The 72,089-nt window shown below is 44.1% G+C and overlaps 10 non-coding genes across 10 annotated transcripts; 3 read left to right on the plus strand and 7 right to left on the minus strand.

Moving 5' to 3' along the window:
• Positions 1–7,353: 7,353 nt before the first annotated feature.
• trnan-guu (transfer RNA asparagine (anticodon GUU)) lies at positions 7,354–7,427 on the minus strand. The gene has a single exon. It is a non-coding gene; the product is annotated as a tRNA-Asn (tRNA).
• Positions 7,428–13,443: 6,016 nt separating this feature from the next.
• On the plus strand, positions 13,444–13,525 carry trnas-uga (transfer RNA serine (anticodon UGA)). Its single transcript has one exon. It is a non-coding gene; the product is annotated as a tRNA-Ser (tRNA).
• Positions 13,526–17,687: 4,162 nt separating this feature from the next.
• Positions 17,688–17,761, minus strand: trnat-agu (transfer RNA threonine (anticodon AGU)). Its single transcript has one exon. It is a non-coding gene; the product is annotated as a tRNA-Thr (tRNA).
• Positions 17,762–27,031: 9,270 nt separating this feature from the next.
• On the minus strand, positions 27,032–27,113 carry trnas-gcu (transfer RNA serine (anticodon GCU)). The gene has a single exon. It is a non-coding gene; the product is annotated as a tRNA-Ser (tRNA).
• Positions 27,114–30,462: 3,349 nt separating this feature from the next.
• Positions 30,463–30,536, minus strand: trnat-ugu (transfer RNA threonine (anticodon UGU)). The gene has a single exon. It is a non-coding gene; the product is annotated as a tRNA-Thr (tRNA).
• Positions 30,537–36,848: 6,312 nt separating this feature from the next.
• On the minus strand, positions 36,849–36,921 carry trnav-aac (transfer RNA valine (anticodon AAC)). The gene has a single exon. It is a non-coding gene; the product is annotated as a tRNA-Val (tRNA).
• A 5,618-nt stretch (positions 36,922–42,539) lies between these two features.
• On the plus strand, positions 42,540–42,613 carry trnan-guu (transfer RNA asparagine (anticodon GUU)). The gene has a single exon. It is a non-coding gene; the product is annotated as a tRNA-Asn (tRNA).
• Positions 42,614–49,002: 6,389 nt separating this feature from the next.
• Positions 49,003–49,076, minus strand: trnai-aau (transfer RNA isoleucine (anticodon AAU)). The gene has a single exon. It is a non-coding gene; the product is annotated as a tRNA-Ile (tRNA).
• Positions 49,077–53,809: 4,733 nt separating this feature from the next.
• trnas-cga (transfer RNA serine (anticodon CGA)) lies at positions 53,810–53,891 on the plus strand. The gene has a single exon. It is a non-coding gene; the product is annotated as a tRNA-Ser (tRNA).
• Positions 53,892–58,245: 4,354 nt separating this feature from the next.
• trnat-agu (transfer RNA threonine (anticodon AGU)) lies at positions 58,246–58,319 on the minus strand. The gene has a single exon. It is a non-coding gene; the product is annotated as a tRNA-Thr (tRNA).
• Positions 58,320–72,089: the final 13,770 nt, after the last annotated feature.

Genomic DNA, 72,089 nt, shown 5'->3' on the forward strand with positions numbered 1-72,089 from the left:
GTTTGCTGGTGCTGTTGGAAGGTTAAAACTAGAATGGCAGGGGGGTGGGAACCTGAGCAGGGAGACGGAGGAGGGGGAAACAATGATAGAAACAAGACAGAATGGGATGAAGCAATAGTGGCAGGCAGAGAAAACAAGGGCGCTAAACAGAGGGCCGTAGTGCAAAATAATACTAAGATGACTAGCAATCTTGAACAGTCTAAAGGTGTTAATGTGCGGATCATTTGCAATAAGGTCGATGAATTGACAGCGCAGATAGATATTAACGGGTATGATATAGTTGCGATCATAGAGACATTGCTGCAGGATGACCAAGGCTGGGAACTGAACATCCAGGGGTATTCAATATTTAGGAAGGACAGGCAAAAATGGAAAGGAGGTGGGGTAGCGTTGTTAGTAAAGGAGGCAATCAATGCAATAGTGAGTAAGGATATTGGCTCGGAAAATCACGATGTGGAATCTGTATGGCTGGAGTTAAACACCAAGGGGCAGAAAACGTTGGTTGGGGTTGTCTATTGGCCCCAAACAGTAGGGGAGCGCATTGAACAGGAAATTAGAGCCAGAAAGTTACAACCATAATCGGACTTAAATTTATATACAGCTTGGTCAAACCGAATCAGCAATAATACAATGGGGGAGGAATTCCTGGAGTGTACATGATTTATTTCCAGACCAATACATTGAGGAACCAACTAGAGAACAGGCGATCCTAGATTGGGTATTGTGCAATGAGAAAAGATTGATTAACAATCTTGTGCGGGTCCCTTAGGGAAGAGCGACCATTACGTAATAGAATTCCTCATTAAGATGGAGAGTGAAGTAGTTGAATCCGAAACTAGGGTGCTGAATCTAAATAAAGGAAATTACGAAACTGAGTTGGCTAGGATAGATTGGAGAACTTTACTAAAAGGGATGACGGTGGATAGGGAATGGCTAATATATAAAGAACATGTGGAGACATTATAACCATTATTAATTCCTGTCTGGCACAAAAATAAAACAGGAAAGGTGGCTCAACCGTGGCTTACAAAAGAAATTAGTATTAGTTCCAAAGAGGAGACATATAAAATTGCCAGAAAAAGCTGCAGGCCTGAGGATTGGGAGCAGTTTAGAATTCAGCATAGGAGGACGAAGAGGGGGACAAGTAGAGTATGAGTAAAGTAGCTGGCAACACAAAAACTGACTGTAAAAGTTTCTATAAATGTCATGAGAAAAAGATTAGTGAAGACAAATGTAGGTCCCTTACAGTCAAATGCGGAACAAAGAAATGGGAGAACAATTAAACAAATACTTTGGTTCTGTCTTCAAAGGAGGACACAAACAACCTTCCAGAAATGTTAGGGAAGCAAGGGTCGACTGAGGAGAAACTGAAGCAAACCAGGATTAGTTTTAAAGAAAAAGTGCTCGGAAAACTAATGGGGCGAAAGGCTGACAAATCCCCAGATCCTGATAATCGACATCCCAGAGTACGAAACGAAATGCCCCTGGAAATAGTGCATGCATTGGTGATCATCTTCCAAAATTCTACAGACTCGAACAGTTCCTACAGATTGGAGGGTGGCAAATGTAACCCCACTATTGAAAAAACAGGGAATTAAAGACCAGTTAGCCTAACATCAGTCGTGGGGTAAATGCTCGAGTCTATTTTAAAAGATGCGATAACAGAACGCTTGGAAGGCATTAACGGGATTGGACAAAGTCAGCATAGGTTTATGAAAGGGAAATTATGCTCAACAAATCTACTGGAGTTTTTTGAGGCGCTAACTTGTCGAATAGATTGGGGTGAACCAGTAGATGTGGTGTACTTGGATTTTCAGAAGGCTGCTGATAAGTTCCCACACAAGAGGTTAGTGTGCAAAATCAAAGCACATGGGATTGGGGGAATATACTGGCATGGATTGAGAATTGGTTGACAGACAGGAAAGAGTAGGAATAAATGGGTCTTTTTCCGGGTGGCAGGCAGTGACTCGCGGGGTACCGCAGGGATCAGTGCTTGGGCCCCAGCTATTCACAATATATGTCAATGATTTGGATGAAGGAACGGAATGTAACATTTCCAAGTTTGCAGATGACACAAAGCTGGGGTGGGATGTGAGCTGTGAGGAGGATGCAGAGAGGGGCCAATGTGATTTCGACAAGTTGGGTGAGTGGGCAAGAACATGGCAGATGCAGTATAACGTGGATAAATGAGGTTATCCACTTTGGTTGTAAAAACAGAAATGCAGATTATTATCTGAATGGTGATAGATTGGGAAAATGGAGCGGTGCAACGAGACCTGGGTGTCATTGTACACCAGTCGCTGAAAGCGAGCATTCAGATGCAGCAAACAGTTAGGAAGGCGAATGGTATTATGGCGTTCATTGCAAGAGGATTTGAGTACAGGAGCAGCAATGTCTTACTGCAGTTGTACAGGGCCTTGGTGAGACCACATCTGGAGTATTGTGTGCAGTTTTGGTCTCCATATCTGAGGAAGGATGTGCTTGCCATGGAGGGAGTGCAACGAAGGTTTTACCAGACTGATTCCTGGGATGGCAGGATGATGTATGACTAGGCCTATATTCACTAGAGTTTAGAAGAATGAGGGGTGATCTCATCGAAACATATAAAATTCCAACAGGACGAGACAGACTAGATGCAGGGAGGATGTTCCCGTTGGCTGGGGAGTCCAGAACCAGGGCTCACAGTCACAAGATAGGGGCTATGTCATTTAGAACCGAGATGAGGAGAAATTTCTTCACTGAGGTTGGTGAACCTGTGGAATTCTCTACCACAGAAGACAGTGGAGGCCAAGTCATTAGATGTATTCAAGAAGGAGATAGATATATTTCTTAATGCTCAAGGGATATGGGGGAAAAAGCGGGAACGGGGTATTGAGTTAGACATCAGCCATGATCATTTTGAATGGCGGAGCAGGCCCGAAGGGCCGAATGATCGACTCTTGCTCTTATTTTCTATCTTTCTATGAAATTGATAAAGATAAAACAGTCTGAACCCCCAACAGAATATGACTTGTAGCATATATATTAATGAGAGGAAGTGAGAAGCGTTCCCGTGGATTGGCTCCGTGGCTCAGTTGGTTAAAGAACTCCGGTCCTAGATTCAACTCCCCGTGGTGCTTTTGTGGAATTTATGATGTGTCGTGAATTTGACCAGCAAAAACATCGTTCGGTGTTTGTATTTTGTTCACGGTCCAATACGGAACTTCTCAGAATATCTCTTCAAAATGCCCTTTTATTTTACAGACTGACCTCTCATAGAATGTGAGCGTAACATCTTAATATAAGGACACGTTCTTGTTTCTGGGCTCGTTGAGGTCGGGGTATAATTTACGATTCGAGGTTCATATTCCGGAGAATCCCCAATTTAGCCTTAGAATTTTTATCTTGAGCTGCGGTTCAGACTTTTCCAAAGAGGGAAAAGAAGTCCCCAAATCACTCCACCTCTATCTCAAACGCTTTCGGAAGAAGTTCAGTTCAAACAATCACTACCTTTCAAGGCACGTCAATAACCTACACTTTCATTGAACGAGCTTTGCTTTCAATTGCATTCGACCTTGAAACCGCTCTGGGCTTTCATCTCACTGAAGCAGAGTCTGGCCGCTTTGTATCTGTGAGCATGTCACTGACCAGGTTTGCATTGATATTGGTCTCTTTCAATTTTAAAAATTTCACCAAGCCTCAGGGAAAATAAACCGAGAATCGAATTGTCCCTGCAAGTGAAGAATTGAAGGGATTGGTGCGCCAAGCAGATCTGGAAAATGCACAGTGCGGTCGCTCAGGAATTTCAAATCCACCCTCTCGCCACTCAGCGATCATATTAACTGAGCTTTACACTGGCCCAGTGTCACCGCGCTGAAATCGAGTATTTCTCCGGCACGTTTCTCTTAACTTCACAGTTGCTGGTTTAAGTCTGAAGACCAGCTCGTTGGATTTTCACTCCTGCAAGCTTCACGCATTCATTTTGGAGAAGTAAACTAACAGTCGACAGCTGTTTTATTGGTGGCTGCAATCATAAAGTTTAGCTCAGTAAATTATTGGTTTAGCAGGTGATCTCTTCGTCTGTTTCGGTGGTGCTATCACTTAGCGAGAAAGTGTGATGGTTCGAACCCTTATTTCATTTTCCCGAAGGATCCATCGCCGCAAAGTTCCAGGGTTTCAATGTGTGTTTGGTCTGCAAGAAAATGTATCGTGATCATAGCCGGCTGCGCAGTGCTGATATTCCACCATTTACCCTGTGGTCGGAAATAAAGCACATGAAACATATAAAGGAATGGAACAGTTGCTTCACGGAAATCACAATTCAGAACCCATTTCTTTTAATCGGGTTTATTTTAAATCAGTTAACGCCTGCCTTAAATAGTAGACTCAGGACTGTCTCACAAACAGGTTAAATCTTCATAGAATAATTACCACAGTCATTTTTAGACTGGACGCCGCACGGCGACTTTGCTGTCAGTGAAGAGAGACGGGAAAGACCAAAGTGCCGTTTGCCACTCTCACTGTGGCCGTGAAGGACTGTGTCCAGGCTGAAGTTCTGTTCCCACCGGACGATCCTCCCCCCAGATTATCCTTTCTGAGCTCTCGCCAGGTGATGCTAAACACTCAGGTGGGAAAAAACAAAATCTACAACAAGGTGTTTAAAACAAAGCTGATTTATTTAACACATATCCAGAATATTAAACTCCAGCTCAGTTATAGGGGTTATTAATATCAGCAGTCCTGCATGCGATTAACAGCAGAATCCAAGCCCTGCAATCAGATGTGAACTCGCTGGTCTCCACACACGGATCACAGAATGATAGAAAGTTACAGAACAGAAGGAAGCCATTCAGCCCATCGTGTCTGTACCGACCGAAAAAGAGCTATCCAACATAATCACACTTTCCAGCACTTGGGCCACAGCCCTGTAGAATACGGCACTTCAGATCCACATCCAAGTACTTTTTAAATGAGTTGAGGTTTTCTGCCTCGACCACCCTTTCAGACAGTGAGTTCCAGACCCCTAACACTCTCTCCGCTTCTGTGTATCCTGTTACTTTTTCACTGCTGTCCGGAAGTCTATGAACAACTCCCACCAAAGTCTTGCATTCTATTCTGTTGCTAATTTCTACGCAAAGCCTTTCTACTGCGTGCTCACCTTTACTGATATGTCTTCTTTCTAATGCAGTAATAGTATCACTCCTCAATATCGCTGCTCCACCGCCATTTCCAATGTCCCTATCCTTTCTAAACGGCATATAAATTGAAATATTTATCTGCCAGTCATGCCAAGTTTGTAGTCAGGTCTCAGTGATGAGCACTACGTCATGCACTATAAGCTGAATTTACGCTTCCAATTCACTTGTTTTATTTCTTATGCTACGTACATTAATGCATAGAACATTTAATTGGGCAATAGAACTTGTAATACCCTTATGCCCTGATGTTGTGTTTAACACACTTGGTAAATAATGTTGGTGAGCTGCAGACACAAGTGGTAACATGGGATTATGTTATAGTGTCAGTAATGGAGACCTGGCTCAAACAAGCGGAGGAATGGCCACTTAAATATTCCTGGCTACAAAGTATTCAGTAAAGGCAGGGAAAAAAATGAGGGGAGGGGGTAGAGGGGAGCAGCCACTATTGATCAAAAATACTGTTACAACGGTAGAAAGGGTCGCCATGCTTAAGGGTTCAAAGGCAGAATCTTTTTGGTTAGAATCAAGGAACAATTGAGGAGCTATTACGCTGCTGGATGCATTCTACAGGCGACCAAATAGTGGGAAGGAGATAGAGGAGCAAATTGGCAGGTAAATTGCAGAAAGATGCAATAATTTTAGAGTAGTGATAAAAGGGAACTTCATTTATCCGAATATAGACTGGGATATAGCAGTGTAAAAGTCAAAGAGGGCGAGCAATTCCTGAAATGTGTACAAGAGAAATTTCTTAATCCGTATGTTTTCAGCCCAACGAGGAAGGAAGCAGTGTTGGATTTATTTAGGGGAAATAAATGGGGCAAGTGGAGCATGATTCAGTGGGGGAGCATTTGCAGCAGGTTTAGTGTAGTTATGGACAATGCAAGGAAAAATCAAGTATGAAAATACTCAACTGGGAAGAGCGAATTTCAGCGAGTTGAAAAGGGATCGGGTCCAGGTGGATTGGAATCAAAGATTGGCAGGTAAAACAGTAAATGAGCAATGGGAGGCTTTGAGTGAGGAGATAGTTCGGGTACAGACTGGACACATTCTTACTCGGGGAAAGGTTGGGCACGCAAAACTAGAGCTCCCTGGATGACAACAGAGTATTTGCGACAACATTTTGTACATTCTGAATACCAATATCCGGACAGGTGTGCCCACGGTTATCAACCACAACCTCGTCACTTCCACGCTGACAGATAAAAAGCGGCCACATTCTGCTTGAGTGAGATTAAATCCGAGAGCGGTTTCAAGGTCAATTGCAATTGCGAGCAGAATGCATTCAGAAGACGTGAGATCATTGAGATACCTCCAAACACCTTGCCAGTTTGAATAGCAGCTCAAGATCACAGGTCGGGGGGGAAAATGAGGGCTCGTCCGGGATCTCTCACATATTTTAAACAACACACCCGAAGCGAGAATCATACTCCTAGACCAACGAGCCTGCTGGAATAAAAAACGCAACAAGCAATAGTTTCTGAGTATCAGCGGCCACTTTCCCCACATATCCCTTGAAGCACCGTAAATAAAAATGTGTCCGTACATTAGTGAAGAATCATAAAGCCAATTTCTGCTCTGTTGGGTTTTGTTTCGGGCTCCTGACGCTGATAAAGATGATTGGGGACAGTTGATGAGTTAATGGTTGTAAGGGCGCAGATACTCCGGTGTGAGGGTGCAGATCCTCCGGTGTGAGGGTGCAGATCCTCCGGTGTGAGGGTGCAGATATTCTGGTGTAAGGGTGCAGATACTCGGATTTAAGGGTGCAGACACTCGGATGTAAGGATTTGTTGCCACGACTGAAATGCGGCTTAGAACTGTTGTTATTATCCAAGGCAGCGCTGCAGGATCCTTTCATGATCTCTCATAAATCAACTGAAACCCATCGGAATATGAATACAATTTTGCGTTTCCAAAATAAAAGGGAGTGACATTCATTGCAGAAACAGTCTGGTGTCGCTCACTGCAGAAATATCCATGTCAGAGTGAATCGGCTCTCCTGCAACCTTCGGACCTTGTCTGTCAAGAAGAATTCAGATTTCGGCGAAGCCAATCACAGGTTAAATGGTGGAAGGTCGGCCGTGCTCAGCTGGCCATCGAAACCGGGCATTTGTTTTGCAGCCAAAACAAACATCAGAAACCAGGAAATGCGAGACCACGAAGATAAAAATTACCACACCGTCCCCAGGTGGGCTCGAACGACCAACCTTTCGGTTAACAGCCGAACGCGCTAACCGATTGCGCAACAGAGACAGCACACGTTTGTGACTGAACCACTGATTGAACGAGCTAAAAATTCAGGTTGCAGCGATTAATATCACCTCTCTCTCCTATCAGTTTGCCATTAAACACCTGTGTGTTGGAAGACTCAGTCCCCTCGTGGTCGAGAGGATTGATTTCTCGAGCTGTGATTCGCCATTCTCTATTCCAGTAATATTCAGGTTGACTGAAAATGAGATGAGATGAAATGAGCAGGTCCGACGAGCAGGTCTGTGACACGACTCGGTGTCTACAAAGTTGTCTCTTGCACTTACAGTGAAGCGGGCGGCAGTTTTCACTCTTAAACCAGTAACTATGATGTTAAGAAAAAGTGTGGCCGATAAATACTCGATTTCAGCGCGGTGACACTGGGTCACAGTAAAGTTCAGTTCATGCGATTGCCGAGCGGCGAGAAGGTGGATTTGGAACTCCTGTGCGGCTGCACTCCTGTCCAGATCTGCTTGGAGCGATGTTCACTTCAATTCATCACTGACAGGGACAATTTGATTCCAAGTTTCTTTTTTTCTGCTGCTTGGTGAGATTTTAAAAGTTGTAAACGACCCACACCGACCCCAAACTCGTCACTTCCACTCTGACAGATGGAACGCGGTCACACTCTTCACTTCAGTGAGATGAAAGCCGGGAGCGATTTCACGGTGAACAAAACTCATTCCAAGAAAATGCGGGTCATTGAGGTGCCTTTAAATTCCAGATTGTTTGCACTGAACTTCTTCCCAAAGCGTTTGAGATTCAGGTGGAGCGATTTGGGGACTTCTGTTCCCTCTTTACAAAAGTTTCAACCGCAGGTCAAAATCAAAAGTCGAGGGCAGAATGAGACGCCTTCCTGAAATTTGAGAACCAGGGAAGCAGACTTTAGAGCAAGGATCTGTTTATTGAGAAAAAGCAGATAAAATATTCATTCCGGAACGATCCAGAATCCGATCAGCTCGAAAAGTAACCGTTACCCCGTGATTTGAACACGCAGCCTTCTGGTGACGCAAAATGTCATGAAGATGGAAGCAGGAAGTTGAAAAGTGGGAATTGATAGATTCAGTGAGTGGGTAAAACTGCGGCAAATATAGTTCAATGTGGGGGAGAGCGAGATCATCCACTTTAAATCTAAGAACAATAAATCAGAATGTTTTCTATATGGTGAGAAACTAGGATTTGTGGAGGAGCAGAGAGATTTCGGGGTCCAAGCACAGAAAGAGCGACCAACTAGCGTACAGGTACAGAAATTAATTAAAATGTCTAATGGACCGTCAGTACGGCCGGTTAACTCAGTTGCTTAGCGTGTGTTGTAAAGCCTTCATCACGGATTCGATTCTTATAATTTACATTATTTATTTCGGCTTTTTATAACTTTTGAAATCGAATCTTAACAAAAAAATATATCAAGACAGATTCGAGGGGACAGTTTTTTGAATAACATGCATTGTCACTTTGCCCCTGGACCGGAGAAACACGTCTTTCTTTTTATTCGGGATTTTTTGGCAACTGACCCTGTGACGCAATGGCGAGTGTGTTGGACTTCTACTTGTTTTGTTTGATAAGCCATTCAAAGGCTGTGGATTCGAGTTGCAACGGCGTTGGATTTTAGTTCGGGAGCTGGGAAGTGAAATTTTACAGCAAAACCGCAACAGGATCATTAATGTCCGTCAAGGAAGTGAAACTGTCCCCGACACTTCATCTTACACAAATGGCTCCAGTCACACCCGAATTCATGATTCTTAAACCACTCTGAGCTGGATTGGCGAAACACTATCAAGAAGGAGACTCAACATCTGCTCGACTTCCGGCTCTGTCAGACTGCATGTTCCTTCAGACAGGTTTCTAACTGGACACATGCATCCGGCTGCCGTGGCAGCATTGGTGCTTCAGGGGTAGAATTCTTGCTTGCAGTAATTCTGTTCCTGTAAAACGAGCTCCTGAAGTGTAGGATGGAAAGTATCCTGGCTGAGCGGCCTCTGGCTCTGGTTTAAAGCTCCAGTTAAATCCCACGATTTGTTGATGTATCAAAGTCATAGTTTGTGTCTCTAAAACCGCAGCCTCCCTCCTGTAAACAAGTAATACGAAACATCTCATCTGCGCTTACAACCGCGTCGTCCGGAGGAACCACATGGCAATTCAGATAATTAAATGAATTTTGGAACACATCAATTGTACCTTCAACTCCGGTCGAAATGTTCACAAGGAAAAGGATTGTTTGATCTTGCTGAGATTCGAATTAAAAACCCCGGTATTTCCTGAGCCTGCAACTCAAATAAGGACTAATTGCGCCGCTCGAGCCCGGTCACTCTGATCACCTGTCACACTCTGCTGGAAAGAATCTGAAGGTGAGATGTCCTTACCTGTGGAAACGTGTCCTGTCCCCGTGATGAAACTAATATCTGCACTTTCACTTTCAGCTTCTTTCACATCCTCTGCTCCATCGCACGACAATCGGGTTTTCTGTGAACAAGTCAAAATGGATATTTGCAGAAATTCTGTCAGTGGAAAATTCGAATCGAGAAACGCTCCAAACATTGAAACCAGCGATTTAAACCACCAGCTCACACTTCCACAAAACAAGGCCTGTCTTTATCGGTCCGTTTAATGATGAAATAAATTAAATTAATTGAAGCTAATTGACCGCATTTGCCTCGTGCTGGGGTTGTTCGCCTTGGAGCAGAGAAGGTTCAGAGGAGATTTGATAGAAGTGTTCAAAGTCATGAAGGGTTTAGATAAAGTAAACAAAGAGAAGCTGTTTTAATTGGCGGAATGGTCGGGAACCAGAGGACACAGATTTGAGGTGATTGCAAAAGAACAAAAGGCGATATGAGGAAAAACTTAATGACGCAGCGAGTAGTTCTGCTCTGGAATTCGCTGCTTGAAAGGATGGTGGAAGCAGATTCAATCGTGACTTAAAAAAGGAATTTGAAGGGGAAAATTACAGAGCACCGGGAAAGGGCCGGGGAATGGGACTAATTGGATTGCTCTTATAAAAAGCCGCCACGGGCTCGATGAGCCGAACAGCCTCCTTCTGTGCTGTAACCATTCGATGATTCGATGGACAGAAGCGGTCTGAATGAATGGGCGATCGGTTGTGGGTAGCAGGGATATTTTAACTGGTTGTCCGGTTGTGTTACTGACGGCTCCTTGTTCTCGGATTATGGTTTTCATTTTGGGCGTTTCACTGTTTGATATGCGAGAGGTCCCCAGTTCAAATCCCAAAACCCTCCTGTTTCACTATTTCCAGTGAAGATTCACTCATTTCTTTCTCACATCATTTCAGCGTTGCAGAAAGCAGGATTGATTTAATTCTCGAGCATGTTTGAGGTCCAGAGGCCAGAATGCAGCCGGTTTATCGACGCAACACACACGGAGAGACTAAAATGCCTCACGGCGGTGTGCAGATTGAAACTGAAGGTGAATTTATCCCAATTCAGGCGATCTCAGAGGTGCAGAATAAAAATGCGCCTTAATTGGTCGAGAATATGAACCCTGTTCCCTCGCGTGGTCAGTGCAAATTCTACCAGTGAAACAGCAACGTTTGCATGGAATCGGGCTCTCTGTGTCCAGTTGGAAACCTGTTTGAAACAACATATAATTTCACAAATCTCCTCTGAGTACCTTGCGCATTCTGATTTACAGCCGTGCATTACTCGCACTCGCTGCTTGTGATGGCCGAGTGGTTCAGTCGTTAGATCTGAAACTCGACAGGGTCTTTCGGTGAAACATTGGAATCCTGCTCACGGCGCTATTGTTTACAGTTTTGTTCAATGCTCAAATAAATATGAACTGGAAATAACGGGCCTCATTTCCTTCTCTCAGATGGATCCTCCATCGCGGCAGAGCCTTTTAATTGGGAGCCCAATGGTCATGCAAAATTTCAAGGTGCGTGAAGGAAACTTCACAATAATCCACAACTGGAATATTGTGTCTAGTTCTGGGCACCGCACTTTAAGAAGGATGTGAAGGCCTTAGAGAGGATGCAGAAAAGATTTACTGGAATGGTTCCAGGGATGAGGGACTTCAGTTACGTGGATAGACTGGAGAAGCTGGGGTTGTTCACCTTAGGGCAGGAAGGTTGAGAGGAGATTTGCTAGAAGTGCTCAAAATCATGACGGGTTTAGATAAAGTAAATAAACAGAAACTGCTCCCGTTGGTGGAAGGGTCGAAAACCAGAGGACACAGATTTACGGTGGTTGACAAAAGAACCAAAGGCGATATGAGGAAAAACGTTTTAAATCGGCGAGTAGTTATAATCTGGAATAGATCTCCTGAAAGGGTGGTGGAAGCAGATTTAATCGTGACTTTCGAAAAGGAATTAGATTAATATTTGAAGGAAAATATTTGCGGGTCTACAGGGAAAAAACGGGGGAATGGGATTAACTGGATTGCTCTTAAAGAGAGCCGGGGCAAGCTCAATGGGCCGAATGGCCTCCTTCTGTGCAGTAACGATTCTATGAGTGTATGATTCCATCTCTCTCAAGCTTCATTTCAAATTCTGCTAAATTGATATTCAGGCTTTTTTTTTCTTTACTTTTATCTCTCTATCTCTCCCTGTCTCTGTCACTCTCTGTTTTCCCCTGATGGACTTCTCAAGCTTCCTTGAACGGCCAAAGCTCTTCGAACCTGCGACACCAGCAGAGAACGGTAAAGATCGAAAGACTGAGACGGGAGGCAAAGTAAAGGACCAACCCAGATGATGAATTCGTAGCCAATGTCCACATATTGATGTCTCTTCGTCCTCATAGTGAAATCATCAGTACTTTTAGCCCAGTATAAAAACAAAATCTTGTATTTACGAATCGCTTTTCACGACATCAAGACCTCCCAAAGCGATTTACAGCCAATGAAGTATTTTTGAAGTGTAGTCACTGTTATACTTGTGGGAGAGTGGATAATCTGCGGATGCCGAGACAGACAACAATGTAGCTTTAGAGCAATTAATTCTGCAAAGTCTCACTTGATATTACAACTCGCACATTCGAAACGAATGTGTTAAAGAGATGCTAATATTGTTGATATGAAATAGTTAATGTACGTCTTCACATTGCCGTACATCGGAATAGAAAAAGTGATAGGATGTAGAGAATGGTGGCCGATCGGCTGTGGGTGGCACAGAAATCTGCATTGGTTGCACCCCTCTGTTATCAGTGGCTCGTTGGTCTTCGGGTATGATTCTCGCTTTGGGGATTTGCTGATTGTTATGTGAGAGATCCCGGACGAGCCCTGCGGTGTTACAATTTTTAGTTCAAAATCATTAATTGGCTTCTCACGTCTTGTCAGTGGTGTAGTCGGCAGGATTTTTCTTAATTCCAGTGCATGGAGGAGAGAATGCAAAGGTTCTGTCGACGACAACACACATGGAGAAAGGAAAATGTCTCAAGATGGTGTTCAGATTGAAGCTGAATGTCAACGGATCCGAATTCACGTGACCTCATGAATGGAGAATGAAAAATGCTCCTCCATTGAGCGTTGGTCGAACCCGGGCCTCCCGCGCAGACAGCAAGAATTTGATCACTGAAATAACAAAGTCCACACAGCAGCCGGTGGTATGCGCTCAGTTCGAAACCTGTCGAAAAGAACATACAGTCTCAGAGTTCTCCGGTCATAACCTTCTTCATTCTCTTCTGCAACGGTGTCGGATTTGTCGCTTGCAGCAGCGATGACCCAATGATTGAGGCGTTAGACTTGCAATGTGATTTTCCAACCCAGCTTCGACGCAACACACGTGGAGAATGGAAAATGTCTCAAATGGTGCGCAGATTGAAGCTGAGGGCGAATGTCGCACAATTCACGCGATCGTATGAATGGAGAATGAAAATAATCCGAAAGGAACCGGAAATCGAACCCCGGGTTCTCACGTGAGAGATGAGAATTCTATCACCGAGACAGCAAAGTCAGCACATGAACAAGCTGTAAGTTTCCAGTTGGAAACCTGTCTGAGAGAACAAAGTGTCACAGATCTCGTGTGATAACCCTACGCATTCTGATTTATAGCTGTGCATCATCGACGTTTGCCGTTGCGATGGCCGAGTGGTTAAGGCGTTGGACTTGAAATCCAATGGGGTTTCCCTGCACAGGTTCGAATCCTGTTCGCAGCGCTACTTTTGAAAGTTTGTTCAGTGTTCAAATTAATCTGAACTTGAACGAACGGACCTTGTTCGCTCCCTCACAGAGGTGCTCCATCGCCAACGACGCTTTTCACTCGGAGCCCAATGATCTCTTGCAAAATTGCAAGACACGTGAAGGAATCTCTCCCAAGCTCCATTCTAAATTCTGCTCGTTCGCAGAACTTGACATTTATACAATTTATTTCTGTGTTTTAATCTCTCCCTGTCTCTGTCTCTTGACTTTGCCTGTTTTCTCCTGATGGACTTCTCAGGCATCGTGAACAGCGAAGAATGATGGAACCTGCAACACCAGCAGAGAAGGGTAAAGATGGAAAGACTTAGACGGTAGGAAAAGAAAAGGTGCAACCCAGCTGATGAATTCGTAATTAATGTCCACACATTTATGTTTCTTCCCCTCACAATGAAAAAATCAGCAATTTGAGTACAGTACACTTATGGTAGAGTGTATAATATGCGGATGTTGAGACCGACAATCGAACCTTTGCCGTGGTGATGAAAGCGCCGAATCCTAAACACTAAACCCCAAGGAAACGCTGAAAATTCTTTGCTGCGAACAAGCAGAGCAACACGGCCTTTCCAAATTGGCCCTTTGCAATTCAGGTCATTTTCCTGCCAGACAAACTGCTCGCACAAAATGGCATTTTCTGTTCGAAATAATATCGCGACCGAGGTGATGTTCAGGCAATGACATCACCAAGTGCAAGTAGGCATGTACATGAAATGGAAAGTGAGGTAAAATACGACCACAAGCTGCTAATGGACATGTTTCCATTTCCAAAATTCACGCACTGAATACAGCTCCTTGGAAAACTGAAAGGCCACGCAGGTCCATCATGAATCGTTTGAAGCAACTGGCAGTTTAAAGTGGCATCTCCTGCTGCTTCTGTGGGGAGTGAGAGAGAGGCACTGTCGGTATTTGCGTGCAGTTTGATTTTGCACAGAACTGCACAGAGAAACAGCAAATATACCGGGGCTGTGAGATGTTCTATATTATTGATATTTCACCACAGGAATATCCGCAGTCAGAAGCTGAAAAGAAGGAGAGATAAGAGGCCTGAGAATAAACACAGAGCTGAATGAAACATGAAAGAGCGAAAGAAAAAATAATGTCATCAGTTCCACTTTGTCTCGTGCGCAATCTTGGGAGTTCCCCAATGGCCCGGTGGTGAGAATTCGGTACTCTCACCGCCGCGAGGTTCGATTCCCAGTTCGGGAATTAACTTTAAAAAGAGTTATGAACTTATTAAATTAATTACATGAAGCTAATTAAATCCTGTTCGTAGTTGAATCCCTGTTTTAATCACCATGAATCAATCGATAACTTTCTATTTCAGACTGAAGGCGATGTTGACGTGGTTACCGAGAGACAGTCAAAACTTTAATAAGATTTTTATGCTTTGAATGTGATGATTTTTTTTTTCATTTTATAGACTGCATCTTAAGAGTGGGATTAAAAACGCAGTGGAGTCGTTGTTAAATTTAACATTAACTGGCAATTGTCGCTGTTTATCACAGGAGCGCCCGAACTGGTTCTCCGATCAAGATGAAAGTAACGCAACGAGGAACATCTGATACAACACGAAAGGCATCGGGCTGTGACAAAAATCCCCACCGTTTTGCTTTTCCAAAATAAAGGGTGTGAACTTTATTCTCTGAACATAGGAACAGTCTGGTCTCACTCACTGCAGAAATCTCCATGTCACAGCGAACCAGCTCTCCTGCTGCGAATGCGGCCTCCCTTCGGGCCTTTCGGGGTTTGTCTGTCAAGGAGAATTGTAATTACCGTGAAGCCAATGTTCCATTCCTTTATATGATTCATGTGCCTGATTCCCGACCGCAGGGTAAATGGTAGAATATCAGCCCTGCTCAGCTGGCAATGATTCCGGTACATTTTCTTGATTCCAAAACATGCGTTGAAACCCTGGAACTTTGAGACGATGAATCCTGAGGATAAAATAAAATAAGGGCTCGAACCATCAAACTTTCACGCTAACGGATAACACCGCCGAGAACAGGTGAAGAGATCACCTGCTCAGCCAATAATTCACTGGGCTAAACTTTGAGATTGCAGCGACCAATATAACAACTGTCTACAGTCAGTGAAAAATGAATGATTAAAGCTTGTAGGAGTGAAAATCCAACCAGCTAGTCTTCACTCTTAAACCAGCAACTGTGAAGAAAAACATGCCGGAGAAATACTCGATTTCAGTGCGGCGACACTGGGCCAGAGTAAAGTTCATTCAATATAATTGCCGAATGGCTGGAGGGTGGATTTGGAACTCCTGACCGATTGCACCACGCATTTTCCAGATCTGCTTGGATCACCAATCCCTTCAGCTCATCACGAAGAGGGACAACTCGATTCTCTGTTTCTTTTTCCTGACGATTGATGAAATTTTACAAATTGGAAGCGATCAATATCAAATGTAAAGACGCCACCGACATGCTCACAGATGCAAAGCGGCCACACTCTGCTTCAGTGAGATGAAAGTCAAGAGCGATTTCACGGTCGAATGCAATGGCTAACAAAATTCATTCAACGAAAGTTCAGGTCGTTGAGGTGCCTTTAAAGTCCTGATTGTTTCTATTGAACTTCTTCCCAAAGCATTTGTGATTCACGTGGGACGATTTGGGGACGTTATTTTCTTTTGTGCAAAAGTTTCAACTGCAGTTCAAGATCAAAATTCCTGGGACGACAGTTGTTCACAATTTATCGGTGCTGGGACCACTGCTGTTCACAATTTATCGGTGCTGGGACCACGGTTGTTCACAATTTATCGGTGCTGGCACAACTGTTGTTCACAATTTATCGGTTCTGGGCCCACTTTTGTTCAAAATTTACATTCATAATTTGGACACGGGGATCGGAAGTACAATTTCAAAACTTAGGGACGACACCTAATTGCGAGCTGTAGTTAATACAAAGAAAAATGCGAATAATAAAGGAAGACATTCGTAAATTTGCAGAATGGGCGTGTAAATGGCAAATTAATTGCAATATTTATTATATACTCCCTTGCCTTTTTGCCACCCCCCCCCCCCCCACTAAATGCATTACCTCACATTTCTTCAGATTGAATTGCATTTACCACTTTTCTTTCCACCTGTCTGCTCTTTGGATATCTTCCTGCAGTCGACAGCTTTCCTCCTCACTCTCAACCACAGGAACAATTTTTGTATCATCTGCAAATTTCTTCATCATGCCCCCTACATTTAAGTCCAAATCAATGATCTGTACCATGAAAAGCAGGGACCTAGTACGAAGCCGCATGGAACCCCACTCGAAACAGCCTTCCAGTCACAAAAGCACCCGTCGACCACAACCGCTTGCTTCCTGCTACACAGCCAATTTTGGATTCAACTTGACAATGTCCTTTGGATCCAATGGGCTTTTACATTTTTGACAAATCTGCCCTGTAGGACTTTGTCAAAAGCCTCGTTAAAATCCATGTTGACTACATCAATCGCGATACCCTCATCGATCCTCCTTGACACCTCCTCAAATAATTCAATTCAAACGACCATCCCTTAACAAATCCACGCTGACTGTCCTTGATTAATCCGTGCCTTTCTAAATGACGATTCATACTTCAGCTCGAGTTCAGGCCGACTGGCCTGTATTTACTCGATCTATCCCTGTCTCCCTTTTTCAGCAATGGTACAACGTTAGCAATCATCAAATCCTCCAGCACGACACCTTTTGCCAGGGTGGATTGGAAAATGATTGTCAGAGCCTCCGCTATTTCCTTCCTTGCTTCTGTTAACATCCTGGGATATATTTCATCTGGACCTGCAGATTCAGGTCGAGCGATTTGAGGACTTCTTTTTCCTCTTTGCAAACGTTTGTCCCACATGTCAAGATCACAAGTCTTGGTCCAAATTAGGATGTCTTCCGGCTTTGAACCTCAAATCGTGAATTATACCCCGATCCCAACGAGCCTGGAAACAAGAACGTGTCCTCAAATTAACGTGTTACAGACACATTCTCTGAGAGGTCTGTCTGTGGAATGAAAGGCCGTTTTTGAACAGTCATTCTGTTATCCGTTTCCTCCTGAAACCTGAACAAATCCGAACCCCACATTGTTATTTTGTCGCTTTGTTCCATAATTTCGGTAAAATAACGAGCTGCACAAGGCACTGCTGGGAGTCGAACCCAGGATCTCCTGTTTACTAGACAGATGCTTTAACCAACTAAGCCACAGCGCCAATTGATGACATTGGGCCCCCACCTCCTCACTAATATCTATCAGCGACACTTCAATGTTGGGGGTTCAGGCCGTTTTGTCTCTGTCCATTTCGCTTGTCCGTTCACCTGTGCATCCCGACACTGACTGCATTTTTCGCTGAGTTTATCTTTGTGTATCCTTCAGTGCGTTGATACATGGATGATTATGTGTGATTGTATTTGTGACATTAAATAAATCAGGGCTTCAGACAATGCTCGCTCTGACATTGGAGAACTATTGAGCCGAACTTCACAGCGGAGTGTTGTTTATTGTGGTGCTGAAAATAAAAAAATCATAAGAGGAGCAAAAAGGGAAAAGGAGAAAAACTTATGATTTAAAATGAGGAAAACTCTCAAGGTTTTTACGAGTATATTAAGAGAAAGAAGGGAGGCTGAGAGGAATGTGGGCCGCTTAAAGACAGATGCAGGTGATATTGTAATTGAAAATCAGGAAATGGCAGAGTTGCTAAATTTTTACTTTGCATCGGTCGTCACAGAAATGGATGAGGCTAACATACCAGAGACACGAGGAAAACTGTTAATAACTCAAGGGGATTCAGTATAAGTAAAATGATGGCAATGGAGAAAATGAGGAGGCGAAAGATAGACAAATCTCCAGGACCTGATGGTTTCCACCCCAGGGGATTAAAAGGAACAGGTGAGGAAATTGTACATACTTTCGTCATGATCGATCAAAACTCTCTTGATTTAGGAATTGTTATTTAACGAATCGCATCTTGATTGGAGGCTTCTGTTTGAGAAAGATCTCGAAGTGATAATTGAGAGACCGAAAATAAAGCTGTTTGGCAAGAGCGCTGATGCTGTCGGTTGTTCGCTGCTCTCGTGTTGCACAATTGTTAAGCGTGCGTTACTTATTTATAGCAGTATGGGCTCCAGAAATGACCAGGTTGTGAGTTCGAGCGTCTTCTAAAACAATCAAACCTTTTACTCCGAACATTTTGATCGGAGTTCAAGGTAGAAATGGTATCTTCCATAACGCATCTTGTTAACAACCAGTCGTTTTTACAATACGCCCTTGTGGGACAAACGTATGGAGGTCAACAATCGACTTCTTAGTTTTCCCATGTGGGCATTTGGGTTCCTCTGGCCTACCGTCTTGCAATAGCAAGTGTCAGTTTACTTGTTCATAGGGGGAGAGGGAGCTTTTAGCGGCAGCTCATATGGCAAAGGGGCCGGTACGAGATCTTTAAATCTAAAGAACCAAAAAACAATTCTTCTTTTCTTGAAGCTGATATTCATCGGTTGCAAGTTTCGTGTTGGGAAAATTTGGAAGAGAAATATTCTGCCTGGTTTCAATGTGTCACGGGTGAAATTATTCAGCTTACAGATGTTAATACGCTGAAAGGTCGGGAGGCCTTTTCCAACTCCCGTGTGGGACAAGTTCAGCCTTTGAGCCTCTGGGTAAAGTCTTATTTTTAATTGCTGCTAACGAATGACAAGACATTTCGCACAAACAAGAAGCATTGTAAACTCACGAGTTCACTGTCCATGTTTCTTACATCATGTTCAACAGAAACAAGGATTCTCCTCAACACGTTCCTGAGAATTTTATCAAACGGACCTCACCCTTGCTCGACGGCTGCAATGATAATTCGGAGATCTCCCATGAATATGTACGATGGGAGCTTATGTAGTATCGAGCCTGGGTAGCTCAGTCGGTCGAGTATCAGACTTTTAAAGTGGGCAGTGAGCTGAAGGTCCAACGTTTAACTCCCTGTCCAGATTTCGGAACAGCTGGCAAGCTGTGACTTTGTAGGGGGATCTGAGATGTGTTGTCAAAGTTTCGATCGTATCTTGTTTCCCAGGGATGGGCAGTAATGCGCCGTCTGAGGCGGTTCCCGATCAGGAATTCAACTTTACTGTATTAGTTCACTGTATTAATTTCGCAAAACTCATTAAACTCTGTAAAAAAGACGAATACTTGTTCAAATCGCCATTGATCAACCAGTAACTTTCTGTTTCCGGCTGAAAGAAATGTTAACTTTTTTATGCGTTAATTCACCAGGCAGAATTTAGGGAGTTCAGAGGGGAAGGAAAAAGGAAATGAGAGGAACAGAGAAATATGACTATTGACTGACGGCCAACATAAAAGGGAATCCAAAAGACTTCGACAGGCATGTAAACAGTAAACGGGTAGTCAGAGGAGGGGTGAGGCCGATTAGGCACGATAAAGGAGATCTACTCATGGAGGCAGAGGGGATGGCCTTGGTACTAAATGAGTACTTTGCATCTGTCTTTACCAAGAAGACAGAGTATCAGCAAAGGAAGTTATCGTTGAGATACTGGATGGTCTAAAAATTGATAAAGAAGAGGCACTTGAACGGCTGGCTGCACTTAAAGTAGATAAACCACCACGTCCGGATGGAATGCATGCTCGGTTGCTGAGGGAAGTAAGGGTGGAAATTGCGGAGGTACTGACCATAATCTACCAACATCCTTAGATATGTGGGTGGTGCCAGAGGACTGGAGAATTGCAAAGTTTACACCCTTGTTCAAAAAAGGGTGTACGATTAAACCCAGCAACTCAGTGGTGGGGAAACGTTTAGAAACGATATCCCGGGACAGAATTAACAGTCACTTGGACGAGGGTGGATTGATTAGGGAAAGGCAGCACGGATTTGTTAAAGGTAAATCGTGCTTAACTGACCTGTTAGAGTTTTTTGATGAGGTAACAGAGAGGATAGATGAGGGCAATTTAGTTGATGTGGTGTATAAGGACTTTCAAAAGGTGTTTGATAAAGTGCCGCATGGTAGGCTTATCATCAAGATTGCGGCCCATGGAATAAAGGGGGCAGTAACAACATGAATGCAGAATTGACGAACAGCAGGAAACAGATTACTGGTGAACTGTTGTTTTTCGAACTGGCGAGAGGTGTACAGAGGCGTTCCCCAGGGATCAGTGCTGGGACCACTGCTTTTCTTGATAAATATTAATGACTTGGACTCGAGTGCACAGAGCACAATTTCAAAATTTGCAGATGAAACAAACCTTGGAAGGGTAGTAAACAGTGATAAGTATAGTGCTAGACTTCAAAGGATATAGACAGGCTGGTGGCATGGGCGGAGACGGGGCAGATGAAATTTAACGCAAAAAAAATGCGAAGTGATACATTTCGGTCGGAAAAACGAGGAGAGGCAAAATAAACTCCAGGGCACAAATGTAAAAGCGGTAGAGGAAAAAAGAGGGATTTATGTGTACAAATCGTTGAATGTGGCAGGGCAGGTTGAGAAAGCGGTTAAAAAGCATACGGGATCTTGGGCTTTAGAAATAGATGTATAGAGTCTAAAAGTACAAAAGTATAGAAGTCAGGATGAAAATTTATAACACACTGGTTCGAACACAACTGAAATTTTGTGTGGGGTTCTGGACACCGCACTTCAGGAAAGATGTGAAGGCCTTCGAGGGGGTGCAGAAAAAAAATACTATCATAATTCCAGGGATAAGGGACTTTACTCACGTGGATAGACCGGAGAATCTGAGGTTGTTCTCCTTGGAACAGAGACGGTTTTGTAGAGATTTGATAGAGGTATTCAAAATCATGAAGGATCCAGGCATGGAAGATGGAGAGAAACTGTTCCCATTGGCGGAAGGGTCAAGAACCAGAGGACATAGATTTAAAGTGATTGGCAAAATAACCAAAGGTGACATGAGGAAATACTTTTTTACACAGCGAGAGGTTCGGATCTCGAATGCACTGCCCGAGGGTATAATGGAGGCAGATTCAATCATGGCCTTCAAAGGGGAGCTGGATAAGTACTTGAAAGGAAAAAAAAATGCAGGGCTTCGGGGAAAGGCGGGGGAGTGGTTCCAGCTGGATTGCTCTTGCAGAGATCTCGCACGGACTCGATGGCGCGAATGGCCTCTTTCCGTGCTATCAGCTTTCTATGATTCAATTCTATGTGTAGGTTGCAATGCAAAGGGAATAGAGCGTGCCATAAATCGACACGACTGTCAGTATCCTCACAAGCAATGTATTTTAAGAGCAACTCATTCTGAAACGTCTTACTTGATAACTCAAGTCGTGCACTCGAAAGCAATTTGGTAAAGGGAGACTAATATTGGTGAATGGAAATAGTTAGTGTACAACTTGATATTGCTGTCCACCCGAATAGAAAACGAGATTGGATGGATCGAAGTGGTCTGAAAGGATGGTCGATCGGATGTTGGACGCAACGAACTTTTACACTGGCTGCACAACTAAAGTAACAGCGGCTCGATGGTCTAGGGGTATGATTCTCGCTTAGGGAGTTTCATTGAGTGATATGCGAGAGGTCCCGGGTTCAAATCCCAGACGAGCCCTCATGTGTTTCTCCTTTTAGTGAAAAGTCACCAATTGTCTTCTCACATCTTTTCAGTTTTGCTGTTGGTGGAACTGAATTATATCCGGAGGATGTTTGAGCTCCATTGGACTGAATGCCGAAGTTTCGTCGGCGCAATACACATGAAGCAAATAAAATGTCTCAAGAAGATGAGGAGATTGAAACTGAATTTGGATTTTTCCCAATTCAGGCGGACATTAGATGACGGGATTGAAAGCCACATATCCAAGTTTGCCGATGACACCAAGATGGGCAGCATTGTAAGCAGTGCAGATGAAAGCATAAAATTACAGACAGGCATTAATATAATAAATGAATGTGCAAAATTGTGGCAAATCGATATGAATTTCGTCAATTGTGAGGTCATCCACTTTGGACCTAAAAGGATAAATCAGAGTACTTTCGAAATGGTGAAAAGCTCGAAACAGTGGAGGTCCAAAAAGACTGAGGTGTCCATGAACATACATCATTAAAATGTCATGGACAGGGACAAAAAATAATCAAAAAGGTTAATGGAATGTTGGTCTTTATATCCAGAGGACTAGAATACAAGGGGATAGGCATTATGATACAGTTATACAAAGCTCTGGTTGGACCACACCTGGAGTATTGCCTTCGGTTCTGGGCAACGCACCTTAGGAAGGATATATTGGCTATGAAGGGAGTGCAGCGTCGATTTACTGGAATGTTACCTGGACTCCAAAGTTGAAATTACGCGGAGAGATTACATAAACTCGGGTTTGCCTCGAATTCAGTAGATTAAGTGCTGATTTGATCGAACATTTCAAAATATTAAGGGGAACTGATGGGGTAAACTGAAAAAAAAAAGATTTCCGCCCGTTAGCGTGTCTAGGACTCGGAGACGCAGCCTAAATATTAGGGTCAGGACTTTCAGGAGTGAAGTTGGGAAACACCTCTGCAAGCAAAGGGAGGTAGAAGTTTGGAACTCTCTTCCGCAGACGGCAGTTGATGCGAGCTCAATTGCTAATTTTAAAACTGAAATTGATAGATTTTTGTTAACCAAAGGCATTAAGGGACATGGGGCTAAGGCGATAATATGCAGTTTGGTTACATGTCAACCAGGATCTCAATGAATTGCGCATAAGGCTCGAGGGGCGAAATAGTATACTTTTGTTCTTCAGTTCCTCATTGTTACAGAATGATCCTGCATTGTATCGGGAATCGAACCAAGGTCTCCAGCGTAACAAGTAAGAATTCGACCCCAAGCACCATCAATGCGCGCGTTTGTAACAGCAGCATGTGTCCATTTGGAATCCGATCTGAATGAATATGCCGTTTACAGCTGCGGTGGCCGAGTGTTTAAAGCGTTGGACTCAAAATTCAATTGAGGTTTTCCTGCCCAGGTTTGAATTCTGCTCGCAGAGCGACTGTTTAAAGATCACTTCAGTGCTGAAATAGATTAATTGGAGTTAATTGTCCGCATTTTTCTCCCTCCAAGAATGAGAGATTCTCCAGCGTGGCGGGTGCTTTTAATTGGTGTCAGATCTTCTCTTGCAAGATTTCAAGACCAGAGAAGGAATCTCTCCGAGTCTGTAACTTAAATTCTGGTAGTTTGCAAAACCTGACATTTATACTCTTTATTTTCTTTGCATGCATCTCTCTTTCTCTCCCTGTCTATGTCTCTTTTCTCTCTGTGTTGTCCCCGATGGACTTCTCAGGCTTCCTTGATCGGCGATGGCTGATCTAACCGGCAACAATAGCAGAGAAGGGTAAAGCAAAAAAAAGACTGAGACAGTAGGAAAAGGAAAGGTACAACCCAGCTGATAAATTCATAGCGAATGTATCCACATTCATGGCTGTTCGCTCTCATAGTGAATGAAAGCAGCAATTTGAGTAAAGTATACTTATCGTAGAGTGTAAACTATGACGATGCCGAGACAGACGAAAATGTCGTTTCAGAGTAATTCATTCTGTAAAGTGTTACTTGATAATACAAGTCGTACATTCAAAACGAATTTGATAAAGAGAGACTAATATTGTTGATTTGAAATAATCAGTGTGGAACCTGAAATTGCTCCACACGGTATATCGTACAAGAAAGCGAGTTTGGATGGCCATGGTGTTCTGAAAGGATGGCGGATCGGCTGCGTGGCAGCGAAATTTTACACTGGCTGCACGGCTCTGTTGCCAGTTGATCTTTGGATCTGATTCTCGCTCAGGGAGTTTTACTGGCTCAAATCTAGGATGACCCCTGTTGTGTCCCCGTTTTTGCTCAAAAATCACCAATTGGCTTCTCAGTGATGCAAAAGGCAGGTTTGACTTATCTCCAGCCGAGCATGTTTGAACACCAGAGGACAGAATGCAGAGGGTATGTCCACGAAAGACACGTAGACGAAATGAAGATAATCTTTCAAGAGGTTGTACAGATTGAAGCCGGCACATGAATTTATCCCAATTCAGGCGATCTCATGGGTACAGATACAAAAGGTAAAGGAAGCTGCATTGGCCTGGAACCAAACCCCTGGTTTCCCGTCGGCAGGCGAGGGTTCTACACTCAACCACCAATCCACACACGGCTGCAGGCTACACGTGTAGCGTTGGATACAAGTCTGGAACATGCAGTCTGGCAGAGTTCCTGTGATTAGCCTGCGCAGTCTCCAACCGCGTGCTACCTGTGGGTGACCAAACGAGTGGATCAAGCATGGTCTTGAAATTCACTGAGATTCGAAATCACTTCAAACCGCCACTGTAAAATGGTCAAATAAATAAGAGCTGTCGTTACCAGGCAGTGTTTACTTTTTTCAGAAATAATGTAAGAATCCAGCCCTATGTCCAACTCTTAGATTTCACGGCATGCGACGAATTTCCATTAAGCTGCCACCTAAATTCTGCTCAATGACAGAATTGGAGATTTATACTATTTTTCTTTGCATGTATCTATCTATCTCTGTCTGCGTTTCTTCACTTTCGCTGTTGATCCCTAATGGACTTATCAGGCTTCCTTCAACAGCCAGGTCTGCAAACCCGGGATGGGAAAAGGCTGTCGGTTCTTCGTCCAATTGTTGGATTTCGACGGGTTGAGTTTTGCTATTTTCCGTCTCCGTTTTCGGAAAATATAAACCGAGATGGGATTTCCCCTGCTCGGGTCCCGTCACCTGCGGATAATGGGAATGAACCCGATCTATCATCCGGTCCTAATATCTGTATTCTCATTGTTTAACAATAAAATTACGGGGTTACAGTTATTTTCAGAACACATTTTAGAAATTCAGACTTATTCGAAAACTAGAAGCACGTGGGATTAAAGGGCCGGTGGTAACGTGGGCAAGTAATAGGCTGGGGGATAGGAGGCAGAGAGTAGTGGTGAACGGATGTTTTTCTGACTGGGGAGAAATATGCAGTGGAATCCCCCAGGGGTCGGTATCAGGACTATTGCTTTTCTTGTTATATATAAATGTCTTGGATGTGGGAATAGGGAATACAATTTCGAAGTTTGCGGATGATACAGAACTTGGCAACGTAGTAAATAGTGAGCATGATAATAGCAGACTTCAGGAGGACATGGATAGACTGGTGAAATGGGCGGTCACGTGACAGATTTAACGCCGATCAGTGTGAAGTGATGCACTTTTCGAAGAAGAACATGGAGAGGCAGTATAATCTAAATGGAACAATTTATGGGGGGTTCCAAGAGCAGAGGAACCTGGGGGGTTCATATTCAGAAAACAGGGCAAGTTGATAAGGCGGTTAAGAAAGCATATGGGATACTTCGCTTTGCAAATAGGGGCATTGAATACAAAAAATGGAAATCATACTAATCCTTACAAATCAGTGTTCAGGTCTCATCTGGAGTATATTGTACAGATCTGGGCACCACACTTTAGGATGAAAAGGGATTGAAGAGGATTCAGAGCAGGTTGACCTGGATGATACCAGGGATGAGGGACTTCAGTTATTTGGAGAGATTGGAGAAGCTGGGATTGTTCTCCTTGCAGCAGAGATGGTTAACGGGAGACCTAATAGAGGTATTCAAAATAATGAGAGGTTTTGAAAGAGCAAGTAGGGAGAAACTGTTTCCTCTGGCATGTGGGTTGGTAACCAGAGATCATAGATTTAAAATAATTGGGAAAAGAACTAGAGGGGAATTGAGGAGAATTTTTTTCACACAGAGGGTTGTTAAGATCAGGAACGCACTTCCTGAAAGGGTGGTGGAAGCCGATTCCATGGGATCATTCAAAAGGCAATTGGACGTAATTGAAGAGGACTAATTTGCAGTGTTATGGGGAAAAATCTGGGGTGTGGGTCTAATTTGGACAGATCTTCGAAAAAGCCGACACTGGCACGACGGCCGAATGGCCTCCTTCTGTGATGTAAGATTCTATGATTCTATGATTACCTTCTGAATCATTACAATTGAAGCTATTCAGTGTTGAGCAACGAAGAAAATTATAACCGTGATATTCTGCTTTTCCATTCCCTTATGAATATCGCAGATTATACTGTCCAGGCGGGGGTGGGTCTGAATGGGGGATAGAGTGCGGAGCTTGGAATGGAAGCCCAGCAGAATGAACTTGGTCTCATCAGTTTTTGTTATTTTTCCGACCAGTTGCCCGAAGCAGGCGGTGAACCTTTTTCTCGAGAGAGGATCGTCATTTCAGTTCAGAAGGAAAAAGGTATCAAGAAAATCGCTTAAAACGCACACAGAATGATCCGGGACTTACAGCACATCCCTTTTAAACAGACACAGACACGAAATGATCCGGACACCAATGTACACTCTGATATTTCGCGATCTCACATTCTCACAATCTCAACACCTTCCTGGAAGGAACTGTTGCTGATTTCAGCAAACAATGCAAAACCCTCCGTCTGCCGTTTCGAGAAGGATGGGACTTTCACCAGACCTTCTGGGTGGACTGAATGGGAGAAACAAAACTTAAACGCAATGACGACGAGGATGGGATTCGAACCCACGCGTGCACAGCACAATGGATTAGCAGTCCATCGCCTTAACCTCTCGGCCACCTCGTCGCATGCAGAAATATGCGAAACCCCCTTTATTCAAAATTAAAATTCTGGCTATGTTGCCAATCTGAAATAAAAACTGTAAATGTGTTTATCCTCAGCAGGTCAGGCAGAATCTTTCGACATAGAAACAGAGTTAACGTTTCAGGTCCATGACCATCACATGAGTATTCCAACTCACTCAACTTGCGCCTTGTAAATGGTTGAACGGCTTCAGGGAATTAGAAGGTGAGTCACTCGGCGCAGAATATCCAGCCTCTGACCTGCTCTTGTAACCACAGTATGTATGTGGCTGGTCCAGTTAAATTTCTGGTTAATGATGACCACTAGTATGTTGATGGTGGGGGATTCGGCGATGTTAATAACGAATCCCCACAGAAGAGATTTACTGTAATGATTCCAGGGATGAGGGGTATAAGTTTCATGAATAGATTGGAGAAGCTGGGGTTGTTCTGCTTGGAACAGAGACGGTTACGAGGAGATTTGATAGAGGTATTCAAAATCATGAAGAATCTAGACAGAGGAGATAGCGAGAAACTGTTCCAATTGGCGGAAGGTTCAAGGACCAGAGAACATAGATTTAAGGTGTTTGGCAAAAGAACCAAAGGTGACATGAGGAAAAACTTTTCGACACAGCGAGTGTTTCGGGTCTGGAACACACCGCCCGAGGGGGTGGTGGAGGCAGATTCAATCATGGTGTTCAATAAAGAACTGGATAAGTATTTGAAACGAAAGAGAATACAGGTCTACAGGGATAGGGTGGGGGAGTGGGTCTGTCTGGATTGCACTTGCAGAGAGCCGGCACGGACTCAATGTGCCGAATGGCCTCTTTTCGTGCTGTGACCTTTCTATGATTCTATTCTATTTGTGGGAGGCGACCGGAGCGTGACGGAAATCGACCTGCTCATGTACATTCCCTGATAATAAATCCTTGTGTGATGCAAAGAAGAAATTCATAATTATGGTACATATATTTTATATTATACTGACTATAAGAGGTACTCGGTTCACCAGGGCGCCATTGTGCACATTGATTGATGCTTCACCTCGATCACACCTTACAGTCCCAACACCTCCGTCCAAGAAACAGTTGAGTGGCAATCCAGACTTAGCTGAATTGTGCAAACAGGTGTAAATCAGCAATGCGGAAAAGCACTTCTTATTAAAGAAGGGTTTTTGGTGAGGCGGCGAAAATGAAAGGGTCGACAAATTCTGGCAGCAGTGAGATTCGAACCCTCATAATTCAGAGATGGAAGCCAGCATCTGAGACAGCACAGTTCCTCACGCACATGGTTAGCCATTAAGATCGGATGACAAAGCTCATACAGCTGAAACGTTTCATCTGGTTCTTTCACCACAGGTGCTGCCTGACCTGCTCAGCGTTTTCAGCATTTTCTGTTTTCATTTTTGTGATTTCACAATGGCTGTTTTCCTGAAAACACCCAATGTGACCCAAGGACGCAGCTCGCACTTCACTTTCCTCACGCGCTTAAAGTCTGCCGTTTCCGAACAAAATCTCCTCCTCGCCGGACATTCAAAGGACCTTTCGCTCACGGCCAACCTCCTGTAATCGACACCTTTTCACCATTGCCGCTCTTTTCATTTCTCCTCATTCTTTTTCAATCGGACATTTCCACAGACCTATTAAGATCAAGCGGAACATTTCCGACTTTCCTGCACCGCCCAGATTGCCAAAAATGCACATTTCTGCCGTCTTTCGCAGCTATGGAGCGCCGCCCGTCTCTCCCGCACATCAACTGCTCGGGGAAAAGCGCCAACGACCATGAAAACAAAACCCAGTTCTTCAGTTAACATCCCCCGTGTCACAAGATACCCCATGGAAATTTCACGGAAAAGTATGCGCTGTCCTTCCGAATGCCAGCCCTGCTTTCTTAGAGCTTGTCTCTGGAGCAGATCGAAATGTATCGATTGGTTTCAAGGCACAAATGAACATTGATGCGAACGGGACATGTGCCCCCGAGAAACAGCGGTCGATGGAGAGCAAACTTAAAGCCGGAAGAATGTGAAAGTGAATGTTAGATTCGGCAAGGCCGCAGGAAAGTCTCAATGAAATAGACCATGATCGTAGAAGGAAGGAAAAGCTGGAAGAAGCGGCAGGTCTGAATTGTGGATCATCCAGCAGAGACACATGGAGAACAAAAACAGGATAAAGACAAAGGTGCTGGGGCAGAAAGAAAAAGCACGAAATAAGAGGAATGAAAAGAGAGTGAAAGAAAGAATGGGAGAGAGGGAGGTGAAAGAAAGAAAGAGAGAAAGAAAGATAGAAGGGAGAGAGAAAATCAAGCGTGCAATACTCACCCCGCAAACGGGCGCTGCTCCCAATCGGCGACACTTCGCCCCACAGACCCTCATCCCATTCACACCATCCTTCAATACACTGTCAATGTTGTGCAGTGAAACAGAGAGTTTAAAGGCATAAAGACATACACACCATCCTACAATACACTTTCAATACCTGTGCAGAGAGACAGAGAGTTTAAAGATACAGAGATACTTACATACTATCCTACAGTACACATTAAACATCCGTGCAGTGAGTCAGAGAGTTTACAGGTACAGAGACACTCACAGCGTCCCACAATACACTTTAAATCATGTGCAGTGAGACAGAGCGTTTAAAGATATCGAGAAATTCACCTTCTTTTTTCAAAAGTGGTACATCCCAGAAGAAAGAGAGAGCGTGGGTCAGTCTCCCTCTCCTGATAGATCTGAGGCTTGTCAGTCAAGAGTCCCCTCCTCCGTGTATTGGCCGTGGAGGAAGTGCAGAGTAGATTTAATAGAATACCTTCAGCCTGACCGAGGTTCGGCTGACTGGCCTGTAATTACTTGATCTATCCTTTTCTCCCTGTTTATACAACAGTACAACTTTAGCAGTCCTCCAATCCTTCGGCATATCACCTGTAACCAGATAGGATTGGAAAATGATGACCAGAGCCTCCGTTATTTCCTTCCTTGCTTCTGTTAACAGCCTGGGATATATTTCATCGGGGTCGGTAGATTCAGGTGGAGTGGTCTGCGGACTTCATTTTCCTCTTTGCAAAGATTTTCACCGCAGGTCAAGATCACAAGTCTCGGTCCAAATTAGGACTACTTCCGGGTTTGAACCTCAAATCGTGAATTATACGCTGGCCTCAACGAGCCCAAAAACGAGAACGTGTCTTTAAGTTAACCCGTTGCTGACACATTCTATGAGAGGTCTGACTGGACAATGAAAGGGCGTTTTAGAAGAGTCAATCTGATATCCGTTTCCTCCTCAAACCTGAACAAATACCAATTCCAAAGTGCCATTTTGTCGCTTAATTCCACAAATTAGGTAAAAATAAGTAGTTGCACAAGGCACTGCTGGGAGTTGAACCCAGGATCTCCTGTTTACAAGACAGATGCTTTAACCAACTAAGCCACAGCGCCCATTCATGATAGCTCAGCCCCACCTCCTATTGACGAACCGGATTCTTTCCCCTCAGTCTGGTTCAGTAATAACTGAGGTCGAATACATTTTAAAATTCAACACAACTTTAATAGCAGGGTTCTTAGTCTGCAGCATTGATTTGGACTCCTGATAGAGTCCCTCTATGCTGGCAGAGCAAGAATAAGAAACATACAGAAATCCACACGTTTTTATACAAATCAATAGGGTTGGAACATACTTAACGAGGGTCAACACCAATCATAAGCCGGGCATAGGTTGCCATGCGAGGTTACATTATTTCCGGCCAATCATAAATCGTCCATGTGCTGATCATGCTGCTGTTAGACATCAAAGGGGATACTTCCTCACCTTCCAACTTGGAATGTTCTTCCCTGTTCCTTCTGTTTCTTATCTCCCAACCTGGAATGTCTTTCAACTTTGGCTAAGCTCGTTACCTATATTGATCTGCCATAAACATGGAGACATTCAGACCAGTCCTTGAATCACATCAAAGACTCGACATTGATAAGACCATGCAAACCTGCTGACGACGCAAACATATGGCCCAGCAGGAGGCCAGGCCACCTGAACCAATCTCAGTTACGAACTAATTAACCCTTTCTAACCATTTTGCATTCTGCTTCTTTGCCACGTAGACATCTTAATATTTTACCGAAAACTGACCACGTAGGGATTCTCACTCTCACTAATATCTATCAGCGATACGTCACTGTCGGTTTGGGGTTCAGACCGTTTCATCTTTGTCTGTTTGGTTTGTCCGTTCACCTGTGCATCCCGATGCTGCCGACATATCTCGTTTTGTTTATCTTTGTGTCTCCATCAATGCGTTGATATACGGATGAGTATGTGTACTTATGTTTGTTACATTAGATAAATTACCCGTTCAGACAATTCTCGCTCTGAAAGTGAAGAACTATTGAGACGCACTTTACAGCAAAGTATTGTTTATTTTGGTGCTGAAAATAAAAAACCGTAAGAGGTCCAAACAGGGAAAAGGAGATAAACCTGTTAGGGAAAATGAGGACAACAGTCAAGATTTTTACCAGTATATTAAGTGAAAGAAGGGAGGCTTAGAGTAATGTAGGCCGCTTAAATACAGATTGAGGTGATATTGTAATTGAAAATCATGAAATGTCGAGTTGCTAAATATTTACTTTGCTTCGTTCGTCACAGAAATAAATGAGGCTAACATATCAGAGATCTGAGGAAAACTGTAAATAAATCAACGGGTTTCAGTGTAAGTAAAATAATGGCAATGGAGAAAATAATTAGATTAAAGATAGACAAATCTCCAGGACCTGATGGTTACCATCCCAGGGGACTGAGAGGACTAGGTGAGGAAATTGTACATGCTTTCGTCATGATCGTTCAAAATCTCTTGATTCAGGAATTGTTCCTTTGATGGAAACAATTTCAATGTCACTCCATTATTTGGGATGGGTAGCAGAGATGATGTTGGAAATTATAGACCCATTAGTCTGACATCCGTTGTGGGGAAGTTGCCAGTATCCGTTATTAGGGAAAGAAAGATTGAGCACTTGGATAAACATGAATTGATCAGAGAGAGCAAGCATGGATTTGTAAAGGTAAGTCAAGTCTAACAAAACTAGTTGAACTTTATGAAGATGTAACTAACGTGGTATATAATGGAGTATCCATGGTTGTTAAATGATATTGACTTCCAGAGGTATTCGATAAGGTACCATATAAGAGACTGTTAACAACAATGAGAGTGCGTCGAATTTGAGGCAATCTAATGAAATTGGTAGGGAGTTGGTTAGAAGGTGGGAGACAGAGTCCCGGTATATAAATGACATAGACGAAGGAATAGAGAGCCGTGTATCCACGTGTGTCGCTGACACCAAGATAGGTGTCGCAGTGAGTCGTGTAGATGGAAGCATAAAGTTACAAAGGGAAATTGATAAATTAAGAGAGTTGGCAAAACTGTGGCAGATGGAGCAACATAGAATTACATGGAAAGTACATCACGGAAACAGGCAATTCGGCCCAACTAGACAATGCCGGTGTTTATGCTGCAAACAAGCCTCCGCCATCCCCATTCAATCTAACCCTATGAGCAAACCCTTAGATTCCTTTCTCCTCCATTTGTTTTTCTAGCTTCGCTGTAAACGAATCCATGCTATTCGCCTAAACTACTCCTTGTGGGAGCGAATTGAACATTCTAACCACTCTCTGGGTAAACGTGTTCCTCTTGAATGCCATATTGAATTAAATTGTGAATACCTTATAATCATTGCCTCAATGATTTGGAGTCCCCACCTCCACAAATGCAAACATCCTATCTACGTCTAACCTATCAAACCCTTGCATAATCTTAAAGTCCTATATCAGATCACCCCTCAGCCTTCTCTTTTCTATACAGAAGAGTTCCAGTCTGTTCAAACTTTCAATATGGAGAAGTGTGAGTTCATCTGCTTTGGACTGAAGCAAGACAGATCAGAGTATTTTCTAAATGGTGAGAAGCTAGGAACTGTGGAGGAGCAGAGAGATTTAGGGGTCCAAGTACAGAAATCGCTAAAAGCCAGTGGAATGGTCGAAAATTTATTTAAATGTCTCATGGGATGTTGGCCTTTATCTCAAAGAAGCTGGTATTCAAAGGGGGAGAATGTTACAGATAGAAATATCTGCTGAGACCCCATTTAAAGTACTGCATTCAGCTCTGGGCACCACACATCAGGAATGAAATATTGGCCTTGGAGGGGCTGCAGCGCAGATTCACCAGAATGATACCGGGGCTAAAATGGTTAAATTATGAGGACAGGTTATGCGGAGGTCGGTCCTCATTTTTCTCTTATGAATCCGGCCCCATTCGTTTACTGTTGACGGGAGCGCGTCTGATACTAAGTCAGTCAGAATCGGATGCAAATCACATCACGGGCACAGCGGGTCTGGGACTGGCGACTGGTTTTACATTGAGTCATTTTTTATGGGATAGGCTGTACATTGTTTGTATAATAATAATACGTTTGATACAATGAAGGTTTTTTCAGTTATTTCCCATTTCCATCCACACCAGTTTTACATAGCAAAAGGTAACAATGTTTAAGGGATGTGATGTACAGTGTTGGCGGAATCAATGTAATTTAACTTGAAATATTGTAGAATCTCTTGTCTATCCCAGGCTCTTACCTCAGGCTTAGATCCTCACCTAGTTTAAAACCAGTCACTCACTGATATAAATAAACCAGTAACAACCCCGAAACCTCAGCGGGTATATTTGTTCCGATACTAAGTGACGGTCCCAATTTCCACTGAAATTCTCGATCAGCAAATACCAGAGGCTGTTTTCGGCTTGACAAACTGTGAAACAAATTGTTTGATAAGCCGGAAAGAGGGAAAAACTGGTGGTTGATATTAAGTGTTTTACATTAACGATTTCTGTTTCCGATTTACAATTTATCTTTGTGTGTGACTGACAGGAGCGGCTATAACGGAGCCCAGTGACTGGGTGACGAGCTGTACTGAATCATTGTCCTGTGTTACCGACCGGCTCGTTAGACCTGTTCATTTCGTCTCATCTCATTGTCAGCAAACAGGAAATTACTGAAGTTAAGGCTGGTGAATAACAGCTCGAAATATCAATCCTTTCTACCATTGGGGACAGAGTCTTCCGAAAAACAGGGATTTTCACTCGTGCAAATTTCATCCACATTTTCTGCTCTTCATTTCTCTGATCTGTTTGATGCGGCTTTCCCTTCAATTCACGACCTACAGGAAAAACCCGATTTTCTCGTCGATTTTCGGGTCAAGAGGTATGGTGAGATTTCAAATAATTGAAATCGACCCTTATTAACGCCAATATCGTCACCTGCACGTTTGACAAATGCAAAGCGGCTTCACTCACGGTTTTGCTGCACAACTCGTTCAAAGATACTGTCGGTAATTGGAGGGTCTTTGAAGTGATGACACGAACATCACAGTTCGCGCTGCCATTTTCCCCAAGACGCTTCAGATTCATGTGGAATGATTTCGGTCTGGCGTTTAAATCTGTTCCCTTTTCTCAAATTCCCGTTTGAACCTGTATCCTTCAGTATTTTTGATAACCAATACTAAATCGGTTTGTCCTGTATTTTACATTACTTTTTAAATATTACAGATAAGCAGAGCACTTGAGCTGTCACAGCTGTGACTTTGACTTTTCTCCCTCTGCTCTCGATCTCCCCGGTAACTGCCACTAACCACAATCTTCTGTCACACTTCTCCATCAGAAAGTTCCGAGCCTCGGTTTTCAAATGAAATAACGCCCATCTCTTCAATCAACGACAGCCCAGGGAGAGTTTCCCAGTTTCATTTCACACTTTATCCAAATCCTCCTTAAAGCACCATCAAAAGTTGTCCTTTAGTTAATAATAAGATCAATAAAAGTTCTTATCTTCTGGGGTTTTGTTTCAGATTCCAGGGCTTTTAAAGTTCACTGCGGATATTTATCGAAGCGCATCTTGATTGGAGGCTTCTTGGAGAAATCGGAGAAAGATCACAAAGCGATAATTCAGAGACGGAAAATGAAGCTGTTTGACGGGAGCACTGATAGAACCGATTGTGCGCTGCTCTTGTGGCGCAAGCGCTCAGCGTGCGGTACTTTTATGAACTCCAGAAATGCCCAGGTTGTGAGTTTGAGCCTCATCTGGAACAATCGAACATTTTGAGTTCAAGGTCCAACTGGTATGTTCCATAACGCATCTACTTCTTAATGTTCCCATGTGAGCACTTGGGCTCCTCTGGCCTACCGTCTTGCAATAGTAGGTGTGAATTTACTTGTTTTTGGGGGAGAGGGAGCGATTAGCGGCAGCTGATATGGCAAAGGTGCCGGTACGAGAACTTTCAATCCAAAGAACTAAACATACAATTCTTCTTTTCGTTCAGCGGATATTCATCAGTTGGAAGTTTCGTGTGGGGAAAATCTGGAAGGGAAATATTCTCCCTGGTATCACTGTGTAACGGGTGAAATTATTCAGCTTACAGATGTTAATACGCTGAAAGGTCGAGAGGCCTTTTCCAGCTCCCGTGTGGGACAAGTTCAGCTTTTGAGCCACTGGGTAAAGTGTTATTTTAATTGCTGCTAACGAATGACAAGATGTGGAGATGCCGGTGATGGACTGGGGTTAACAATTGTAAACAATTTTACAACACCAAGTTATAGTCCAACGATTTTATATTATTTTCGAATGACAAGACATTGTTAAATAATAGCTACATCATTAAATAAATTTAAAACAGAAATAGACAGTTTCCGAGAAGTAAAGGGAATTCGGGGTTACGGGGAGCGGGCAGGAAATTGGACATGAATTTAAATTTGAGGTTAGGATCAGATCAGCCATGATCTTATTGAATGGCGGAGCAGACTCGAGGGGCCGATTGGCCTACTCCTGCTCCTATTTCTTATGTTCTTATGTTCTTATTTGGCACAAACACGAAGAATTGTAAACTCACGAGTTCACTGTCGATGTTTCTTACATCATGTTCAACAGAAACAAGGATTCTCCTCAACACGCTGCTGACAATTTTATAACAGGGACCCTCACCCAATTTCGACGTCTACGATGGATAATTCAGAGTCCTACAATGAATATGTACGATAGGAACTTAACAAATTGCGAGCCTGCGTAGCTCAGTAGATAGAGTAACAGACTTTTAAAACGGGTAGTGATCTGAGGATCCAGTGTTCTGGTTGTAAATTTTGAAACAGCTGGCAAGTGCTGTCTTCGCAGCGGAGCAACAACGACGGGACAGACGATGCCTGCGATGTGTTGTCAAAGCTTTGGTGTTATCTTGTTTCCCAGGGATGGGCAGTAATGCGCTGCCTGAAGCGGCAATTGCAGCTTCCCGCCAGCAACGTGTGAAAGGAGAGAGCGGGGCCTGACAGGCGGCCTGAATATTGTTGCTGTCGTGGCCTCACTCAATGCGGGAGCTGGGGAACATCGAACATCGAAAAACTGATCTGTTTGTTGCCGCGGCTGCAATGCTGTTTATAACTGTATTTATAAACCGAGGCAGCGCTGCAGGATCATTTAATGACCTCTCACAAATCAACTGGAAACAATCGCAATGTGCAGCTTTGAGAGGGGCTTCCTGCACAGTCGGGGCATGAAACGTGAATGAGGGCGAGACACTGTCTGTGTATGTGTAGTGTTTGAATGTGTATTGAACTACACAGAGAATGGAAAACATATCGGTTCTGTGAGGTGTGGTATTTTATTCACATTTAACCACAGAATGAATTCTTGCTTTTTTTCAGACGGATTGATTTTTAGTGGGGAACTTTTTCAAAATGTTTCTGCCCGGTTTCGAACCGGGGACCTTTCGCGTGTTAGGCGAACGTGATAACCACTACACTACAGAAACTCTGCTGTACACGTTGCTATAGGAAACCCTCAGAAGATAGCTGCCGACTGCAAATGCTCTCAGTGTGGGAGACGGGTCCCTGTCCCGTTCAGGGAATTAAATTCTCCAAAATAGTTGACTGTATTAATTTCGCAATACTCATTAAACTCTGAAAAAAGAATAGTTGTTCAAATCGCCATTAGTCAACTAATAACTTTTTGTTTCAAGCTGACGGAAATACTGACTTTTTAAAAAATTATTCACCAGGCAGAATACAGAAAGTTCAGAGGGGAACTGAAAGTGGAAATAAGAGGGGCAAAAAGAGGGCATGAGAATAGACTGGCGGCCAACATAAAAGGCAATCCAAAAGTCTGCCACAGGCATGTAAACATTAAACGGGTCGTGAGAACCCGACTCTGATTCGGGACCACAAAGGAGATCGATTCATGGAGGCAACTCAAAAATGCTTCTGCTCGGTTTCGAACCGGAGACCTTTCCCGTGTTAGGCGAACGTGATAACCACTACACTACAGAAACTCGGCTGCGCACGTTATTTTAGGATACCCTCAGAAGACAGCTGCCGTCTGCCAATGCTCTCAGTGTGGGAGGCGGGTCCCGTTCCCGTTCAGGGAATTAACTAAGGCAAAATAGTTTACTGTATTAATTTCGCAATACTCATTAAACTCTAAAAAAAAGAAGAATACTTGTTCAAATCGCCATTAATCAACTAATAACTTTCTGTTTCAGGCTGACGGAAATCCTAACTTTTTTTTATTCATTCACCAGGCAGAATATAGAAAGTTCAGAGGGGAACTGAAAGGGGAAATAAGAGGGGCAAAGAGAGGGTATGAGAATAGACCGGCGGCCAACATAAAAGGCAATCCAAAAGTATTCCACAGGCATGTAAACATTAAACGGGTAGTAAGAACCCGACACTAATTTGGAAGCATCAAGGAGATCGACTCATGGAAGCAGAGGGGGTGGCCCAAAAGACTGTGGGCCAAACTCTGGAAAGTGGGTTGAGGCTCGATACCTCTTTTTCGGACGGCTCAGACACGAAGGGCCGAATAGCCTCCTTCTGTGGGGTAACTTTCTATGATTGTATGATTCCATGATATTATTGCCGTCTGTCTCGGAATGGTGTTAATATACAATCTACTATAAGTATACTTTAATCAAATTGGTGCCTCTGTCTCACTGCGAGAGAGAAGAGGCATTAATGTGTGGACATTGGCTGCAGCAGCTGGATTGCCCCTTTACTTTTCCTCCTGTCCCAATCTTTCTTTAACCTCCTCTGCTGGTGTTGCAGGTTAGATCAGCCATCGCCGTGCAAGGAAGCCTGAGAAGTCCATCAGGGGATAATACAAGAGACAGAGACAGTGAGAGATAGAGAAATGCAAGCAATGAAAATAAACTGTATAAATAGAATTATACAGTCATTATTTTTTGAGTTCGTTCAAGGGATGTGGGCGTCGCTGGCGAGGCCAGCATTTATTGCCCATCCCTCATTGCCCTTGAGGTTGGTTACAGTACAGAAGGAAGTTATTCAGCCAATCGAGCCCGTGCAGGCTCATTGTAAGAGCAATCCAGTTAGTCCCAATCCCCCGCTCCTTTCCGGTAGCCCTGCATTTTTTCCCTTCAAGTACTTATCAAATTTCTTTTTGAAAGCCACGATTGAATCTGCTTCCAACATCCTTTCAGGCTGCGCGTTCCAGATTACAACTACTCGTTGGTAAAAAAAAGTGTTTCCCCATGTCGCCTTTGGATCTTTTGCCAATCACCTTAAATCTGTGTCCTCTGCTTCACGACCCTTCCGCCAATGGGAACAGTTTCTATTTATTTACTTTTTCTAAACCCTACATTATTTTGAACACTTCTATCAAATCTCCTCTAAATGTTCTCTGCTCCAAGGAGAACAACCCCAGCACGAGGGAAATGCGGTCAATTAGCTTCAATTCATTTATTTGAGCATTAAACAGCTCTTTAAACGTTACTGTGACATTATGGTTGCGTGCCCTCGATGTCTCAGGTGTTCCATCAAATTTCTCCGGAGGCGTGGGTTTGAACCCCACTGCTGTTAGAATTTCTGCCAATGTTCATTTTGCCTGTTCGCAGAAAACCCGATTGTCGTGCGATGGAGCAGAGGATGTGAAAGAAGCTGAAAGTGAAAGTGTAGATATTATTTTCATCGCAATGACTGGACACGTTTCCACAGGTAAGGGCCTCTCACCTTAAGGTTCTTTCCAGCAGAGTGGGACAGGTGATCAAAGTGACTGGGCTCCAGCGGCGCAACCAGTCAGTGCGCGGTCCTTATATGACAGTCCAGGACCGGGAAATGGCGAGGTTGTTAGTCGAGGCCCACCGAAACCAACCAATCCTTTTCCTTGTGAAAATTTCGGCCGGAGTTGAAGGTACAATTGGTGCGTTCCAAAACGCATCTACTTATTTGCATCGCCGTGTGGTTCCTCCGGCGTATGCTGTTGCAATAGCAGATGAGAACATTTCGGACTGAGATGAGGAGAAATTTCTTCATTCAGAGGGTGGTGAACCTATGGAATTCTCTACCACAGAAGACTGTGGAGGCCAAGTCAATGAATATATGTAAGAAGGAGCTGGATAGATTTCTGGACACAAAAGGCATCAAGGGGTATGGGGAGAGAGCGGGAATATGGTATTGAGGTCCAGGATCAGCCATGATCATATTGAATGGCGGAGCAGGCTAGAACGGCCGAATGTCCTACTCCTGCTCCTATTTTCTCAGTTTCTATTTACAATTGCTGTGTTCCGTAATGCATCTAGTTATTTGTTCAGCCATGTGGTTCCTCCGGCCTACTCTGTCGCAATCGCAGATGAGATGGTTAGTCTTCTTAGTTTACAGAGGGAGGCTTCGGAATTGGAGCCACAAACTATGATTTTGATCCATCCACAAATTATGGGATTGAGTTTGAGCTTTAAACCAGCGCGTTAGACCGCTCAGCCACGATACTTTCCATCTTGCGATCTTCAGGAGCTACTTTTACAGGAATAGAATTACTGCAAGCAAGAATTCAACCCCTGTAGCACCAATGCTCGCACGGCAGCAGGATGAATGTGTCCAGTTAGAAACCTGTCTGAAGGAACATCCAGTCTGACAGAGCTGGAAGTCCAGCACATTGACTTCCGCGGTAAGCAGATGGTGAGCCTCCTTCTTGAGAGTGTTTCGCCAATCCAGCTCAGAGTGGATTAAACATTATAAATTCGGGTGGGACTGGAGCCACTTGTATCAGAGGAAGTGGGTGGGGGCTGTTTCCCTTCCTTGACAGATATTAATGATCCTGTTCCGGTTTTGCTGCAAAATTTCACTTCCCAGCTCCGAAATCAACGAACTAAAATTTAACGGTGGTGCGATGCGAACACACAATTTCTGAGCGAAAAGTCCGATGTGCTACCCATTGCGCGACTAAACCGGTTATGAATTATATGATTTCACATTACCCATATGCTGCTTATGAACTTTTGATGCGGTAGAGCAAGTGGTTCGAAAGCTCAGTGGGGTTTCAAATGAACTCCTGAGAAAGTTTGTCCAATGCATAATGCTCTCTCTCCCTCTTTCTTTTGCTCTCTCTCGCTTTCTCTCTTGAGCTCTCACTCTGCCCGTTTATCTATAGAGGGTTCGAATGCAAAGAGGTGGAAGTTTTGTTACAGCTGCACAGAGCTCTGGTGAGACGCCATCTGGAGGACTGCATTCAGTTCTGGGCACCCCACCTCAGGAAGGATGTATTAACCTGGAGGCTCGATGGGCTGAATGGCCTATTTCTGTTCCTATTTTGCAATGAATGAAACAATAATTCAAGAATCGAGACGCTAATGTATCAGGATGAGTGAGTGAAGAATGTTTTCTGTTTGAAGTACTGATTTCATTAATTGAATATCCTCAGTGACTCAGCTCAGTGCAGTCCAGTCCAAACACCTGCTCGCACAAAGTGGCATTTTCTGTGAGAACACAAAAAGTCTTGTTCAGGCCATGACAGTACCGAGTGGGGATAGTCCTGTGCATGAAATGGAAAAGTGAGGTGAAATACTCCCACAAGCAGCGGATGTCTCTGTTTCCATTTCCAAAATGCACGCACGCACGGGCCGAATCGATGCAGCTCCTGGGAAAGCTGCGAGGCGAGGCAGGGCTGCCGTGGATCATTTGAAGCAACTGAAACACACAAGATTCAGCCCGTTTCACGTGGCATCTCCTGTTTCTGACTTTTCTTCCCCTCCCGCTTCCTCTACTCCTCCAGCTGCCAGGTGAATTAGATGCTTGATGAAAACACAGGGGAATTCATGAATCCCATCCTGACCTGGACAGAAGGGAGAGAGAGGGAAAGAACGGTGCTGGCCATTGAGAAGGGATTTTGCACATGCCGGGAAAAATAGACACAAAGATCTCATCTCCCTGCTTCTTTGGTATGTGGGATATCTTAATGCTCAGGTGATGATATCACTGCCCCCCGGCCCATGATCTCCACTCGCACTCTCCTTCCAATCTCGCACACCTTTGCTTGGGTTTGAAATCGTGTAAGTTTTCACACTGGGATTCAATTTGAAGAAAGCGATGCTGTGATAACCTGGGGCTATTGAGGAGTTGCAGTGCAAGAAGGCTAATAATAACAGTGACTGTTCTGACACTGTGAGCGAGAGTTAAAGGTGGACAACATTTCAAGTCTCATGCAGCAGGTCTGGGTCCAAATCTTTCACGTGGCATGTCCTTCTGCTCCTGTCACTCATTTACCTCCACGGAGAGTTCATTTGGAATTCCTGTGCTGCTGCATTGCGCATTTTCCAGTTCTGCTTCGAACAATCGGGACTTTAAAGGCACCTATGTGACCTGCACTTTCTTTAAATGAGTTTAGTTCGCTTTGCATTCGACTGTGAAATCGCTTTCGGATTTCATCTCAATGAACCAGACTGTGACTGCATTGTATCTGTCAGCGTGTCAGTGGCGAGGTTGGGGTCAGCACGTGTCGTTTTCAACTTTTGAAATCTCACCAATTACAAGAAAAAAGAGACATTGAATCAAACTGTCCCTGTCAGTGATGAATTGAAGGGAATATCGCTCCAAGCAGATCTGGACAATGCGCAGTGCAGCCGCACAGGAGTTCCAAATCCACCCTCTCGCCACTCGGCAATCGCATGAACTGAACTTTACTCTGACCCAGTGTCACCGCGCTGAAATCGAATGTTTGTCGGCCACATTTTTTCTTAACATCATAGTTACTGGTTTAATGGTGAAAACTGCCGTCCGCTGCACTGTAAGTACAAGAGACAATTTTGTAGACACCGTGTAGTATCACAGACCTGCTCGTTGGACCTGCTCGTTTCATCTCCTCTCATTTTCACCACACCTGAATATGACTGGAACAGAGAATGGAGAATCACAGCTCGAAAAATCAATCCTCTCTGCCACGATGCGACTCAGACTTCCAACATACAAATGTTTAATGGCAAGGTGAGTTTAATGTTCAGAAATAATAGAGCACAGATTTTCACTCATGCAAGCTTCACACCCTTTATTTTGGAAAAGTAAACTGATGGTGGAGAGATGTTATATTGATCGCGGCAACCTGAATTTTTAGCTGGTTGAATCAATGGCTCAAAAACAAAGGTGTCGTGTCTCTGTGGCGCAATCGGTTAGCGCGTTTGGCTGTTAACTGAAAGGTTGGTGGTTCGAGCCCACCCAGGGACGGTGGGAAAATTTTACCTTAAGTTTCGTGGTCTCGTATTTCCTGGTTTCAAATATATGTTTTGTCTGCAAAAAAATGCACGGTTTCGATGGCCAGCTGAGCACGGCCAATCTTCCACCATTTAATCTGAGATTGCCTTCACGGAAATCAGAATTCTTCTTGACAGACAAGGTCGAAAGATTGGAAGAGAGCCGCTTCACTCTGACATGGATGTTTCTGCAGTGAGCGACACCAGACTGTTTCCATAATAAATGTCAGTCCTTTTATTTTGGAAACGCAAAATTGTTTTCGCATTCCGAAGGTTTTCAGTTCATTTGTGAACTCCACCACTGACACTGCTGAAGGTTGTAGGCTCAGGGAATGGGACCTCCATGAGTGGACTGTAAGAAAGCTGGGTTTCGGCATCCTGACAAATATATGCCGAGGAACCAGAGGAAACCTTACGAAGGAACCGTCTGGGGTTTTATCTGTTAGTTTAGGTCTCAGGGTGAATGATTCCTGACTCCCCGAACTGTCTTACATTTAACTCAGGTCAGATCAGGATGAATTCAGTTTACAGGAGGATAGTGTCAAATATCACCCACAATCGAGGGGTTCAAAATCAGCCATTAGAGAAGCTACGAGATCATTGGAAAAGAAGATGGTGCACAATTGTGGGAATAAAAGCAAACGCCTTTTCAGCTGCGTCGGGAGTCAGAAGACCATTAAAGATAGTTTAGGTCCACTGAAAGGCAGTTCAGGACAGATTCCCGGACTGTGGCAGAGCTGTTAAATTATTATTTCTCATCAGCCTGCACTCCTGTGATTGATGCTGAGATTCCAGCTGGGGGATGCGCTGTCGACAATAACATCATAAATATTAAAATAGAATGGGATGTCACTTTGGATAAAATATGAACTCTCAAAATGCATTGTGTTCCAGGTCCAGATGATATCCACCCCTGGGTGTTTAAAAAGATGGGACGGGTGCTCTGTGAGCCCCTTGCCTGTATCTTCAACAGCTCAATAGAGTCAGGGATTGTCCCCTGAGATTGGAAGGTAGCTCACGTAGTTCACATTTTCATTAAAGGGGACAAATCAGAGACTAGGGATGACGGGCCCATCAGTGTGACATCGATCAGATGGAAGATGCTTGAATGGATCCTAAGCGATGCTGTTTTGACCACGGGGAAAGAGAAGGAGCCATTCGAGATACTCAACGCGGCTTCCGAAAAACAAGGTCGTGTCTTACAAACTTGCTTGAGTTTTTTGAAGAAGTTGCTGGGTTAGTGGATGAGGGTAATCCGGTTCACATTGTCCATCTCAGGGGTGTCAAACTCATTTTCGATGGTGAGCCTGATCTGATATCATGGCACTTGGCCTGGGCCACATTCCGCAAAAGTTATTAAACTGGAAATAGATGAAGATTAACGATACTGGTACTTACTTACGTTTACATTTTATTTATTGCTGCTGCTGCTCCCGATACCTGGCACCTCTTAGCTTGAACCATTGCATCAACATTTGGAGTAAATAACTGGGCTGTGTGATGTCTTGGATAAAAACATGAGGAGAACTTGTCATTAAAGAACTTTGGAAGTGATTTCCACAATTTCACAACTCCCTGTGTAAAGAGATTTATCTTGATCACTGCACTAAAGCAGAAAGTAGGGGTTAAGGGTCGCTCCTCAGACTGGTAAAAGGTGGAAAGTGGTGTTCCACAATGATCGGTGCTGGGACGACTGTTCACAATTTATATAAACGATTTGGACTCGGGAATCGGATGGACAATTTCAAAATTTACGGATGACACCAGTTTGGGGCGGGGTAAAGTAGATACTGATCAAGACTACAAAAATATACAAGAAGACATTAATAAACTTGCAGAATGGGGGTGTAATTGGCAAATTAATTTTAATAAAGATGAGGATGAAGTGGAGCATCTTGGTAGCAAGAACAAGGAGGCCTCATAATGCTTGGACAATAAGTGTCTATATGGGGTAGAGGAGTAGAGAGATCTGAGGACACAGATCCACAAATCACTAAAATTAGTGATGCAGGTTAAAATGGCCATTAAAAAGCAAACCAAACCCGAGGGTTCAATTCTAGAGGGATAGAATTGGAAAGCTATGTTAAACTTGTATCGAACCTTGATTAGACTACACTTGGAGTACTGTGAACAGTTCTGGTCTCCATATTATATGAAGGATATAGAGATACTGGAGAAGGTGCAAAAAGGATGTCACCATTTTAGTGATCGCTGGATTTGGTGTCTCTGTGTAACTGATCCCTGTATTTGGTGTCCAAATGTAAATGATCCCTGGACTTGGCGTCTCAGTGCAAGTGGTCCCTGGATTTGGTGTCTCTGTGTAAGTGGTCTCGAGATTTCGTATCCCTGTGAACGTGTCCTTGGATTTGGTGTCTCAGTGTTAGTGTTTCCTGGATTTGGTGTCCCAGTGTAAGTGGTCCCTGGATTTGGTGTCTCAGTGTAAGTTGTTCCCGGATTTGGTGTCCCGTGTAAGTTGCCCTAGATTTGGTGTCACAGTGTACGTGGTCCCTTGTGTATTGAGGCATCGCTCGTGGAATTTTTCACCTCCTTCCACTTTTGCAAAAGTTGTTGACAGCTTAATAAAGCCACTAACTGGCTCTCGGGTAGGGCACAGAAAAAATGAGACATCGTCAGTTTCCCTGAGAATGACAGGTCTGAATTCGAGTGAGAGAACATTTAGCAATTAAACCAGACTGGGCGGGTCGGGCCTGAGTTTTTTTTCATTCGTTCACGGGATGTGGGCATCGCTGGCAAGGCCGGCATTTATTGCCCATCCCTAATTGCCCTCGAGAAGGTGGTGGTGAGCCGCCTTCTTGAACCGCTGCAGTCCGTGTGGTGACGGTCCTCCCACAGTGCTGTTCGGAAGGGAGTTCCAGGATTTTGACCCAGCGACAATGAAGGAACGGCGATATATTTCCAAGTCGGGATGGTGTGTGACTTGGAGGGGAACGTGCAGGTGATGTTGTTCCCATGCGCCGGCTGCCCTTGTCCTTCTTGCTGGTAGAGGTCGCGGGTTTGGGAGGTGATGTCTAAGAAGCCTTGGCGAGTTGCTGCAGTGCATCCTGTGGATGGTGCACACTGCAGCCACAGTCCGCCGGTGGTGAAGGGAGTGAATGTTTAGGGTGGTGGATGGGGTGCCAATCAAGCGGGCTGCTTTATCTTGGATGGTGTCGAGCTTCTTGAGTGTTGTTGGAGCTGCACTCATCCAGGCAAGTGGAGAGTATTCCATCACACTCCTGACTTGTGCCTTGTAGATGGTGGAAAGGCTTTGGGGAGTCAGGAGGTGAGTCACTCGCCGCAGAATACCCAGCCTCTGACCTGCTCTCGTAGCCACCGTATTTATATGGCTGGTCCAGTTCAGTTTCTGGTCAATGGTGACCCCCAGGATGGTGATGGTGGGGGATTCGGCGATGGTAATGCCGTTGAATGTCAAGGGGAGGTGGTTAGACTCTCTCTTGTTGGAGATGGTCATTGCCTGGCACTTATCTGGCGCGAATGTTACTTGCCACTTATCAGCCCAAGTCTGGATGTTGTCCAGGTCTTGCTGCATGCAGGCTCGGACTGCTTCATTATCTGAGGGGTTGCGAATGGAACTGAACACTGTGCAGTCATCAGCGAACATCCCCATTTCTGACCTTATGATGGAGGGAAGGTCATTGATGAAGCAGCTGAAGATGGTTGGGCCTCGGGCACTGCCCTGAGGAACTCCTGCAGCAGAGTTGCGACTTACTAACGGAAAAGTAGCGGCCAGTTTACTTCGCACCATGGGGAAGGTCTGAGCACTCGGGTTTCTGTATAATTTATTTATTTATTCTGTTTGTTGCTTCCCTGGCACCAACCTCGATGGGATGACAATCATTAATTTTCTGTTCACCAATTCCGGCTTTCAATGGCGGGGCATTTCCCCACAGTCCCCCGCGCCTCAGAATGTGCCCTATCAATGAATACAGGAGTCCAGTGCGCGGTGCCAGGACCGGGCTGTGCTCTGAGCATGCGCAGTGCGAGTGGCGGCGAAGGACTGAGGAGGAACAGGCGTGTCCGAGGCCGTGAGAAGACGGGGGCGTAATTGGACCTGTGGGTAGGCGGAGAAGCGTCACAAGCACCTGATGGCGTCTTGAGGCCACAAATCGGAGTCCACAGGCCCAGTGTTTGCACCTCGGTGACAGGCCCGAGCAGCAGTCGTCCGAAAATCAGTGTGACTGGCCGCCATCTTGCGAGCGGAAGTCATGGTTGAATCTTGGCGCATGCGCGGCCATCTTGGCGCTGGAACAATGAGTGGGCGGGGTTTCAGGGTCCCAGTGACCAGGCACAAAGAGTGGGCGGGGTTTCAGGGTCCCAGTCACCGGTCACAAAGAGTGGGCGGGGTTTCAGGGTCCCAGTGACCGGGAACAAAGAGTGGGCGGGGCTTCAGGGTCCCAGTGACCGGGAACAAAGAGTGGGCGGGGCTTCTGGGTCCCAGTGACCGGGAACAAAGAGTGGGCGGAGTTTCAGGGTCCCAGTGACCGGGAACAAAGAGTGGGCGGGGCTTCTGGGTCCCAGTGACCGGGAACAAAGAGTGGGCGGGGCTTCAGGGTCCCAGTGACCAGGAGAGAAAACCATTGCCTCATTTATTTTATTCTCACTCTGCCCACAGCGGGTGTAGAACTGAACCCAATCAGAGGAGAGGGAGGGAGAAAACTGGGAATGGAGGGAAGAAACATTGGAGATGGTGGGATGGGTTTGGATTTCAGCACAGGGAGGAGGGAGAGTGTGTGGGACAGGGGATTTACGGCTTTGGCGGAAAAGAGAGGATAGAAAGTTCCATAGAAACTAGAATTGTCTGTTCCAAATTTCGATCCTGTATTTAGAGTGAAGACTTTTGTGAACTTTTACAGGGTATTAGAAGGGGAGGATTTGCAGACGGGAAATTCAAACCAAAGATCACGTCAAGATCTGACAGAGTCACTCGATTCATCAGGACTTGAATATCATCGACCTATGAATGTGGAAGGAGAAATGTTTGTCTTTTCTGTCTGTGGAAGAAGATTTCAAACATCAGTGTGACTGGAAAAGCACCGAGACACACACACCCGAGTGAGAGTGTTCCAGTGCACTGACTGTGGAAAGAGCTTTCACCGGTTACACAGCCTGAAAAAACACTGCACCATTCACAGCGGGGAGAAACCGTACACGTGTCCTGTGTGTGGACGAGGCTTAAACTGGTCATCCAACCTGGAGAGACACAAGGACACCCGGACCACGGAGAAACCGTGGAAATGTGGGGACTGTGGGAAGGGATTCAATTACCCATCAGAGCTGGAAACTCATCGACGCAGTCACACTGGGCAGAGGCAGTTCACCTGCTCCACACAAAACAGGAAAACCACAGTTTCCGGTCTGGGGTGCGTTTCCTGATCTCACCCGGAGTGGTACTGAGCCCCACAGAGCAGGAAACGCCCAGGCACAGTCCCAGGCCTGTGCCAGACAGTCGAACTTGGGATGGAGCCGATACAGCTCAGTTGAGAATGCAAAAATTTGAAAGTCCCGAGTTCAATTCCGAATTTCAGCAAAATTTGGTTGTTTGGATCTCATTCTTTGGGTCGAATCTCGCATTAATTTACACTGAAATATTAACCGGCGCTGGAGGCTTGGGGAAGGAGCAGAGAAGCATCAAGGATGAGAAATATTGATTGCATCTTTATTTAGCTTTATTTCTTTCTGCATTTTTCTCTGTTTTTTGCCTCTCTCAGCGCCGGCGAACATTTGATTTGAAGCATTTGATTCCTAAACTGATGCCTTTTCCTCATCTCCGCTCTGTCTGTTTCTAACTGCTTGTGACCGTTAAAGGGAACAGGCCCCTTGTTAAACGTTTATCAGCAAACCGACAGAGAGATATCACAGCGGGAATAAAACTCGTTGCTTCATATTGTTAGATACTCAGTGACTCAGATTGTAATGTGTGTCAGTAAACTTACCCGGATACTGAGTGACACAGTTTGTAATGTGTATCAGTAAACATACCCGGATACTGAGTGACACAGTTTGTAATGTTTTTCAGTAAACACACCCTGATACTGAGTGACACGGATTGTAATGTTTGTCAGGAAGCATACCTGGAAGAATGGTCCCGGAAATGGAAAGAAATGGAGAGATAGGAAAAGAGACAGACAGAAAGAGATGGAGACACGGAAAGGTGAGTGAGAAATGAAGGATAAATGAAAAATGAGCGGAAAGATTTTTTTTTCTCCGCCCCAGGGGCAAAGATATCTCAAACATTGCAATGAATGCTATTCCAAAAACGATTCCCTCTGAATTTTGCATGAACTTCCTTGTTTGTGAAGTCAGGACTTTCAAAGTCACTCAAATAATGTCATAAATTACTGATGGCCCGTACGGGGATCGAACCCGCGACCTTGGCGTTATTAGCACCACGCTATAACCAACTAAGCTAACCAGCCATTTGTTTTTCTTACGGCAATCGGTTTGGGGCACTCATTGGGTGGTCTGTGTTTTACTTCTCACACTGCGTTATACGGTTATTGCACGAACATTGAACACACCACATCCCTTAAACATTGTTACTTGTTTCTGCATAAAACTGGCAAGGGTGTAAATCGAAATTAACAGATAAGGAGCACTTTAATGCGACAAATTTAATTCTGGTAAAAATTATGTTCTGAACATTGAAAGCCCACCCCTGAAACACTGCCCCGCTGTGAAAACAGTGGGCAGGACACTGAGGGACTGCGAAAATTGTGTGCTGAGTTTTCCGTAATGTAATGCTTATCATGTTCGCCTTTTACGTGAAAAAGCTCTATTTCAGTTCCCGCATAAAAACATAGTTTTGAGGAACTTGCTTCGGATAAACCTCCAGTCGTCAACTTGTGCTTCGAGAAGTGACAATTATTGTTCCTTCCTGTTAACTTTAACAACGGCTGTACCAAATTCCAAGTGTCATAAACTATCAATATTTGAAACCAGACCCTTAAATGCAGTCTGGAAAGTGGAAAACGGTGAAAGTGCATCACATACAAAACACAAAAACTTATTTAAGGTTTCACTATCCATGTTAGTATTTCCGTGATTCTGCAGCATAAAGTTATCGGTTACAACAATTATTCACCTTTCACAGAATTTCATTAGTTTCATCAATTAATTTAATAACGTTCTTTGGTTACTGCAACCACAAGCTTTAGCTCGGTGAAAAAATAATGTTGTTAATCATGCGATGTGATGTTTTTCTCTGGCACAATCATTTAGCGCGTTCGGCTCTTAACCCAAAATTTGATGGTCCGATGACCCCCAAGGGACGATACAATATCCTGGACTTCAATGCGTGTTTTCACTGTAAGAAAATGCACCATAAATGAATTTGATGAAAAGTGACTAATATTGTTGACTTGAAATAGTTAGTGTGCAACTTGACATTGCACCACATCGGAATCGAAATTCAGATTCGGGGCCAGAAAAGCAGATGATGCACGGAGGCAGAGGGCAAGGCTGAAGTATTAAATGAGTACTTTGTATCTGTCTTCACCAAGGAAGAAGAAGCTGCCAGAGTCAGTAAAAGAGGAGGTCGTGGAGATACTGGATGGGATAAAAATTGATCAACAAAAGGTACGAGAAAGGCTGGCTGTACTTAAAGTGGGTAATCACACGGTCCGGATCGGATGCATCCTTGGTTTCTGAGGGAAGTAAGGGTGAAAATTTCAGAGTTGCTGGCCATAATCTCCAATCGTCCTGAGATATGGGGGTGGTGCCAGACGACTGGAAAATCTCAAATGTTACTCCCTTTTTAAAAACGTGTGCAAGGATAAACCCAGCAACTACAGGACAGTCAGTTAAAACTCGGTGGCAGGGAAGCTTTTGGAAACGATAAATACGGGATAACAATAACAGCCAGTTCGACAAGTGTAGATTAATAAAGGAAAGCCATCACGAATTTGTTAAAGGCAAATCGTGTTTTTCGATGAAGTAAAGTGCCACATAATATGCTTCTCAGCAAAATCGAAGCCCATGGAATAAAAGCATGGATACTAAATTGGATAAATGACAGGAAACAAACAGTCGTGGTGAAGGTATTTTTTTTCGGACTGGAGGAAGGGAGACAGTGTTGTTTCCCAGGGGTCGGGACTAGGACCACTGCTTTTTGATATTTATTAATAAATTGGACTTGTCCGGACAGGAACAATTTCAAAATTCGCGGATAACACAAAACTAGTAATTGGAGTAAACAGTGAAGAGGATAATAATAGTTTTCAAGAGTACACAGACGGGCTGGTGGAATGGGCGGACACATGGCACATAACATTTAATGCAGAGAAGTGCGAAGTGATATATTTTGGCAGGAAGAATGGGGAGAGGCAATATAAACTAAATGATACAATTCTAAATGAGGTGCGGGAATAGAGAGTCCTGGGGGCATATGTGCACACATCTTTGAAGGTGGCAGGACAGGCTGAGAAAGTGGTTCTGGGCTTTATAAATAGAGGCATGGAGTACAAAATCAAGAAAGTTATGTTGAACATTTATAAAACACTGGTTCGTCGACAACCAGAGTATTGTGTCCAATTCTGGGCACCGCATTTTAGGAAGGATGTGAAGGCCTCAAGGAGCATGCAGAAAAGATTTACTGGAATGGTGACAGGGATGAGGGACTTCAGTTACGTGGACAGACTGGAGAAGTTAGGATTGTTCTTAGAGCAGAGTCGGTTGAGAGGAGATTTGATAGAAGTGATCAAAATCATGAAGGGTTTTGAAAAAGTAAATAAAGAGAAGCTGTTCCCATTGGCAGAAAGGTCGAGAACCAGACGACACAGATTTAAGGTGATTGGCAAAAGAAACCAAAGGCGAAATGAGTAAAGCTTTTTTACGCAGAGACTTGTTATGATCGAGAACGTGCTGCCTGAAACGATGGAAGCAGATTCAATCGTGGCTTTCACAAAGGAATGGGATAAATACTTGAAGGGAAAAAATTGCAGGGCCAAGTGGAAAGAGCGGGGGAATGAGACGAACTGGATTGCTCTGACAAAGAGATAGCACGGTCTGGATGGGCCGAATTGACTTCCTTCTGTGCTGTAATCATTCTATGATTCGATGATTGGATGGACAGAGCGGTCTAAAAGGATAGGCGATCGGTTGTGGGGAGCAGGGAAACTTTCGACTGGTTGCACGGCTGTGTTACTGACGGCTCGTTGGTCTCGGATTATGGTTTTCACTTTGGGCGTTTCACTAATTGATATGTGAGAGGTCCGGGGTTCAAATTCCCGGACGAGCACTCCTGTGTCACTATTTTCAGTGGAAATTCATTCATTTATTTTTCACATCTTTTCAGCGTTGCAGAATACAGGATTGACTTAATTCCAGAGCATGTTTGACGTTTCGTGGCTCGAATGCAGAGGGTTTGTCGACGCAACACCACATAGGGAAAGGAAAATGTCTCAACGTGGTGTGCAGATTGAAGCTGAATGTGAATCTATCTCTTTTCAGGGGTGCAGAAAGAAAATGTTCCTTCATCGGCCGGGAATCAATCCCTGTCTCCTCGGGTGGCAGGTGTGAATTCTACCGGTGAAACAGCAACGTCCGGACGGTCGTGGCTGCATGTGTCCAGTTGGAAACCTGTCTGAAAGAACATATAGTCTCACAAATCTCCTGTGAGTACCCTGTGCATTCTGAATAACAGCTGTGCATCAAAGGCGCTCGCAGCTGCGGTAGTCGCGTGGTTCAGACGTTAGATCTGAAACCCAATGGGGTATTCCGGCAGAAGTTGGAATCGTGCTATCGGCGCTATTGTGTAAAGTTTTGTTCAATGCTCAAATAAATATGAACTGGAGATAACGGGTTGCAATTCCTTCCCTCAGAGAGATACTCCACCGCGGCAGATCATTTTAACTGGGAGCCCAGTGGTCACTTGCAAAATATCAAGATACGTGAAGGGAACTTCACAATGTTCCACAACTGTCCAAAACTGGGCACCGCACTTTATAAAGGATGTGAAGGCGTCAGAGAGGGTGCAGAAACATTTACTGGAATGGTTCCAGGGATGAGGTCATCAGTTACGTGGGTAGACTGGAGAAGCTGGAGTTGTTCCCTTAGAGCAGAGAAAGTTGAGTGGAGATTTGATAGAAGTGTTCAAATCATGACGGGTTTAGATAAAGTAAATTTAAAAAAACTGCTCCCCTTGGCGGAATGGTCGAGAACCAGAGGATGCAGATTTACGGTGGTTGACAAAAGAACCAAAGGCGATAAAAGGAAAAACTTCTTAAACTAGCGAGTGGATATAACCTGGAATGCATCGCCTGAAAGGGTGGTAGAAGCAGATTTAATCCTTGTTTCTAAGAGGAATTGGATAAGTATTTGAAGGGAAAATATTTGCAGGTATACGGGGAAAGAACGGGGGTATGGGACGATCTGGATTGCACTTAAAGAGAGCTGGCACAGGCTCGATGGGCCGAATGGCCTCCTTCTGTGCAGTGACGATTCTATGATTCTATATCTCCCAATCTCCATCGTAAATGCTGCTAACTTGACGTTAGGTTTTTTCGATACTTTTATCTCTCTATCTCTCTCTGTCTCTGTCTCTCTGTGTTTCCCCCCTGATGGACTTCTCAGGCAGCATTGAACAGCCAAAGCTGATCGAACCTGCGACACCAGCAGAGAACGGTAAAGATCGAAAGACTGAGACGGTAGGAAAACTAAAAATCCAACCCAGATGATGAACTCGCAGATAATATCTACACATTAATGTCTCTTCGTCCTCATAGTGAAAACATCAGTAATTTTATTCCAGTATAAAAAGAAAGAAAGTCTTGTCTTTATAAAGCGCTTTTCACGACCTCAAGACCTCCCAAAGCGCTATACAGCCAATGAGGTATTTTTGAAGTGTAGTCACTGTAATACTTGTGGTTGAGTGGATAATCTGCGGATGCCGAGGGAGACAACAATGTCACTTTCGAGAAATTAATTCTGAAAAGTCTCACTTGGCATGACAAGTCGCACATTCAAAACGAATGTGGTAAAGAGAGGCTAATATTGTTGATATGAAATAGTTAGTGCACAACTTCACATTGCTGTGCATCGGAATAGAAAAAGTGATTGGATGGATCGCAGGATGGCCGATCGGCGATGGGTTGCACCGAATTCTGCACTGGTTGCACCCTTTTGGTAGCAGTAGCTGTTCTGTTTTTGCATAGCTGCGATGGCCGAGTGGTTAAGGCGTTGGACTCGAAATCTAATGGGGTTTTCCTGCGCAGGTTCGAATCCTGCTCGTAGCGCTATTTCTTATAGATTTGTTCAATGATCAAACAAATAAGGACTGGAGTTGACGGACCGTGTTCCCTCCCTCAGAGAGATGATCCAGCGTGGCAAATGCTTTTCATTCGGAGCCAATGGTCTCTTGCAGAGTTGCACGGCACGTGAAAGAATCTCTTCCAAGCTCCATCTTAAATTCTGCTCGTTCGCAAAGCTTGATATTTATCCGATTTGTTTCTATACTTTAATCTCTCCCTGTCCCTGTCTCTTGACTCTCTGAATTTTCCCCTGATGGACTTCTCAGGTTTTCTTGAACGGCCAAGGATGATCGAACCTGCAACACCAGCAGAGAAGGGTAAAGACGGAAAGACTGAGACGGGGGAGAAGCAAAGGTGCAACCCAGTTGATGTATTCGGAGCTATTGTCCACACATTTATGTCTCTTCGACCTCACAGTGAAAAAAATCAGCAATTTGAATACAGTGCACTTATGGTAGAGTGTTTAAATGCGAGTGTTGAGACAGACACCAATCGAACCGTTGCCATGGTGATGATCGAATCTAAACACTAGACCACAAGGAAACGCTGAAAATTCTTTGGTGCGAACAAGCAGCCCAACGCGGCCTTTCCTACTTGCCTCTTTGTAATTCAGGTCATTATCGTGCGAGACAAGCTGCCCGCAAAAAAATGGCATTTTCTGTTCAAACTACTATCGCGACAGAAGGTGATGTTCAGGCAATGACAGCACCAAGTGCAAGTAGGCATGTACATGAAATGGAAAGTGAGGTAAAATACTACCACAAGCTGCTGATGGACATGTTTCCATTTCCAAAATTCACGAACCTGAATGCAGCTCCTGGGAAAACTGCAAGGCCACGCAGGTCCATCATGAATCATTTGAAGCAACTGGCAGTTTAAAGTGGCATCTCCTCCTGCTTCTGTCGGGGGTGAAGGAGAGACACCGTCGTTATAAACGTACAGTTTGATTTTGTACAGAACTGTACAGAGAAGGAGCACATATACTGGGGCTGTGAGATATTCTATATTATTCATATTTAACCACAAGAATATCCGCAGTCAGAAGCTGAAAAGAAGGGAGAGATAAGAGGCCTGAGAATAAACACAGAGCTGAATGAATCACGGAAGAGTGAAAGAAAAGTAAATCTTACCAGTTCTGCTGTGTTCCGTGCGCAATCTTGGGCGCTCCCCGATGGACTGATGGTGAGAATTCAATGCTCCCACCAACGCATGAGTTCGATTCCAAGTCAGCGAATTAACTTTAGCAAAAGTTATTAAATTAATTACATGAAACTAATTAAACCCTGTTGGTAGATGAATGACTGTTTTATTCACCATTAATCAATCGATAACTTTCTATTTCATACTGAAGGAGATGTTGACGTGGTTACCGAGAGACAGTCAAAACTTTAATCAGATTTTTATGCTTTGCAGGTGATCAAATTTCATCATTTTACAGACTGTATCTTAAGGGTATGATTAAAAGCTCAGTGCAGCTGTTGTTAAATTTAAAATGAATAGGAAATTGTCGCCTTTTATTACAAGAACGCCCGAACCGGTTCTCCGATCAAGATGAAAGCAACACAACGAGGAACATCTGATTCAAAAATTCCCACCGTTTTGCTTTTCCAACATAAAGGGTGTGACATTTATTCTCTGAACATAGAAACAGTCTGGTCTCGCTCACTACAGAAATCTCCATGTCACAGCGAAACAGCTCTCCTGCAGCTAGTGCGGCCTCCCTTCGGGCCTTTCGGGGGCTTGTCTGCCAAGGAGAATTGTAATTTTCTTGCTTCCAAAAAATACATTGAAACCCTGGAACTTTGAGGCGATGAATCCTGAGAAAAAATCAAATAACAGCTCGAACCATCAAACTTCCGTGCAAACCGACAGCACCAACGAGACAGGCGAAGAGGTCACTTGTTAAACCAATAATTAATTGGGCTAAACTTTGAGTTTGCAGCGACCAATATAACAACTGTCTACAGTCAGTCCAAAATGAATGGTTGAAGCTTGTAGGAGTGAAAATCCAAACAGCCGGTCTTCACTCTTAAAGCAGCAACGGTGAAGAAAAACATGCCGGAGAAATACTCGCTTTCAGTGCGGTGACAACGGACCAGAGTAAAGCTCAGTTAATATGATTGGTGAGTGGCTGGAGGGTGGATTTCGAACTCCTGATCGACCGCACTGTGCATTTTCCAGATCTGCTTGGAGCACCAATCCCTTCAATTCATCACTGACAGGGACAATTCCATTCTCGGTTTCTTTTGGCTGACGCTTGGTGAAATTTTACAAATTGGAAGCGATCAGTGTCAAAGCTAACCACGTCACCGACATGCTCGCAGATACAAAGCGGCCACACTCTGCTTCAGCAAGATGAAAGCCGAGAGCGATTTCACGGTCAAATATAATGGCGAACAAAACTTATTCAAAGAAAGTGCAGGTCGTTGAGTTGCCTTTAAATTCCTGATTGTTCGCATTGAACTTCTTCCCATTGCGTTTGAGAGCCACGTGGGGCGATTTGGGGACTTCATTTCATTTTATGCAGAAGTTTCAAATGCAGTTCAAGGTCAAAAGTCCTGGGACCACTGTTGTTCACAATTTATCGGTGCTGGGACCACTGTTGTTCACAATTTATCGGTTCTGGGATCACTGTTGTTCACAATTTATCGGTGCTGGGACCACTGTTCTTCTCAATTTATCAGTGCTGGGTTCACGGTTGTTCACAATTTATCAGTGCTGGGACCACTGTTGTTCTCAATTTGTCGGTGCTGGGTCCACTGTTGTTCACAATTTATCGGTGCTGGGACAACTGTTGTTCACAATTTATCGGTGCTGGGACAACTGTTGTTCACAATTTATCGGTAATGGGACCACTGTTGTTCACAATTTTGTCAGTGCTGGGACGACTGTTGTTCACAATTTATCGGTTCTGGGACAACTGTTGTTCACAATTTATCGGTGCTGGGACCACTGTTGTTCACAATTTATCGGTGCTGGGACAACTGTTGTTCACAATTTATCGGTGCTGGGACCACTGTTGTTCACAATTTATTGGTGATGGGACCACTGTTGTTCACAATTTACATTAATGATATAGTCATAGGAATCGGAAATACAATTTCAAAATTGACAGACAGCACATAATTGGGAGCTGTAGTTAATGCAAAGGAAAAATGCGAAAAATACAGGAAGACGTCAGTAAACTTGCAAAATGGGCGTGTAAATGGCAAATTAGTTTCAATATTTATAGTGTATTCCCTTGCCTTGTTTGCCCTCCCTAAATGCATTACCTCATTCTCCAGATTGAATTGCATTTGCCACTATTCTATCCACCTGTCCATTCCACTGATATCTTCCTGCAGTCCACAGCTTCCCTCCTCACCATCAACCACACGACCAATTTTTCCATCTTCTGCAAAATTGTTAATAATACCCCGTACGTTTAAATCCAAATCAATGATCTGTGCTACGAAAAGCAGCGACCTAGTACGGATCCCTGCGGAACACCACTCGAGACAGCCTTGCAGTCACAAAAACACCCATCGACCATTGCTTCCTGCCACTCAGTCAATTTTGGGTCAACATGCCAATTTCCCTTGGATCCAATGGACTTTTACACTTTTGACCAATCTGCCATGTAGGAATTTGTCAAAAGCCTCGCGAAAATCTATGTAGACTACAAAAAACGCACGACCCTCATCCACCTTCCTTGATACCTCCAAAAAATTTCAATTCAAACGACCTTCCCTTAACAAATCCATGCTGACTGCCCTTCATTAATCCGTCCCTTTCTAAATGAAGATTAATACTTACCCCCAGAATTGTGCTCAATATCGAGGTGAGGCTGACTGGCCTGCAATAATTCGATCTATTCCTTTCTCCCTTTTTAAACAACGGTACAACTTCAGCAGTCCTCCAATCCTCCGGCATCACACCTGCAGCCAGGGAGGATTGGAAAATGATGGTCAGAGACTCCGATATTTCCTTCCTTGCTTCTGTTAACAGCCTGGGATGTATTTCATCCGGGCCTGGCGATTCAGGTGGAGTGATTTGGGGATTTCCTTTCCCTCTTTGCAAACGTTTGCACCGCAGGTCAAGATCACAAGTCCAGGTCCAAATTCGGACTACTTCCGGGTTTGAACCTCAAATCGTGAATTATACCACGACCCCAACGAGCCCAGAAACAAGAACGTGTCTTCAAATTAACGTTTCACAGACACATTCGATGAGAGGTCTGTCTGCACAATGAAAGGGCGTTTTTGAACAGTCATTCGGTTATCCGTTTCCTCCTGAACAAACACCACATTGTTATTTTGTCGCTCAATTCCACAAATTAGGTAAAATAACCAGCTGCACAAGGCACTGCTGGGAGTTGAACCCAGGATCTTCTGTTTACTGGACAGACGCTTTAACCAACTAAGCCACAGCGCCAATTGATGACACTGTGTCTCCACCTCCTCTCATTAATATCTATCAGCGACACTTCACTGTTGGGGGTTCAGGCCGTTTTATCTTTGTCTGTTTTGCTTGTCCGTTCACCTGTGCATTCCGACACTAACTGGATTTCTCGCTGTGTTTATCTTTGTGTATCCATCAGTGCGTTGATACACGGATGATTATATGTGATTGTATTTGTTACATTAAATAAATTCGGGGATCAGACAATTCTCGCTCTGACATTGGAGAACTATTGAGCCGAACTTTACAGCGAAGTGTTGTTTATTGTGGTGCTGAAACTGAAAAAAAGCGTAAGAGGAGCAAAAAGGGAAAAGGAGAAAAACTTGTGAGGGAAAATGAGGACAACTCTCAAGGTTTTTCCAAATATATTAAGAGAACGAAGGGAGGCTTGGAGTAATGTGGGCCGCTTGAAGACAGATGGAGGTGATATTGTAATTGAAAATCAGGAAATGGCAGAGTTGCGAAATATTTACTTTGCATCGGACGTCACAAAAATGGATGAGGCTAAAAGCAGAGACACTAGGAAAACTGTTAATAAATCAAGGGGTTTCGTTTTAGTAAAATAATGGCAATGGAGAAAATAATTAGGCTAAAGATAGACAAATCTCCACGACCTGATGTTTACCATCCCAGGGGATTGAAAGGAACAAGTGAGGAAATTGTACATGCTTCAGTCATGATCGATCAAAACTCTCTTGATTTAAGAATTGTTATTTAATGAAGCGCATCTTGATTGGAGGCTTCTGTTTGAGAAAGATCTCGAAGTGATAATTGAGAGACCGAAAATGAAGCTGTTTGGCAGGAGCGCTGATGCTGTCGGTTGTTCGCTGCTCTCGTGTTGCACAATTATTGTGCGTGCGTTACTTATTTATAGCAGTATGGGCTCCAGAAATGACCAGGTTGTGAGTTCGAGCGTCTTCTAAAACAATCAAACCTTTTACTCCGAACATTTTGACTGGAGTTCAAGTTACAACTGGTATGTTCCATAACGCGTCTACTTCTTAGTGTTCCCATGGGAGCTCTTGAGTTCCTCCGGCCTGCCGTCTTCCAATAGCAGGTGCCAGTTTACTTGTTCATAGCGGGAGAGGGGGCTTTTAGCGGCAGCTCATATGGCAAAGGGGCCGGTACGAGATCTTTAAATCTAAAGAACCAAACAAACAATTCTTCTTTTCGTTAAGCCGATATTCATCGGTTGGAAGTTTCGTGTTGGCAAAATTTTGAAGGGAAATATGCTGCCTGGTGTCACTGTGTAACGGGTGAAATTATTCAGCTTCCAGATGTTAATACGCTGAAAAGTCGAGAGGCCTTTTCCAGCTCCCGTGTGGGACAAGTTCAGCTTTTGTGCCGCTGGGTAAAGTGTTATTTTAATTGGTGCTAACGAATGACAAGACATTTGGCACAAACAAGAAGAATTGTAAACTCACGAGTTCACTGTCCATGTTTCTTACATCTTGTTCAACAGGAACAAGGATTCTCCTCAACACGTTGCTGAGAATTTTATCAAACGGACCTCACCCTTGCTCGCCGGCTGCAGGGATGATTCAGAGGCCTCCCATGAATATGCACGATGGGAGCTTATGTAGTATCGAGCCTGGGTAGCTCAGTCGGTAGAGTATCAGACTTTTAAAGTGGGCAGTGAGCTGAAGGTCCAGCGTTTAACTCCCTGTCCAGGCTCCAAATTTCGGAATAGCTGGCAAGCTGTCACTTTGCAGCGGGACCTGCGATGTGTTGTCAAAGTTTCGGAAGTATCCTTTTTCCCAGTGTGGGCAGTAATGTGTTGTTTGAAGCGGTTCCCCATCAGGAATTCTAGTTCACTATATTAATTTCGCGACACTCATTAAACTCTGTAAAAAAGACGAATGCTTGTTCAAATCGCCATTAATCAACCAGTAACTTTCTGTTTCCGGCTGAATGAAATGCTAACTTTTTTATGCTCTCATTCACCAGGCCGAAATTAGGGAGTTCAGAGGGGAAGAGAAAAAGGAAATGAGAGGCAAAGAGAAATATGACTATGGACTGACGGCCATCATAAAAGGGAATCCAAAAGTCTTCTGCAGGCATGTAAACAGTAAACGGGTAGTAAGCGGAGGCGAGAGGCGGATTCGGCCGGATCAAGGAGATCTACTCATGGAGGCAGAGGGGATGGCCGAGGTACCAAATGAGTACTTTGCATCTGTCTTTACCAAGGAAGAAGATGCTGCCAGAGTCTCAGCAAAGGAACTTATAGTTGAGATACTGGATGGTCTAAAAATTGATAAAGAAGAGGCACTTGAACGGCTGGCTGTACTTAAAGTAGGTCAATCACCTGTTCCGGATGGGATACATGCTCGGTTGCTGAGGGAAGTAAGGGTGGAAATTGCAGAGGTACTGGCCATAATCTATCAACATCCTTAGATATGTGGGTGGTGCCAGAGGACTGGAGAATTGCAAAGGTTGCACCCTTGTTCAGAAATGGGTGCACGGATAAACCCAGCAAATATAGGCCAGTCAGTTTAACCTCAGTGGTGGGGAAACTTTTAGAAACGATAATCCGGGACAGAATTAACAGTCACTTGGTCGAGGGTGAATTGATTAGGGAAAGCCAGCACGGATTTGTTAAATACAAATCGTGCTTAACTAACCTGTAAGAGTTTTTGATTAGGTAACAGAGAGGATAGATGAAGGCAATTCAGTTGATGCGGTGTATATAGACTTTCAAAAGGTCTTTGATAAAGTGCTGCATGGTAGGCTTATCATCAAGAAAGGGACAGGAAACAGAGATTACTGGGGAACGGTTCTTTTTCGAACTGGAGAGAGTTGTACAGTGGTGTTCCCCAGGAATCAGTGCTCGGACCACTGCTTTTCTTGATATATATCAATGACTTGGACTTTAGTACACAGGGCACAATTTCAAAATTTGCAGATGAAACAAACCTTGGAAGGGTAGTAAACAGTGTTAAGGACAGTGATAGACTTCAAATGACATAGACAGGCTGGTGGCATGGGCAGAGACGTGGCAGATGAAATTTAACGCTGAAAAATGCGAAGTGATACATTTCGGTTGGAAGAACGAGGAGAGGCAATATAAACTCCGGGGCACAAATGTGAAAGCGATCCAGGAACAAAGAGAGGTTCATGTGTACAAATAGTTGAATGTGGCAGGGCAGGTTGAGAAAGCGGTTAAAAAGCATTCGGGGTCCTGGGCTTTATAAATAGATGTTTCGAGTGCAAAAGTTTCGAAGTCAGGATGAAACATTATAACACACTGGTTCGAACACAACTGAAGTATTGTGTCCGGTTCGGGACACCGCACTTCAGGAAAGATGTGAAGGCCTTGGAGGGGGAGCAGAAAAAAATTACCAGCATAATTGCAGGGATGAGGGACTTTAGTTACGAGGATAGACTGGAGAATCTGAGATTGTTCTCCTTGGAACAGAGACGGTTTTGTGGAGATTTGATAGAGGTATTCAAAATCATGAAGGATCTCGACGTAGAAGATGGAGAGAAACTGTTCCCATTGGCGGAAGGGTCAAGAACCAGAGGACATCGGTTTCAGGTGATTGGCAAAATAACCAAAGGTGACATGAGGAAAAACTTTTTCACACAGCAAGAGGTTCGGATCTGGAATGCACTGCCCGAGGGTGTGATGGAGGCAGATTCAATCATGGCCTTCAAAGGGGAACTGGATAAGTACTTGAAAGGAAAAAAAATGCAGGGCTTCGGGGAAAGGCGGGGGAGTGTTTCTAGCTGGATTGCTCTTGCAGAGCGCTAGCACGGACTCGATGGGCCGAATGGCCTCTTTCCGTGCTGCAGCCTTTCCATGATTCAACTCAATGTGCATGAGGCGATGCAAAGGGAACAGAGCGTGCCGCAAATCGACACACCTCTCAGTATCCTCCCAAGCAATGTAGTTTAAGAGCAAATAATTCTGAAACGTCTCACTTGACAACTCAAGTCGTACACTCGAAACCAATTTGGTAAAGGGAGACTAATATTGGTGATTGGAAATATTTGGTGTGCAACTTGATATTGCTGGACACCGGAGCAGAAAACGAGATTGGATGCACAGACCTGGTCTGAAAGGATGGCCGATCGGCTGTGGGAGGCAACGAACTTTTACACTGGCTGCAAAGGTGAAGTAACAGCGGCTCGTTTGTCGAGGGGTATGATTCTCGCTTCGGGCGTTTCATTGAGTGATATGCGAGAGGTCCCGGGTTCAAATCCCCGACGAGCCCTCCTTTTAGTGAAAAGTCACCAATTGGCTTCTGACATGTTTTCAGTGTTGCTTTTGGTGGAACTGAATTCTTTCCAGAGGATGTTTGAGCTCCAGTGGACTCAATGCCGGAGTATCGTCGGCGCAACACACGTGAAGGAAATAAAATGTCTCAAGATGATGAGGAGTTTGAATCTAAATTTGGATTTTTTTTCCAATTCAGGCGGATATTAGATGACGGGATAGAAAGAGACATCTCCAAGTTTGCCGATGACACCAAGATGGGCAGCATTGTCAGCAGTGCAGATGGAAACATAAAATTACAGAGAGGCATTAATATAATAAATGAATGGGTAAAATTGTGGCAAATCGATATCAATTTAGTCAAGTGTGAGGTCATCCACTTTGGACCAAAACGGATAGATCAGAATACTTTGTAAATGGTGAAAAGCTCGAAACAGTGGAGGTCCAAAAATACTGATGTGTCCATATACATACATCATTAAAATATCATTGACAGGTACAAAAAATAATCAAAAATGTTAATGGAATGTTGGTCTTTATATCTAGAGGACGAGAATACAAGGGGATAGGGATTATGATACAGCTATACAAAGCCCTGCTTGGACCACACCTGAAGTATTGTATTCAGTTCTGGGCAACGCACCTTCGGAAGGATATATTGGCTGTGGAGCGAGTGCAGCTTCGGTTTACTAGAATGTTACCTGGACCCCAAGGGTTAAATTACGCGGGGAGATTACAGAAACTAGGGTTTACCTCGAATTTAGTAGATTAAGAGCTGATTTGATCGAACTTTTCGAAATATTAAGGGGAACTGATGGAGTAGATAGAGAAAAACTATTTCCGTCGGTTGGGAAGTCTAGGAATTGGGGACATCGCCTGAACATTAGGGTCAGGACTTTCAGGAGTGAAGTTGGGAAACACCTCTGCAAGCAAAGGGAGGTAGAAATTTGGAACTCTCTTCCGCAAACGGCAGTTGATGCGAACTGAATTGTTAATTTTATACCTGAGATTGATCGATTTTTGTTAACTGAAGTTATTCAGCGATACGGGGCTAAAGCGATTATCTGGAGTTCGGTCACATATCAGCTATGATGTGTTTGAATTGCGGAACAGGCTCGAGGGGAGAAATGGCATACTTATATTCCTAAGCTCCTCATTGGTGAGAATGATTCTGCTTTGGCCGGAAATCGAACCAAAGTCTCCCGCATAAGAGTTGAGAATTCGACCCCTGCACAACCAATGCGCGCGTTCTTAATAGCGGCAAGTGTCCATTTGGAATCCGATCTGAACGAACATGCCGTTTACAGCTGCGGTGGCCGAGTGTTTAAAGCGTTGGACTCAAAATTCAATTGAGGTTTTCCTGCGCAGGTTTGAATTCTGCTCGCAGAGCAACTGTTAAAAGATCACTTCAGTGCTGAAATAGATTAATTGGAGTTAATTGACCGCATTTATCTCTCTCCCAGAATGAGAGATTCGACAGCGTGGCCGGTGCTTTTAATTAGTGTCAGATCTTCTCTTGCAAGATTTCAAGACCCGAGAAGGAATCTCCCCCAATCAGGAACTTAAATTCTGCTAGTTTGCAAAACCTGACATTTATACTCTTTATTTTCTTTGCCTGCATCTCTCTATCTCGCCCTGTCTCTGTCTCTTGTCTCTCTGTGTTGTCCCCGATGGACTTCTCAGGCTTCGTTGAACGGCGAGAGCTGATCTAACCGGCTATAATATCAGAGAATGTGAAAGAAAAAAAAGACGGAGACAGTAGGAAAAGTAAAGGTGCAACCCAGCTGATAAATTCGTAGCTAATGTCTCCACATTCATGGATCTTCGCTCTCATAGTGAATGAAAGCAGCAATTTGAGTAAAGTGTACTTATGGTGGAGTGTAAACTATGACGATGCCGAGACAGACGACAATGACGTTTCAGAGTAATTCATTCTGTAAAGTGTTACTTGATAATACAAGTCGGACATTCAAAACAAATTTGATATTGTTGAAATGATATAATTAGTGCAGAACCTGACATTGTTCTGTATCGTACAAGAAAGCGGGATTGTATGGACATGGTGTTCTGAAAGGATGGCGGATCGGCTGCGTCGCAGCGAAATTTTACAGAGGCTGCACGTCTCTGTTGCGAGTTGGTCTGTGGGTCTGATTCTCGCTCAAGGCGTTTCACTGGTTCAAATCCCGAATGAGCCCCGTTGTGTCCCCATTTTTAGTCAAAGATCACCAATTGGCTTCTCATTTCCTTTCAGCGGTGCAGAAGGCAGATTTGACTTATCTCCAGCCGAGCATGTTTGAGCACCAGAGGAGAGAATGCAGAGGGTTTGTCCACGAAAGACACGTGGATGAAATGAAGATAATATTTCAAGAAGTTGTACAGATTGAAGCCGTCACCTGAATTTATCCCAATTCAGGCGATCTCATGGGTACAGATACAAAAGGTAAAGGATGCTGCATTGGACTGTAACCAAACCCTTGCTTTCCCACCGGCAGGCGAGGGTTCTAAACTGAACCACCAATGCACGCATGGCTGCAGCTTGCACATGTAGCGTTGGATAAAAGTCTGGAACATGCAGTCTGGTAGAGTTCCTGTGATGAGCCTGCGCAGTCTGCTCTACAGCCGCGTGCTACCTGTGGGTGACCAAACGAGTGGATCAAGCATGGTCTTGAAATTCACTGAGATTCGAAATCACTTCACACTGCCACTGTAAAATGGTTAAATAAATAAGAGCTGTAGTTACCAGGCAGTGTTTACTTCTCTCAGAAATAAAGTTATAATCCAGCCCGATGTGCATCTCACGACATGAGACGAATTTCCTTTATGCTGCAGCTTAAATTCTGCTCAATCACAGAATTGGAAATTTAGACTATTTTTCTTTGCATGTATCTCTCTATCTCTTCTGCGTTTCTTCACTTTCGGTGTTGCTCCCCAATGGACTTATCAGGCTTCCTTCAACGGCCAGGTCTGGAAACCCGGGATGGGAAAAGGCTGTCGGTTCTTCGTCCAATTGTTGGATTTCGATGGGATGAGTTTTGCTATTTTCAGTCTCCGTTTTCGGGAAATATAAACCCAGATGGGTTTTCACCTCCTCGGGTCCCGACACCTTCGGGTAATGGGAATGAACCCGATCTATCGTTCGGTCTTAATATCTGTATTCTCATTGTTTAACAATAAAATTACGGGGTTACAGTTATTTTCAGGACACATTTTAGAAATTAACACATAACAGACTTATTCGAAAACTAGAAGCACGTGGGATTAAAGGGCCGGTGGTCACGTGGGCAAGTAATTGGCTGAGGGATCGGAGGCAGAGATTCGTGGTGAACGGATGTTTTTCTGACTGGGGAGAAATATGCAGTGGAATCCCCCAGGGGTCGGTATTAGGGCTATTGCTTTTCTTGTTATATATAAATGACTGGGATGTGGGAATAGGGAGTACAATTTCGAAGTTTGCGGATGATACATAACTTGGCAACGTAGTAAATCGTGAGCAAGATAATAGCAGACTTCAGGATGAGATGGATAGACTGGTGAAATTGGCGGTCACGTGACAGATTTAACGCCGATCTGTGTGAAGTGATGCACTTTTGGAAGAAGAACATGGAGAGGCAGTATAATCTAAATGGAACAAATTATGGGGGGTTCCAAGAGCAGAGGGACCTGGGGGTTCATATTCAGAAAACAAGGCAAGTTGATATGGTGGTTAAGAAAGCGTATGGGATACTTGGCTTTGTAAACAGGGGCATTGAATACAAAAAAAAAGGAAATTTTCCTAATCCTTACAATCAGTGGTTAGGCCTCAGCTGGAGTATATTGTATAGATCTGGGCACCACACTTTAGGATAAAAAGGCATTGAAGAGGATTCAGAGCAGGTTGACCTGGATGTTACCAGGGATGAGGGACTTCAGTTATATGGAGAGATTGGAGAAGCTGGGATTATTCTCCTTACAGCAGAGATGATTAACGGGAGACCTAACAGAGATATTCAAAATAATGAGGGGTTTTGAAAGAGCAAGTAGGGAGAAATTGTTTCCTCTGGCAAGTGGGTCGGTAAACAGAGGTCACAGATTTAAAATAATTGGCAAAAGAACTAGAGGGGAATTGAGGAGAATTATTTTCACACAGAGGGTTTGTTAAGATCAGGAACGCACTTCCTGAAAGGGTGGTGGAAGCCGATTCCATAGGATCATTCAAAAGTCAATTGGACATTATTGAAGAGGACGAATTTGCAGGATTATTGGGAAAAATCTGGTGTGTGAGTTTAATTTGGACAGGTCTTCGAAAAAGCAGGCACTGGCACGACGGCCGAATGGCCTCCTTCTGTGCTGTAAGATTCTATGATTCTATGATTACCTTCTGAATCATTGCAATTGAAGCTATTCAGTGTTGAGCAACGAAGAAAATTATAACCGTGATATTCTGCTTCTCCATTCCCTTATGAATATCGCAGATTATAATGTCCAGACGGGGGTGGGTCTGAATGGGGGATGGAGTGCGGAGATTGGAATTTAATCCGAGCAGAATGAACTTGGTCTCATCAGTTTTTGTTATTTTTCCTACCAGTTGCCTGAAGCAGGCGGTGAACCGTTTTCTCGAGAGAGGATCGTCATTTCAGTTCAGAAGGAAAAAGGTATCAAGAAAATCGGGTAAAACGCACAGAGAATGATCCGGGACTTACAGCACATCCATTTTTAACAGACACAGACACGCAATGATCCGGACATAAATCATAATTATGGTACATACGTTTCTCTTACGATGACCATAAGATTTACTCTTTTTACAATGACACCAATCTTCAATCTGATACTTCGCGACCATACAATCTCAACACCTTCCTGGAAGGAACTGTAGCTGATTTCAGCAAACAATGCACAACCCTCCGTCTGCCGTTTCGAGAAGGATGGGACTTTAACCAGACATTCTTTCACGAATGAGAGGAACAAAACTTAAACACAATAACGACGAAGATGGGATTTGAACCCACGCTTGCAGAGCACAACAGATTAGCAGGTCATCGCCTTAACCTCTCAACCACCTCGTCGCATGGAGAAATGCGTGAAAGCCCCTTTATTCAAAATGAAAATACTGACTCTGTTGCCAACCTGAAACAGAAACTGTAAATGTGCGTATCCTCAGCAGGTCAGTCAGAATCTTTAGACATAGAAACAGAATTAACGTTTCAGGTCGATGACCATCACATGAGTATTCGAACTCACTCAACTTGCGCCTTGTAGATGGTTGAACGGCTTTAGGGAATTCGAAGGTGAGTCACTTGGCGCAGAATATCCAGCCTCTGTGGCTGGTCCAGTTATGTTTCTGGTTAATGGTGACCACCAGTATGTTGATGGTGGGGGATTCGGCGATGTTAATACCGAATCCCCACAGAAGAGATTTACTGTAAAGATTCCAGGGATGAGGGGCTTAAGTTTCATTGATAGATTGGAGAAGCTGGGGTTGTTCTGCTTGGAACAGAGACGGTTACGAGGAGATTTAATGGAGGTATTCAAAATCATGAAGGATCGAGACAGAGTAGATAGAGAGAAACTGTTCCTATCAAAAACCAAAGAACATAGATTTAAGGTGTTTGGCAAAAGAACCAAAGGTGACATGAGGAAAAACTTTTCTGCACAGCGAGTGTTTAGGATCTGGAATACACCGCCCGAGGGGGTGATGGAGGCAGATTCAATCATGGTCTTCAATAAGGAACTGGATAAGTATTTGAAACGAAAGATAATACAGGGCTACACGGATAGGGTGGGGGAGTGGGTCTATCTGGATTGCACTGGCAGATTGTCGGCACGGACTCGATGTGCCGAATGGCCTCTTTTCGTGCTGTGACCTTTCTATGTTTCAATTCTATGTGTCGGGGGCGATGCAAAGCGACCGGAGCGTGACGTAAATCGACCTGCTCATGTCCATTCCCTGATAATAAATCCTAGTGTGATGTAAAGAAGAAATTCATAATTATGTTACATATCTTTTATATTATACTGACTATAAGAGGTACTCGTTTCACCAGGGCGCCATTGTGCACATTGATTGATACTTCACCGAGATCACACCTTACAGTCCCAACACCTCCGTCTAAGAAACAGTTGGGTGGCAATCCAGACTTTGCTGAATTTTACAAACAGGTGTAAACCAGCAATGCGGAAAAACACTTCTTATTGAAGAAGGGTTTTCGGTGTGGCGGCCAAAATGAAAAACTCGACAAATTCTGGCAGCAGTAAGATTCGAACCCAAATAATTCAGAGATGGAAGCTGGCATCTTCGACAGTCAAGTTGCTCAAACACATGAAAAACCTTTTAGTTCTGATTACAAATGTCATGCAGCTGGAACGTTTCCTCTCGTTCTTTCTCCACAGGTGCTGCCTGACCTGCTCAGCGTTTTCAGCATTTTCTGTTTTAATTTTCGTGATTTCACAATGGCTGTTTGCCTGAAAACACCCAATTTGACCCAAGAACGCAGCTCGCACTTCACTTTCCCCACGCGCTTAAAGTCTGCCGTTTCCGAACAAAATTCCCCTCTTCGCCGAGCTTTCAAAGGACCTTTCGCTCACGGCCAATCTCCTGTAATCGACACGTTTTCACCATTGCCGCTCTTTTCATTTCTCCTCATTCCTTTTGAATCAGATATTTCCACAGACCTATTAAGATCAAGCGGAACATTTCCGACTTTACTGCACCGCCCAGATTGCCAAAAGTGCACCTTTCAGCCGTCATTCGTATCTATGTCGTGCCGCCCGTCTCTCCCGCACATCAACTGCTCGGGGAAAAGCTCCAACGACCATGAAAACAAATCCCAGTTCTTCAGTTAACATCCCCCGTGTCACAAGATACCCCATGGAAATTCCACGGAAAACTATGCCGCTGTCCTTCGGAATGCCAGACCTGCTTTCTTTGTGCTTGTCTCTGGAACAGTCACGCAGGTGGAAATGTTTCAAGGCACAAATGAACGGGCCATGTGCCCCCGAGGAACAGCGGTCGATATGGAGCAAACATAAAGGCGTAAGAATGTGAAGGTGAATGTTAGAGTAGCAAGGCCGCAGTAAAGTCTCAATGAAATGGACCATTATTGTGGAACGAAGAAAAAGCTGGAAGAAGCGGCGGGTCTGAATTTTGGATCATCCAGCAGAGACACATGAGGGAATAAAAACAGGATACAGATAAAGGTGCTGGAGGCAGAAAGAAAAAGAACGAAATAAGAGGAATGAAAAGAGAGTGACTTAATTGAGAGCGAAGAGACATTAATGTGTAGACATTGGCTGCAGCAGCTGGGTTGCCCCTTTACTTTTCCTCCTGTCTCAATCTTTCTTTAACCTTCTCTGCTGGTGTTGCAGGATCGATCAGCCAACGCCGTTCAAGGAAGCCTGAGAAGTCCATCAGGGGACAACACAAGAGACAGAGACAGGGAGAGATAGAGAAATACATGCAAAGAAAATAAGGATTATCAATAGAATCATACAATCATAAAATGGTTACAGCATAGGAGGCTATTCGGTCCATCGAGCCCGCGCTGGCTCATTGTAAGACCGATCCAGTTCGTCCCATTCCCCCGCCACTTCCCGGTAGCCCTGCATTTATTTCCCTTCAAGTATTCATCCAATTCCTTTTTGAAAGTCACGACTGAATCTGCTTCCACCACCCTTTCAGGCAGCGCATTCCAGATTATAAATACTCACTGGGTAAAAAAAGTGTTTCCTCATGTCGCCTTTGGTTCTTTTGCCAATCACCTTAAATCTGTGTCCTCTGGTTCTCGATCCTTCTGTCAATGGGAACAGTTTCTCTTTATTTACTTTATCTAAACCCTTCATGATTTTGAACACTTCTATCAAATCTCCTCTTAACCTTCTCTGCTCGAAGGAGAACAGCCCCAGCACGGGGTAAATGCGGTCAATTAGCTTCAATTCATATATTTGTGCATTAAACAGCTCTTTAAACATTACTGTGACATTATGGTAGCGCGGCCACGCGGTCTAAGGTGTTACATTTAATTTCTATGGAGGCGTGGGTTTGAATCCCAATGCTCTTAGAATTTCTGCCAATGTTTATTTTGACCTGTTCACAGAAAACCCGAATGTAGTGCGATGGAGCAGAGGATGTGAAAGAAGCTGAAAGTGAAAGTGCAGATATTATTTTCATCACGGGGACAGGACACGTTCCCACAGGTGAGGGCCGCTCACCTTAATATTCCTTCCAGCAGAGTGGGACAGGTGATCAAAGTGACCGGGCTCTTGCGGCGCGATCAGTCAGTGGGCGGTCCTTATATGACAGTCCAGGGTCGGGAAATGGCGAGGTTGTTAGTTGACTCTCATCGAGATCAACCAATCCTTTTTTTTGTGTACATTTCGAACGGAGTAGAATGTGCAATTGGTGTGTTACAAAATGCATCTAGTTATTTGTTCAGCCATGTGGTTCCTCCGGCCTACGCTGTTGCAAAAACAGATAAGATGTTTAGTTTTATTAGTGTACAGGAAGGAGGCTGCGGAATTGGAGCCACAAACCGTGATTTTGATCCATCTACAAAATATGGGATTTAACTGGAGCTTTAAACCAGCGGGTTAGACCGCTCAGTCACGATACTTGAATTCTTGCGATTTTCAGGAGCTCCAAGAGGGTTGTTTCCCTTCTTTGATGAACATTCGTGATCCTGTTGTGGTTTTGCTGCAAAGTTCTAATTCCCACCACCAAAATTGAGCCCTCAACTTCAACGGTAGTCAAATTGGAATCCACAACTTTGGAGCTGGTAATTTGAAGTCCAACGTGCGACCCATTGCGCCACAAATCGGCTGTCGTTTATGTGATTTCACATTACCCATTTGCTGCTTATGACTTTTTGCTGCGGTGGAGCAAGTGGTTCGAAAGCTCAGTGGGGATTCACAGCAGCTCCTGAGAAATCTACACAGCGACGGTTTCTCCAATGCCTGGTGATCTGTCTGTCTGTCTGTCTCTCTCTATTCGTCTTGCTCTCTCTCGCTTTCATTCTTGAGCTCTTACTCTCCCCGTTTATTTCAAGAAGGCTGGAATACAAAGGGGTGAAAGCTATGTTACAGCTGCACAGAGCTCTGGTGAGACCTCATCTGGAGGACATCATTCAGTTCTGGGCACTCCACCTGAGGAAGGATGTGTTAACCAGGAGGCTCGAGGGGCTGAATGGCCGATTCCTGTTCCTATGCTCCAATAAATGAAAACAAAATTCAAGTATAGAGACCCTAATGTATAAGGGTATCCGTTCACCACTACTCTCTGCCTCCCATTCCTGAGCCAATTAGGTGCCCACGTTACCACAGGTCCTTTAATTCCACGTGCTTCTAGTTTTCGCATAAGTCTGTTACGTGTTAATTTCTAAAATGCGTCCTGAATATAGCTGTAACCCCGTAATTTTATACTTAAGCAATAAGAATACGGATGTTCCGACCGAGCGATAGATTGGGTTCATTCCCATTACCCGGAGGTGACGGGACTGAGGAGGTGAAATCCCATCTGGGTTTATATTTTCCGAAAACGGAGACGGAAAATAGCA

Source organism: Heptranchias perlo, chromosome 20, assembly GCF_035084215.1.
Source record: "Heptranchias perlo isolate sHepPer1 chromosome 20, sHepPer1.hap1, whole genome shotgun sequence".
In the NCBI taxonomy this organism is placed as follows: domain Eukaryota; kingdom Metazoa; phylum Chordata; class Chondrichthyes; order Hexanchiformes; family Hexanchidae; genus Heptranchias; species Heptranchias perlo.